The sequence below is a fragment of the Aegilops tauschii genome, chromosome 5, assembly GCF_002575655.3.
Source record: "Aegilops tauschii subsp. strangulata cultivar AL8/78 chromosome 5, Aet v6.0, whole genome shotgun sequence".
Classification (NCBI taxonomy): Eukaryota; Viridiplantae; Streptophyta; class Magnoliopsida; order Poales; family Poaceae; genus Aegilops; species Aegilops tauschii.
The window spans coordinates 377,097,621-377,169,458 of record NC_053039.3 but is presented as its reverse complement, the minus strand read 5'-3'; the positions used below and the strand labels follow the sequence as shown (position 1 = coordinate 377,169,458).

General features: G+C 46.8%; 3 protein-coding genes and 1 long non-coding RNA gene across 12 annotated transcripts; 3 read left to right on the top strand and 1 right to left on the bottom strand.

Moving 5' to 3' along the window:
- Window positions 1-35,481: 35,481 nt before the first annotated feature.
- On the bottom strand, window positions 35,482-36,973 carry LOC109762316 (protein WHAT'S THIS FACTOR 1, chloroplastic). The gene has a single exon (XM_020321155.3). It carries the CDS (start codon window positions 36,855-36,857, stop codon window positions 35,652-35,654), a length of 1,206 nt encoding a protein of 401 aa, XP_020176744.1. The 5' UTR covers window positions 36,858-36,973; the 3' UTR covers window positions 35,482-35,651.
- A 42-nt stretch (window positions 36,974-37,015) lies between these two features.
- On the top strand, window positions 37,016-43,068 carry LOC109762306 (uncharacterized). Its single transcript, XM_020321145.4, has 4 exons — window positions 37,016-37,854; window positions 39,796-39,928; window positions 40,012-42,063; window positions 42,462-43,068. Exons 1-4 carry the CDS (start codon window positions 37,019-37,021, stop codon window positions 42,867-42,869), a joined length of 3,429 nt encoding a protein of 1,142 aa, XP_020176734.3. The 5' UTR covers window positions 37,016-37,018; the 3' UTR covers window positions 42,870-43,068.
- A 2,255-nt stretch (window positions 43,069-45,323) lies between these two features.
- Window positions 45,324-47,353, top strand: LOC141022397 (uncharacterized). Its single transcript, XR_012183690.1, has 2 exons — window positions 45,324-45,728; window positions 45,809-47,353. It is a non-coding gene; the product is annotated as an uncharacterized lncRNA (long non-coding RNA).
- A 12,018-nt stretch (window positions 47,354-59,371) lies between these two features.
- On the top strand, window positions 59,372-62,701 carry LOC109762326 (uncharacterized). 9 transcript variants are annotated; one of them, XM_020321165.4, is made up of 5 exons: window positions 59,372-59,922; window positions 60,391-60,507; window positions 60,896-60,988; window positions 61,908-62,009; window positions 62,187-62,677. In XM_020321165.4, the coding sequence occupies exons 1-5, from the start codon at window positions 59,712-59,714 to the stop codon at window positions 62,261-62,263; spliced, it is 600 nt and encodes a 199-aa protein (XP_020176754.1). In that variant the 5' UTR covers window positions 59,372-59,711; the 3' UTR covers window positions 62,264-62,677. The 9 variants fall into 9 exon arrangements, 6 of the variants coding, with proteins under 6 accessions (XP_020176754.1, XP_020176769.1, XP_020176776.1 ...); XM_020321180.4 differs by having other exon boundaries at window positions 59,376-59,922; window positions 62,182-62,677; XR_002232713.4 differs by having other exon boundaries at window positions 59,399-59,922; window positions 60,868-60,988; window positions 62,182-62,677.
- The last annotated feature ends 9,137 nt before the right edge of the window (window positions 62,702-71,838 follow it).

The following is a 71,838-nucleotide window of genomic DNA, read 5'->3' as shown; positions in this document are numbered from 1 at the left end:
CTCGTTTTCCATACCTTCAGCAGCGGCTCCGGTGCCTTTTTGATCTTTCCCGACGTGGGGCATTGTTCCCAGTTTCTCAACAGCTCGTCGATTTCGGCGCCGCTCCTCTTACGTGGAGGTCCTCGAAGCTTAGCCAACACATTGAATAGATCTCCATGCTTTCTCCACAGGTCATCCTTCTCGAGCCATCTACGATGCCCCATGTACACGATTCTCCCAGACCCACCAACTTTCGTTGACGTAAGCTGCTGAGACATTGTATCATCCATGCACCTCGTGCATCCGTAGTATCCGTGGCACACCTGGCCTGAGGTGTACCCATAACCGAGATAGTCATGCACCCTCGTCATCAGCGCGGCTCTCATATGGAAATATTCTCCTTTGCTGGCGTCCCATGTCAATGCGGGTGTTTTCCATAACGTGTCTAGCTCCTCTTGTAGAAGCCCCATATACAGGTTAATACTATTTCTCGGTTGTTTCGGCCCTTGAATCAGCATGCTCATGTGTATGTACTTTGTCTTCATGCACTTCCATGGGGGGAGGTTGTACATCCATACAAACATGGGCCATGTGTTGTGGTTGGTGTTCTGGTTTCCAAACGGATTCATGCCATTGGTACTCGCACCAAGCACAATGTTCCTTGGATCTTCTGCAGCAAATCCATATACGGCGTTGAATGCTCTCAACTGGCTACCATCTACGAGGTGTCTCAGCCTCGGATCATCTCCATCGTCAGGCTTCTTCCTCTCTGTGTGCTAGCGCATGAGCTTTGCTTCCTTAGGATCTACGAAGTACCGCTGCGGACGGGGAGTGATCAGAAAGTACCATACAACTTTCTGAGGAGCTTTCTTTCCTGCCTTCTTGTATCGAGAAGCATTGCACACTGGACAACTGGGTTTTCCCGCGTGCTCCCCCCCCCCCCCCGATAAATGATGCAATCGTTGATGCATGCGTGGTACCTAATGTGCGGCAAATCAAAAGGGCAAACGATTTTCTTGGCCTCCTCGACACTAGTAGGACACAGGTTCCCCGCAGGAAGAACTTTATTATGTAGAAACTTCAAATGCTCATCGAGGCTTCTGTCTATCCATTTGTTTTTTGCCTTCGTCTTTAGAAGTTCGAGCGTGAAACTCAAGTGGGTCACCTCGGGATCGCAACCGTCATACAATGGAGTCCTCGAGTCTACTTCAAGTTGCGCCAGCTTGGCCTCCTCTCTAGAAGCAGCTCTCTCGCTAGTCGTACTCTTGCGAAGGAGGTCTCGAACATGAGGGTCATGCACGACTGCACTTAGTAGCGTCGAAGACTGCGGCGTGACCGGCGCCTCTTCTCCGCCATGTCCGGACTCTTCTTCGCCGTGTCCGGAATCTTCTCCGCCGTCGTCGTCATTTCCGGACTCGTCCCTGCCGACATGTTCGGCGCCATCGTCTTCTTGTCGATCGGTCATCTCTTCGTCTAGCCCCATGTCGTTATTCCCTGCCATGTGGACGTCCTCCTCATCATCATCTTCTTCACTTATCCACTGAGTATAGCCATCCATGAAACCATTCATCAGCAGGTGCGCCTTCAAAGTGCCACGATCAAAAGGGTCCAAAAGGACTCCTTCCTTGCATCTTGCACACAGACATCTAATCCTAGTCTGATTATTTGCATACATATCCATCACCGCGGATTGCATGTACCGCTCCACCTTCCATCCACTCACCTTCATGACCGACTGCGCGGTATAACAAAAAAGGGTTATGAAATAAATAATGCATGCTTCAGAGTCGTATATATAAAATCTTGGCATGACCTTGCCTAAAAATAGGACATATGAGTTTGCTCGAAATTCACCGAAACGGAAATAAATGGACATTTCGGCAAAACATAAGCAACTCGAGGGCATGTCACTAGCACAAATCTCTCCATATATATATATATATATATATATATAGAGAGAGAGAGAGAGAGAGAGAAAAAAAATCCATCCTACCACCCGGTGGTAGTTACCCTACATATCTCATATACTACCATGTGGTACTAAATATATACTATTTTATTATTTTAATTATGTTCATATAATATATCTAAGATATTTCAAAGCAAATTACATGAAAAAATTGCATATGAGTCCATAGTTTTTGTTATATTTGTGAAATACGTACATATTTGTACGTAAAAAAGAATGTACTCAAAATATGATACATACTACCTAAAAATTAGTATATATACTACCTAATTATTGATATATACTACATACTACACGTACATACTCTCGGTTTCGACAGATACTACATACAACATACAAACGCAAGTGGTGGTAACTACCACTGCTTGTAGGAAACATTTGTCATATATATATATATATATATATATATATATATATATATAGAGAGAGAGAGAGAGAGAGAGAGAGAGATTGACTATTCGTCACCCTGGGTGAGGAATAGTTATTCTTCACCCCCCTCTATTTTATCATCAATGCACTGTAATTTTACGTTCCGTAAGTTTTGCCTTATTTCTGACGTAAAAATAGACCGTAAGAAAATATATAATCGCCGTAAAAAATATTTTATGTTATGGAAAATTACAAACCTAAAAACATAGTGTAAAATATACATAAACTCCAAATTTTCTTGTCTTATAACCTATATTTTTATTTTCTTATACCAAATTTTACGTAGTGAATCAATAGGAATGTAACTATTTGAATTCCAAATGTAATTTAATTATGAAGTGATCGTAAGATTACCTCGGGTGAATAATAACTTATTCTGCACCCTGGGTGATGAATAGCATCACTATATATATATATATATATATATATATATATATATATATATATATCCCAAATACACATATTCTCATTCACACACATATTCTTCTTGAAATGAACAACTTTTTACTCACCTATATATATATCTCCCGAGAGAGACCGAGAGCACGCGGTTAATTAGATGATGTGGAGGAGGGTGGTTGGCTAAATAGCTAGCTAGATCTAGTTGTTGGGGAGGAGAGGTGAATCTAGCTAGCTAACTAATGGAGAGGGGTTATGGTGGATGGGGCATTAATGGGGGAGAGAAGAGAGGTGTAGGAGAAAGAGAGAGGCCATTTATGGAGGAGGGTGCAATTAATGAGGAGAGAAGAGAGGTAGGAGAAAGAGAGAAGAAGAGAAACAATGGTGGAGCTAGAGTGGAGAGGGGAGAGGGGGAAGGAGGGGGAGAGAGGGCAAAGTGGGGGAGAGGGAGGGGAAGGGGTGGAAAAGGTGGCACCAGCCGCAAATAGCAGTAGCGCTTCTTTGCAAAAAGCGCTGCTGCTATTGGACTTAGTAGTAGCGCTTTCCACGAAAAGCGCTACTACTAAGTGGGGCCCATTAGTAGTAGCGGCGCGGTAAAAGCAAGCGCTGCTACTAAACTGTTAGTGGTAGCGCTTGATTTTGTACACCGCTACAACTACGAAAACAGTCGGTGGCCTCGTCTGGTCCCATATAGTAGTAGCGCTTTTCTGCTTCACAGCGCTACTACTATGGAGCTACTAGTAGCGCTTTCCTGGAAAAGCGCTACTGCTAAATAGCAGCAGCATTTACTTCTTTCCAGCGCTACCACTAAGCTCCTGTGTATAAGCGTTTTCCTAGTAGTGCAAAGTTTACAAAGTTTGACTTTGAGCAAAGCTAAAATGCGGAGTAAATAAAAACAGAGGGAGTACGCAGGGACTAGTATAGTTACTACTGCCGGAACATGGTAAGTTGGACCCCTAAATGCAGGCACGGACCGGGCACACCTCAATTATTCTTTCAAACAGTCGGACACCTACATTTAGCACACCATCCGGCTACTTAATCAAGTGTTACGCTTCACTACTTGAAAAGGAAAAGGGCGGTACCATACCCAAAACCACCACACTTGGGGCTAGGGTAACAACTTGGTACTGTACCACATTTGAACCAGGGCACAAAAACCACCTGTTCTGCGCCTAATGCGCAACGCGGAGCACTGACGCTCGAATATGGCCGGGAAAATAGGGAAACCGATATGTGGGGCACACCTGTCGGGACGACGTGGCGCAGACTAGTCCAATGGAGGAGCTGGCCCACGACCTCCTCGCCACCGGCTACTGTTCATGTGGATCGTGGGGGCCAACAATGTGGCGCAGCTCCAGCACCGCCTGTGGACACGGCGACCGCAGTGAGTGACACGCTCATCGTCGCTGGACACGGAAGGTTTCAGTGTGTCGAGGGTGGCATTAGCGCTGTGGCACGGCCAGCAGATCAACACCCGGCTCGTCGAGGATGCACGGGGCGCCAAAGTGCGTGTGCGCTGCGATGCATCGGCGGAGTGGTGTAGCGCGGCCAACTGCATCCCCAGGACCTGAGACCATGCCGGGTCGTATTGCTTTTTCAATGACATGTGGGGTCGCATGTGAGCAAAGGGCATCTCCAACGTTGCCACGACCACAGCCGGTGCCATCGCGCGGTGCGTTCCCAGCCGGTGCCAGCTGCCCGCATTCATGCCATCCGTCCGTATGCCGTCGTTAAGAGGCTCGGTGCCCGAGGAACTAACTCCGGTGACTTAATGATGCACCCGGACGCTTGGCCTCACCGGAATGCGCTACTTAAAGTGGCAACGCCCAGCTAACCTCCACACCATAGCGCAACGTCCTGCTACCTGGCACCACATCTGCCATGACCGCGAGCGCGAACGCTCTGCGGGAGAGCTTGTCTTCTGGGATGAAGCTCGAGGTCGCCGGCCTCGCTCAAGTCGCCGCTCGCGACGCAATAGCGGCGTAGCCGGATGCGGACACGACCGCACAAGCGGTGTCCACGCTGGCGGCCAACGACGGGAGCACCATCAGCCACGCGTCCTACTTGTCGTTGTCCAATGTCCGGCACCACCGAGGTCGGGGACTCCTCCAAGGATGAGTAGAGCATGGGAGGTGGCAGGGCATCGTGTGCCAACTGGCTGGTCCATCTCCCGTGTTCTACTCATCCTCGCCGAAGACCGCACCTTCACTTCACGGGTCTTGAACCCCGCCCCCGTACATGGAGATCGCAGATGGAGGACGTCGGTCGCCGCCGTAAAATAGGTTTAGGGCCGGGTTTCTTTTATTTCTCTGTCCTATAAAAGTTCGAAATGTAATGAAAATCTGTCGTGTTTGCATTATTCGGCCGGTGTATATGAACTTTCACAATAATATAGTATATTGTAGGAGTACTAGCAAGATGCCCATGCGTTGCACGGAACATCAAGATCTTGTGGGAGAAAAGGATGAACGAGGGAAAGCCTTATGTGCAAATGTGGAGAGGAGTGCGGGTAAATTGTCATAGTTTCCTTCCTATCTGTTAGATATAGATCGGACGGCCTATATTGCAGGATGGCAGGCACACCATCATCACCAACTCTGCTTTTTATTGAACCGAGACAAAGCTAACATGCGAAGTAAATAAACACATAGGGTCTACATACACAATTTATCTTAGGCACTCCAATAGTATGTCCACTACACATTCACGCATTTCACATCTTTCTACATCAACGGGAACCTATGAAAGGGTTAACGTAAATTGCCTCTCTCTCTCCTCCCTGATTTTCATGGTGGTGGGCCCCTCCCTCCCCCCAATCTACAATCAACAGCTCACACGTTTCACATTACGTTAATTACGTAACTGGGATTACGTAGGTGTAGCATTACTCGTCCTAAAAAATCCAACTAAGCCAACCTCACAGCATATCGCGCGGGAAAAGACCCGACCGCGCTGTTTTAGTCGGGATTACTAGATTACTAGTAGTAGTATCGATGGATCGCGCGAAGCAACAAGTTTTTTTTGAGGGGGCAAAGCACCTAGTTTAAAAGGAAAAAAGGTGGTACACTCATGATGTCGCTTGAAGCTACGTCGGTATTTCCCCAAAGAGGAAGGGATGATGCAACACAGCGGCGGTAGGTGTTTCCCTCAGATATGAAACCAAGGTTATCGAACCAGTAGGAGAACCAAGCAACACAATGTAAACAACCCCTGCACACAAATAACAACACCTCGCAACCCGACGTGTTAAAGGGGTTGTCAGTCCCTTTCGGGGTACGGCACCTCAAGATAGGCAAAGGACGTGAGGTAAATTTGTAGTAGATCGATAGATCGAACGCCAAATAAAATAAATAAGAATAAATTTCAACAAGGTATTTTTGTATTTTTTGTTTAATAGATCTGAAAATAAACGCAAGGAAAAAGTAGATCGCAAGGGAAATATATGAGAAAGAAGACCCGGAGGCCGTAGGTTTCACCAGTGGCTTCTCTTGAGAAAGATAGCAAACGGTGGGTAAACAAATTACTGTTGGGCAATTGATAGAACTTCAAATAATTATGACAATATCCAGGCAATTATCATTACAATCACGTCCAATATTAGTAGACCGACTCTTGCCTGCATCTACTACTATTACTCCACACATCGACCGCTATCCAGCATGCATCTACTGTATTAAGTTCATGGAAAAATAGAGTAATGCAATAAGAGCAATGACATGATGTAGACAAGATATGTTTATCTATTGTGTAGATATTGATCCCATCTTTTTATCCTTAGTAGCAACGATACATACGTGTCGGTTCCCTTTCTGTCACTGGGATCAAGCACCGTAAGATCGAACCCACTACCGGGCACCTCTTCCCATTGCAAGATAAATAGATCAAGTTGGCCAAACAAAACCCAAATATCGGAGAAGAAATACGAGGCTATAAGAGATCATGCATATAAGAGATCAAAGAAACTCAAATAACTTTCATGGATATAAAAAGATATAACTGATCATAAACTCGAAGTCCATCGGATCCCAACAAACACACCGCAAAAAGAGTTACATCATATGGATCTCCAAGAGACCATTGTATTGAGAATTCAGCGAGAGAGAGAAAGCCATCTAGCTACTAACTACGGACCCGAAGGTCTACAAAGAACTACTCACGCATCATCGGAGAGGCACCAATGGAAGTGGTGAACCCCTCCGTGATGGTGTCTAGATTGGATCTGGTGGTTCTGGACTCTGCGGCGGCTGAATGAATATTTCATTGACTCCCCTAGGGTTTCTGGAATATTGGGGTATTTATAGAGCAAAGAGGTGGTCCGGGGGGCACCCGAGGTGGGCACAACCCACCAGGGCGCGCCTGGGCCTCCTGGCGCGCCCTAGTGGGTTGTCCCCTCCTCGGGACTCCCCCCAGGTGCAACCAGGGCCCAACTTCTTCCTTTTGGTCCATAAAAAGTCATCGTAAAGTTTCGTGGCATTTGGACTCCGTCTGATATTGATTTCCTGCGATGTAAAAAACATGTAGAAAACAGCAACTGACACTTGGCACTATGTCAATAGGTTAGTACCAAAAAATGATATAAAATGATTATAAAACACCCAAGATTGATAATAAAACATCATGGAACAATCAAAAATTACAGATACTTTGGAGACGTATCAGCATCCCCAAGCTTAACTCCTGGTCGTCCTCGAGTAGGTAAGTGATAAAAACAGATTTTTTTTTGATGTGGAGTGATGTTTATCGTGTCATATCATATTCTTTTCTTTATAGCATGGACATTTGTACTTTTATGTGATTCAAAGCAATAGTCTAGTTTTGACCTAATAATTAGATACTCAAGCATATCAACAAGCAACCATGTCTTTCAAAATATCAATGCTAAAACAAGTTATCCCTAGCCCATCATGCTCAAACATTGATCCATTCATGAAACACACTCTGTCGGATCTCGGGTTCCGGCAAAACCCTCAAGGTTCGAACATTGGGGTGCGTGCGAAGATCTCCTCCTACCTAATCATGCCCTCAGCCTCGCCACGATCTCAAAGGCAAGCTCGACGAACTTGCAACACAAGAGACACAAGATTTATACTGGTTCGGGCCACCGTTGTGGTGTAATACCCTACTCCAGTGTGGTGTGGTGGATTGCCTTTCGGGCTGAGGATGAACAGTACAAGGGGAAGAACGGCCTCCTGAGGTGAGGTGTTCTTGTGCTTGGTGGGTGTGGGGATGGGTTGGATCTAGTCCAAGGTGAGATGATCCCTGTCCTACTGTGGTGGCTAGCCCTATTTATAGAGGCCCTGGTCCTCTCCCCAAATATTGAGCGGGAAGGGAGCCAACAACGGCCAATTTGAAAGGGGACAGCTAGTACAAGCTATCCTGACTAAAGGTGGTCTTCGCCTGCCAAAGGCTCTAGTGGTGACGCCGTCTTGGGCTCCACGATGACCTCCGTCTTGCCGTCCTGCTGGTCTTGGTCTCGTTGCACCGATATGGAAACCTTTGCCTGAGGCCTCGGTACTCCTCGCATGCGCTTGCCTCCTTAGCACCAAAGAGGAAGCAAGGACACTGCGTGCGCTGGCGCCCGCCTGGTCTCGATCGTCATGGCTCACGTCATGAGAACCTCACGAGGTTTGCCTTGCCTTGATCTCTCCGCCCCTCGCGAGCCAGCCTGGTGAGGCCGCTCCCGAGGAGGTCTTGTGTCGTCCGCCTCGCGAGGCTTGGCCCCTCGCGAGGGTCTCAAATGCCTGTTGGTGAAGATGGGCCGTACGGGCCCGCTCACAGAGCCATGCCGTGGGCCGCAGGCAGGCAAGTCTGGGGACCCCCGTTCCCAGAATGCAGACACACTCGAATATTAGCTACACCCAATACTTAAGTATGATCATATTGCCTCCTAGTTGGTGCTTTTATAAGAGAGGATGGAGACTCAAATTCAAAAAAAATTGCATAAAGTAAAAGAAAGGCTCTTCGCAGAGGGAAGTAGGGATTTGTAGAGGTGCCAGAGCTCAAAGCGAAAAATTAGAGATAAAAAAATTTTGGGAGGTGTATCCATCCCACCAACGAAAACGACTTAGAGTTCCCAACACTTTCCATGCTAGATATGACATAGGCGGTTCCCAAACAAAAAATAAAGTTATTCCTTTTTCCACCATACTTTCACTTTCCATGGCTAGCCGTATCCACGGTTGCCCTCCATACCAACACTTTCCAAGGAATTTATTATTTGACAACATAAAGTAAATTCATTTTTGCATTTCGGGACTGGGCATCCCTAAAACCTTTGCCTTACTCTCGTGCAATGACAAGTGAATAAACACTCATCGTGAGAATAACACATCCGGCATGGAAAATATTAGCCACCCGTTACCGTTCCGCGAGCGAAACAAACACACACAAGAGAAGTTTATTTTGAAAATTAGAGATGGCGCGTGCAAATTTGCTTAGAATGGCAAAAGAATACCGCATATAGGTAGATATAGTGGACTCATGTGGCAAAACTGGTTTAAAGGATTTTGGATGCACAAGTAGAGATCATACTTGGTGCAAAATGCAGGCTAGCAAAAAGATTGAGAAGCGACCAACCAAGAAATGAATAATCTCATAAGCAAGAATTAAGCATAATTAACACCGAATAATGCACCACAAGTAGGATATAATTTTCATTGCATGATTATTGACTTTCATGCATGCCTAGGGAATCACAAACCTTAACACCAATATTCTTACTGGAGCACAATTACTCATCAACATAACTCACATATCACATCATCATATCTCAAAACTATTACTAAGAATCAAGTTTATTTTGTCCAATGATCTTCATGACATATTTTTTCTTTACTTTATCCTTCTTGGATATCTATCACTTTGGGACTGATTTTCATGTGTTGCTTTTCATGAGCTCAAACAAATATAAGTGAAGATCATGAGCATAACAAATTTTCTTTCTCTCAAAATAATTTAAGTGAAGCAAGAGAGAATTTCTTCAAAATTTTACTAACTCTCAAATAAATCCAAGTGAATCAAGGGAGCATTTCTTAAAAAATACTAAGCACACCGTGCTCAAAAAGATATAAGTGAAGCACTAGAGCAAGTCCATTGCTCATAAAAATTTAAGTGAAGCATAGAGAGCAATTCTAACAAGTCATGACATAATTTTGGCTCTCTCAAATAAGTGTGTCCAGCAAGGATTGATGACTTAAAACACAAAATAAAACAAGCAAAGACACATATCATACAAGATGCTCCAAGCAAAACACATATCATGTGACGAATAAAAATATAGCCTCGAGTAAAATACCGATGGTCGTTAGAAGAAAGAGGGGATGCCACTCGGGGGCATTCCCAAGCTTAGTTGGTTGCTCATTCTTGGATAATATCTTGGGATGCCGGGGCATCCCTAAGCTTAGGCTCTTCTATCCTTCTTTCATCCATCGTAAGATAACCCAAAACTTGAAAACTCCAATCACACAAAACTCAACAAAACCTTTGTGAGATCCGTTAGTAAAAGAAAGCAAACCACTACTATAAGTGTTGTGTCAAACCAATTCTTATTTTATTTTTGTATTATATCTACTGTATTCCAACTTTTATATGGCAAAAACTCATCAAAGAAAACCATAGAGCCATCAAAATAAGCACACAACACAAAGAAAACAGAATCTGTCAAAACAGAACAGTCTGTAGTAATCTGGAACTTTCGAATACTTCTGGAACTCCAAAAATTCTACCAAATTAGGACGAACAGCATAATTTGTATATTAAACTTCTGCAAAACGAATCTGAGCAAAATCTATTTTCTATGATTTATGAAAATTATTTTCGTGAGCGCAAAGTTTGTGTCTTTTTCAGCAAGATCAAACAACTATCACCCCAGAAGATCCTAAAGGCTTTACTTGGCACAAACACTAATTAAAACATAAAAAACACAATCATAACAGTAGCATAATTGTGCAAACACACAAGAACAGAAAGCAAAAAGCAAAAATAAATTCTATTCATTGGGTTGCCTCCCAACAAGCGTTATAGTTTTACGCCCTTAGCTAGGCATAAAGCAAGGATCTAAGTTTTGTCTTCCGAAGTTTTGGCAACTTTGGTAAGGGTTTTCTCAAACCCGGGAGGCTCTTTACGCTTCCCTAAATTCCCCAGAAAAGAAACTATCTTAAGATCCAAAATATCCAATTGCTTGTTGCAAAGAGTAATCAAGGTATTCATGCGATTGATACTACCATTGAGGTGCTTGAGGGGTTCATTATATTTCTGTATTTCGACCATATGTTTATTTAAATCACCAAGTTTCTCCAATATTTGAACTCCCTCAGGGGTAAAGGAAAACCCCTTCTTTTGAGGAGGAATTCCCAAAATTCCTTCCAAGATTTCATAGGCAGCGTTTGCATCAAGCTCAATAAAATTCCCTTTAGCGGCAAAATCAAGAAGTTGTCTATGATGCAAAGCTAATCCTATGTAAAAATTACGAAGCAAAACCTTAGCATCCCCCTTTAGGTTGGAAACACGATACAATTCCATAAGCCTATACCAGGCATCTTTCAAATTTTCTCCTTGTGTTTGCTTGAAGTAAAGAACTTCAAAATCTGGTGACAAAGGAGGAGGAGGGATGCTAGCCATCGGGACTAGAGACAAGAGATCGGTGAAAACGAGAGGCGAATAAAACAGCAAATTTTTGTAAAGTGGGGGAGACGAAAACGAGAGCCAAATGGCGAATAATGTAAATTGCAAGGAGATGAGATTTGTGATTAGGAACTTGGTTATGTTGAAGATCCTCCCCGGCAACGACGCTAGAAATTCCTTTTGATGTCGCTTGAAGCTACGTCGGTATTTCCCCAAAGAGGAAGGGATGATGCAGCACAATGGCGGTAGGTATTTCCCTCAGATATGAAACCAAGGTTATCGAACCAGTAGGAGAACCAAACAACACAACGTAAACAGCCCCTGCACACAAATAACAACACCTCGCAACTCGACGTGTTAAAGGGGTTGTCAATCCCTTTCGGGGTACGACGCCTCAAGATAGGCAAAGGACGTGAGGTACATTTGTAGTAGATTGATAGATCGAATGCCAAATAAAATAAATAAGAATAAATTGCAGCAAGGTATTTTTGTATTTTTTGGTTTAATAGATCTGAAAATAAACGCAAGGAAAAAGTAGATCGCAAGGCAAACATATGAGAAAGAAGACCCGGGGGCCGTAGGTTTCACTAGTGGCTTCTCTCGAGAAAGATAACAAACGGTGGGTAAACAAATTACTGTTGGGCAATTGATAGAACTTCAAATAATTATGACAATATCCAGGCAATGATCATTACATAGGCATCACGTCCAATATTAGTAGAGCGACTCCTGCCTGCATCTACTACTATTACTCCACACATCGACCGCTATCCAGCATGCATCTAGTGTATTAAGTTCATGGAAAAACGGAGTAATACAATAACAACAATGACATGACGTAGACAAGATCCGTTTATCTATTGCGTAGATATAGATCCCATCTTTTTATCCTTAGTAGCAATGATACATACGTGTCGGTTCCCTTTCTGTCACTGGGATCAAGCACCGTAAGATCGAACCCACTATCGGCCACCTCTTCCCATTGCAAGATAAATAGATCAAGTTGGACAAACAAAACCCAAATATCAGAGAAGAAATACGAGGCTATACGAGATCATGCATATAAGAGATCAAAGAAACTCAAATAACTTTCATGGATATAAAAAGATATGACTGATCATAAACTCAAAGTTCATCAGATCCCAACAAACACACCGCAAAAGAGTTACATCATATGGATCTCCAAAAGACCTTTGTATTGAGAATTCAGCGAGAGAGAGAGAGAGAGAGAGAGAGAGAGAGAGAGAAAGCCATCTAGCTACTAACTACGGACCCGAAGGTCTACAAAGAACTACTCACGCATCATCGAAGAGGCACCAATGGAAGTGGTGAACCCCTCCGTGATGGTGTCTAGATTGGATATGGTGGTTCTGGACTCTGCGGCGGCTGGATGAATATTTCGTCGACTCTCCTAGGGTTTCTGGAATATTGGGGTATTTATAGAGCAAAGAGGCGGTCCGGGGGGCACCCGAGGTGGGCACAACCCGCCAGGGCGCGCCTGGGCCTCTTGGCGCGCCCTGGTGGGTTGTCCCGTCCTCGGAACTCCCCCCAGGTGCAACCAGGGCCCAACTTCTTCCTTTTGGTCCATAAAAAATCATCGTAAAGTTTCGTGGCATTTGGACTCCGTCTGATATTGATTTCCTGCGATGTAAAAAACATGCAGAAAACAGCAAATGGCACTTGGCACTATGTCAATAGGTTAGTACCAAAAATGATATAAAATGACTATAAAATGATTATAAAACATCCAAGATTAATAATAACACAGCATGGAACAATCAAAACTTATAGATACGTTGGAGACGTATCAACTCACAGCACCCCTGTCGCGGTCGCATTGCACCCCACACACGTTCGGTCCTGCACACGGCTCACGCAAACGGAACGTGCTTCGGCTTGCCTCTTCACTGACACGTGGGACTGCACTTGGAGAAACCGACCATGCGCCAAACTCCCCCCGCCCACCGCGCGAACCCCCCCCCCCCCCAAATTCCCCCCAAATCCCAAATTCAACCGCCCTTCGGCCAACTAGCCAATAATATTCCCCAAACCCCCCCTCCCCCACGTCCCCCTCCACTCCATTCGCTCTGCCAAAGCCGCCCTCCCTGCCGCCTCGATACGTCGGCGCCGCGGTTCATCGAGGGGACGCACGGCAATCCTCTCGCTCCCACATTACGCTCTCGTAGACTGTCGTCCTCTAGCCGCGCCGCCACCACTAGCGACGTGCTTGTGGAGGCGCACAGCGGTCAGCGCCGCCACCGCCGGCGACGTTCGTGTGGAGACGCACGGCGGTCAACTTCTCCCATGGTACTCGCATTCTAGACTAAGGCCCCGTGCATGTCGGTGTAGCGCTGAATGTTAGGTGATAGACGCTGTTAATCTCACTGTTTGCCGAAGTAGTTTACAGTCAATATGCTCTACTTAAGAAGCTTCCTTGCCCTGTTCTGCACTCAATCTGCTTAGCAGAGATGGCATGCCAAGCCCGATTAGTTGCTAAAATATCCTGCCATATATTTATTGTGACGTAGATTGCCATGGTCTAGTAGCCAATCTGTTAGGTGAAATAGCTGTACATCGTTTTATACTCGATCTTTGTTGCTGCGATGGCCTTCGATAGTTCGATGGCTGTGTGCTCGGCCTCATTGACTGCTGAAATAGCCTGCCATAATTTAGCACTCAAATCTGTTTGCTGAATTAGCTTTACATATATTTCGTTACTTAGATCTGCTCGTCCAAATATCTTGCCATAGCTTTAGACATCGACCTAGGTATTTTTTCTGGACTTCATAAAAAATCATATATGTTTTTCCTGTAATATCTAGTAGAAGAATTAATTTGTATGTCTAACAGATGGACAGGACTTGGATAACTTCTGCTCGAAGATTCTCCGCTGCATATGTCGAGGTGGTTGAAAACTTCATGAACTTTATCAGAGCTAAGTACGGTGGTCCGAAATCAGATGTGCTCTGCCCGTGTAGCAGTTGTATGAATTCAGTTACAAGACCCCGGTCAACTGTGCAAAATCATCTACACTTGTATGGGATGCCAGTCACATATACTAGGTGGGTTCATCATGGTGAAGCTGTGAATGTCAATGTTACTGACTACGTGGAAGCACCAGATCACCATCTTGATCTGCCTGATGCTCAGGTGGAAGAGGAGGAGGTGGTGGTGGTGGCGGAGCCAGTGAGTTTGACCAACATTGAAACAATGCTACGAAATGCTCGTGCATTTCGTGAACTTTCACCTGCAGAAGAAAATAGTGGGCCCGCATGTTGGAACAATGCAACGTGGCTCTCACCCCAGGAAATAAGATGTAAGTATTCTCAGTTATGGTCACCTTTCTTCAGGTGAAGACATCTGAGCGGATGACCAACAAATCATTCGATGCGATGTTGGCTGCTTTCCGCAAATCTTTCCCAGATGCGTATGAGCTGCCACACACCTACAGTAAAATGAAGAATTTCCTTCATGCAGTTGGAATTGGATATGATATGCTCCATGTCTGTAAGAATAATTGTGTTTTGTTCCGGAAGGATTAAGCCAACTTAAGTGAATGCCCAAAATGCAAATCATCAAGATGGAAAGATGGCGATGATGTGCAGAGGATTCCTCATAATGTTCTGAGACATTTTCCAATTATACCAAGATTGCAGAGGTTGTTTCATGATGCTGAAACAAGAGAGGATGTACTGTGGCATTCTAGGAACCAGGAGTACGGAGATCAGAATGTAATGAGCCATCCATCTCATGGTAGTGAGTGGCAAAGCTTCAATCAGAAACACAAAAAGTTTGCTGCTGACCCGAGAAACATTAGACTTGGCTTAGCTTTGGACGGATTTAACCCATTTGGCCATCAGAGCAGGGCCGGCCCTGGGGTATGGCCGGAGGGGCGACGGCCTAGGGCCCATGCCGGAGGGGGGCCCAAGATTTTGTATGTATGTGTAGTATAACCCAGCGAAAAAATTAGGAGGAGTTAAAAATAAAGGAAACCTACACGGGGGCCTGGAGATGGGCTAGGCCCAATTGAAGTTAGCGACAGGTGAAGCGTCCCACGCACGGCGGCACGCAGGCAATAATCAAAGACTCAAAAAAAACGCAGGCGATAATCAATCTGATCGTTCATGTCTCGGAAAACAATCAATCTGATCGTTCTGTCGTTCACTTCGTTAGTTCGTCTTCCAGTCTTCCTCAACCGTCGCTTGTCGCCTCCACCTCGGCCCCTCAGGAATAACCGGACTCTTGTTCGTTCTCGCCACTGTGGCGCTGTGCGCAGCAGACCGGCAGCTTGGTTTTGCGTCGTGCACCCCATGTCGGTGACCCGGCGTCCCGCCCATCTGGCATCCGCGAGGCCGCGACCATCAATCCATCAGCCATCCACTGCAGGTCATTGGCAAATTATCACAAGATCCCGACCATGAGTTTGTGCGGTCTTTCACAAGTATGCGTTAATCCATCCCCAATTTCACTGTACTATCTACATGAAACATAATTAGGGTTTTGATTTATAAATTTGTAGTAACTGTCTGTATTCTCTTTTCTTCATAATTTCAGGATAATAGTCTGCTTTTACAACGTTTCCTAAGAAGCATTGTTGAAAAAATGACGTTTATGTGTCGTACGACTTAGGGGCCCATGTCGCCGAGGTCGCCTAGGGCCTTCTAAAACATAGGGCCGGCCCTACACCAGAGCGCCACATATAGCATGTGGCCAGTGCTTGTTATCCCTTACAACATGCCTCCAAATGTCTGCACCAAAGAATCAAACTACATGATGGCCTTGCTCATCCCAGGTCCAAAAAGTCCTGGAAAGGATTTTGATTTATTCATGGAGCCTCTTGTGGAGGAACTTCAACAGCTATGGAGGGGTGTTCTCACTCGAGACCTATATAGTAGCCCACCAGCTAATTTCTTTCTGCATGCTGTTATAATTTGGTGCATCCATGATTATCCGGCTTTGGGCACTATGTCAGGGCGAACGACACATGGTTACAATGCATGTGTTCGCTGTGACAGGAATCCGCTGTCATACGCAATACTTAGCAATATCTGTTACATTGGACACCGTCGTTTCCTTGCCAAGGACAAGCCGCGTCCTACAAAATACCGAAGACATGTGTTCAATGCAAAGCATGAAAACCGTGATGCGCCAAAGAGGCTCACCGCCGATGAGTTGCAAGTGGAATTAGAGAAGGTCAGGCATATTACACCAGGAAACCATCCTGGTAATGGTAGCGGGAAAAGGAAGCGTGGCAGGGCAGAAGAGAGATTATTATTTACCCGCAGGCCCACTTTGTGGGACTTGGAGTAATGTAAAGATTTGGATCTGCGGCATAATCTTGATGTGATGCACATCGAGAAAAATATATGACAGCATTATCGACACACTTCTTAATATTGAAGGCAAGACGAAAGATACCTTAAAATCTAGTATTGATTTGACACACCTGTGTATCAGAAAGGATTTGCAGGTGGAAGATGAAGGTAAACCACGGGATATGGCACCAGCTGTGTACATCTTGGACAAGGTAAAAAGAAAAGAATTATGTGAGGTCCTGTCACGTGTGAGATTCCCACATGGATTTGCTTCCAACCCTGAAAGGAGAGTCAGTGCAGATGGAAACAAGGTACAAGGGTTGAAAACTCATGATTTCCACGTCCTACTTCAAAGGGTTTTACCTATTATCCTTAGAGGATTGGGCCGCCCTGACTTATATAGAGCAGTTGCAGAGTTGGGACAATTCTTCAGGGAACTCTGCAGTACAAATATCATGATAGATGCTTTGGAGCGTCTTAGAGACAAGATACCAACTATCCTATGCGACCTTGAGAAGATATATCCTCCAGCCTTCTTTGATGTGATGGTGCATTTGGCTGTTCATCTACCTGATGAGGCACTACTTAGAGGTCCAGTACAGTATAGCTGGATGTACCCTATTGAAAGGCGGCTAGGCACTTTCAAGGGCTATGTTAGGAACTGAGCTAGACCCAAGGATTCCATTGCAGAGGCCTACATTGCTACAGAAGCGTTGACATTCTGCTCAAAATACATTGAAACAGCTGATCAGCTTAGCAAAGAGGTGGGTGAAGACAATCCCGGGCTCAATGTTTTCGATTATTCTGTTCGACTTACAGAGAAGAGTCGACAAGAGGACAAACCTAAAGATTTGGACAAAATGGTTTGGTATGTGTTGAATAACTATCCTGAGATACTACCTTATATCAAGTAAGTGCTAAGTACTGCAGCTTATACATCATAATCTACTAAACTTGCAGCACATTCTTATATATTTAGATGTTTGACGCGATCACTATGTTGTGCAGCATCTACAAAAAGGAGTTACTGCCGCAAAATCCAAGAAACATTGACAAACTGGTTATGGCAGGATTTGTGAAATGGTTCAAGAGCCATGTAAGCTTTTGAATTGCACTATCAATTTTTTTAATATATTGAGTACATAAGATGACCAGCTTGTCTATTTTCTAACCATAGGTTAATAAGATGCGGGAGGATGGGCAGGCAGTTGATGATGCCCTTTACGCACTAGCAATGGGTCCTGATACTCGGGTAAGACATTATGAATCTTGCATTGTTGGAGATGTGCGCTACAACACCCTTGCACGCGACGAAGGCAGGAAGACACAAAACAGTGCCATCATGAGCACGGATACGTACAGCAAAGAGATAACTGAAATGTATGCTAACATAACAAACATTGTTCAGTTGCAGTATATCTCCAGTTTCGAGGATCATCGGTGTGTGGTTCTGTTGTGCTGTCGTTGGTATAACCTGTTTTCCAGGATCGCAAAACCCAGAGCTGATGATTATTTCAAATCCATCAATGTCAAGGCGGCGTACCAGACCAACAAGCCTTTTATTTTAGCAAATCAAGCAACACAAATATTTTTCTTGGAAGACACATTTGCACGTAGCGATGACTGGAGAGTATTGCAAAGGTTTGAGCAGAGGAATTCGTTTAATGAAGTTGCACAACAAGATGATGCTTACACTGCTCCTGATGTACAAGATTCCACAGATGTTCCTAATATCTTTGAGAACCATCACGTGAATGATGCTGGCGAAAAGATTGCCTGTCGTGTTGTGGACATACAAGATTTGATCAAGAAGAAGCCAACGTTCGAGGGCATTGACGATGAAGAAGAAGATGACACTGTGGGGAATTACGATTCAGACGGATACACATGGCGAAGATGTTGACGCTGCCGCGGCGGATGATGATTAGATTGCTTTTGTCGTATTTGCCTGTCAGAAGACGTTTTTTTATCTACTATGTGAAATTGTGTTTGCTATGACAACTGAAACCTGATAAACGCGTTGTTTAGTATTTTGCTATGAGAACATCACTCGTTATGTATGTTGATTTGTGTTTGGTGATTGTATGACGACTAAAACATGATGACATTGTTGTTTAGTTGTACTCATATTTGGCTGTGAAACTTGAATTTGATGACATAGTTTGCTGTTAGACTGCAATTTGCTCGACGTCTTCAAATGGGAACAAAGCTAACCCGATAGGGCCTCTGCTAATTTATTTATTTATTACCAAAAGGGCCTCTGCTATTTATTTATTTATTTATGAGCAAAAGGGGATACCCCCCCCCAATTTCCATTAATAGAAATCATTAGATGTTCACAACACTACGCCCAGCCTGCTACACAGGTTTCATTCATTACTAGTTTCAGCAAAGTGCTCATGTCATAGCCACTGAATACATCACGAGTGTTACATACACTGCAAATAAAGAGACAATCATCCTATAGAGCACATCGATTTTGCCCATTATCTTCACAAGCTCTTTCATCTCCTCATTGTTGTCAAGGCCATTCAGCAGCTGTTGCTTGGCCATGATCAGAGGAACTGCATCTTCAACCTTCTGCTCTGCATCTTCCTCTTCTGTCGTTCCTTCAGTTACTTGTCCAACATCCCAACCTGCTGGTATTGGGATTCCTCGGCTAACCAAATAATCAGCGTAGTTGCATTCCCCCACATCAGCAACTTCCCAGAAATACAAATCACACGAATCTTCCCTTTTCTGCACGAATCAAATTGGAAGATCATCAACCAAACTATTAAAAAAATCAGCAACTGAAAGCAGCAAAACAACACTTAAACATATTATTACCCCATGATTCGGGCATTTGTAGAAGACTCGGCCAGGGTTGAGGATTGTGGTTGGGACACGACGGATGACTCTGCGTGATTTGCAGCAGTGGCACCACACCAATGGCAGCGGGTTGCGATGAGCAACCGGCTGCGGTGCGTGTGCTGGCGGGGGTGTGATGAGACCCATAGGCGATGGTACGGGTGGCGACTTGGGGCATATCTGGTTGTTGCCTGCTGAAAAGCAGGTGGACGAGCAGCCAGCGGACATGGTTGCTGCGGCCAGAGCTTCTGATGCTAGGCAGAGTAAGTAGAGAAGAGGAGAAGCGAATGTTGGATATGTCAGTTTCATTACTTGCAAAGTAGCATAGCACCATATATAGTCATAGTCTAGGTTAGGATTCGAACCAGCTACAGGAGCACGTCTCTCTTTTTTCTAAAACTCGGCAACGTCTCTTTACTGGTACACTAGCTTGTTTTGTACGCCTTCTCAAGTCTTTGATTTTCTTTTTTTTTGTGAGGAAGAAAGGAGGACAAAATTGAGAGTTCCTGGGACTCGAACCCAAGACCTCTCGGTTGAAAACCAAGGGTGCTAGTCACTTATGTGGCGAACGTTCCCCGGGAGGAGGATGGCAGACGAACACATTTTCCTCGCAGTTTTAGTTGCGACGTAAGATCGAACGGTCGTAGTTTCGGGAATGTTATCAGGCGAACGAGCCCAGTTTTTCTTTTCTTCCTATATATAAAAAAGTATGCTACTTGGTGTCGGCTTAGTCCACAAACGATTGTGCCAACCTTGACCGTTGGATTAACATTCAACGTCTGTCGTGTTTCTTCAGTCTCTTCTTCCTCCAGCCGCCAAAGCCAAACCAGCGCCAGCGGGACTGCCTCCTCCCGCCTCCCACGGCTGGCTGTGCTGCCGCGCACGCATCGTGGCCACATCGCACCCTAAAACTCTGCGCATCTTCCCTGGCTCCTGTTCGTTCCCGTCCGAGGCCTCACCATCCTACTCCGCCTTGGTTCGCTCGCCACGGCGCCGCCCTTCGGTGTTGTCAACATGGTCAACAACCGAGAGGAATAAGGAGATGACTGTACATGTTGAGGATGACATTAGGGACCTAGCAGCGCGTGCAGTAATTTTGTTTTTTTGGGACGGAGAAGGGTATCAACTGGGTTGTGCGGGAGCCGTGGCCCGTCTAGCCCAGGCTTTTATTTCATATGTTTAGCACATGACCAGCCCTGTTTGTTTTTTTCCTTTCTGAAAATGGCTAGCCCAGCTATTTTGTTTTTTGCACAATAACCAACGTAGGCCTACTTGCTTTTCTACGCCCTGCTGGGCCGGAAATCTTTCAAGACGAGGAGGGATGCATTTTGCCTAGAAAATGGGCTATAAGTAATAAGAAATGGGCTATAAGTAATAATAAATGGGTTGTAAAATGAAAAAATACAGCAAACAGGCAATTTGTTCCAAAATACTTTTTTCTTTCAAATTTTGATATTTTAAATTTCATTGTTTTTGTGCGGGTAAAATTTCATTGGATTTAAATTAAGGTATGTTTAGTTTTTAAATTAATTTGAATCCGGCTAGAAATTTCGGGCTATATGCTGTTTGGGACAGATTTGGAGGCTGACTTGTGGGTCTACTAGGTTGACGTGTACGAAAGGCTTTGTCAACTTAGTCCACAAACGATTCTAGCAGCAGTAACCGTTGGATGTTAATCCAACGGCCGTGCTGCTTCTTCAATATCTGATCTTCTTGCTCCAGCCGCTCAAACCAGCGCCGGTGGGACTGCCTGCTCCCGCCTCCCGTGGCCGGCTATGCTGCCGCACAGGCCGCGCCGCCCCACCCTACTCCATTGCTGGCCAGGCCATTCCTCTACTCACCCACACCTCTTGTTATTTTCCGGCACCGACAGCCGGACCAGTAAACCCTCGTACTCCCCACCGCGTGGGCAACCACTGCCGAGTCTTCCCCGGATTCGTGTCGTCCACCGCCCTGGTGCTCTCGGCGCGGCGTGGTCAACGTGGTCAACGAACGACATCCATCGGACATGGACTGTACGTGGAGAGGCTGGCAGCTGGGTCCACGGCCGCACACAAGGAAATGCCTCCTTATTACGTGCAAAATAATGATTCCTCCACCTGACATCTGGGACCCACCGGAAGGGCCTCTGTATTTCGCGAAAAAAACGTTCCCCCCGCTGACAGGTCGGACACACCAGCTATATCTTCGCACGCAAGGAAGTGCCTCCTTATTATGCACAAAAAAATGAATATCCCCTGCTAGCTCGGACCCAACATAGTGGGAGGCTGACTTGTGGGCCTACTAAGTTGACGGGGATGGATGGCTTTGTCAACTTAGTCAATATGAACGATTCTAGCTCTAGTGACCATACGATGTCCATCCAACAGCCGTAGTGCTTCTTCAACCTCTGGTCTTCTTGCTCCAACCGCCCAAAGCAGCGCCGGTCGTGCCGCCTGCTCCTGCCTCCCGTGGCCGGCTGTGCTGCCGCGAAGGCCTCACTGCCCCCTACTACTCCCACCACTGACCAGGCCATCCCTCCACTCACCCACACCCCCTTTTATTCTGCGGCGACGGCAGCCTCACACCGAAGCCGAACCAGTGAACCCTCATACTCCTCTCCGCGTGGGCATCCACTGCCGCGTATTCCCCGGCTCCATGTCGTCCCCTTCCTAGGCCTCGCCGTCGTCCACCGTCTTGGTGCTCTCGGCGTGGCATGGTCAATGTGGTCAAGGAACGACTTCCATTGGAAGAGTACTGTACGTGGAGAGGCTGACAGCTGGGTCCACGGCCGCAGCAAGGAAGTGCCTCCTTATTATGCGGAAAATAATGATTCCTCCACCTGACAGCAGGGACCCACTGGACGGGCCACCGTATTTCACAAAAAAATGTCCCCCCTGACTGCTGGGACCCACCAGCTACATCTTCGCATGCAAGGAAGTGTGTCCATATTACGGGCAAAAAAATGATTCGCCCCCTGACAGTTGGGACCCACCAGCTACATCTTCGCACGCAAGGAAGTGCCTGACATCGGGACCCACCTGGTCGAAGCATACATAGCGTTGTCATTCTGGTTGCGAACGTGTATGTACATACGATCGGTCTGTCTGCAGGCTGCAGCGATGAACCGTGGCCATGTAAGGAAGCGCACGTGTCGTAGTAGAGGCGCGCACGTAGCATGTACATGTAAGTACAACGGCCAGGGTGCAAGAAAGTAAATACGGCCACGTACGTACATACGGGCGGGGTCTCGAACGCCTACTCGCGCATACGTACGGCCAGGGCTCGTGTACATGGCTGGGTCGAAACGGAGAAACTGCGTCGTCGTCGTGTTCATGGGGAGGCAACGGGATGCGTCGTGTTCATCGGGAGGCAACGGAACGCGTGCTATTCATCGGGAGCCAACCGGCTTGGACAGAACAGCCGATGGAAACGAGGCCTGGCGTACCGCAGAACGGAGGAAACGGCCTTGTGTTCGACCGGCCACGGTCGAAACGGGATCCTGTTCATCGGGAGGGGTCTGGTGTACCGCAAAACGGAGGAAACGGACTTCTCTTGGACCTCCTACGGTCGAAACGGGGTCCTGTTGATCGGGAGGGGTGTGGCGTACCGCAAAACGGAGGAAACGTACTTGTGTTGGAGCACTACGGTCGAAACGGGGGTCATGTTCATCGGGAGGGGTGTGGCATACCGCAAAACGGGACTCCATGGGATACTGCTCATCTCCATCGTCGACTGCCTCCACGGGCTACTGTTCATCCACCGTCGACCTCCTCCAGCCTCCACCTGCGACTGTTCATCCAGCCTCCACCGCTCCTCCACCAGCTACTGTTCAACCAGCCCTCTTCATGGGGTCCTGTTCAACCACTCCTCCACGGGCTACTGTTCATCCAGCCCTCCACCGGCTACTGTTCAACCAGCCCTCCACGGGGTCGTCCTGTTCATCCAGCCCTCCACGGGGTCCTGTTCATCCAGCCCTCCACGGGGTCCTGATCATCCACCCCCAACCGGCTCGATCGATCTGGGTCCTTTTCATCCAGCGGCAACATCACGGGGTCCTGTTCATCCAAGCCCCCACCGGGAACTGTTCATCCAAACCACCAACAACGCTCACTTTTCATCAAGAGGCAGCATCGATCGGCTTTAGTTAGCAGCAGTAGTGAAGGAATCACTCGGGTTCAGTTAACAGTAAGGGATCGATCGCTCGGGTTCAGTAACTTAGCTAGTGCAATCGCTCGGGTTCAGTTAGAGCCCAACGCCTCGCTCGGGTTCAGTTAGAGCGCAACGCCTCGCACACACGCGCGTACGTAACGCGCATCACTCGGCCCCCGACCACCCATCGTAACCGGGAAGTCCCTGATATTTTCCTCGCCCTCGCTTCTACCACGGGTTTTTCCGTCATGCACGGCCCAAAGAATGTCATGCAGCTGCGCTCCGGCCCGCCCAGGACGAAAAGCCCATTTTCTGTTGTGATTTTTTGTCATAGAAGTAGGAGCCCACCACATCTATGATGATACCGGGTTTTTTCACAATTATCGTCATAGAAGTGTCATAAGCATGATAGAAAAAATTCGTTCGGCCCAAAATGTCACGGATTTGTCTTTTTTTTGTAGTGAACTAGATTGATTTATCTTGCCATGGGAAGAGGTGCTTTGTGATGGGTTCAATCTCGCGGTGCTCAATCCCAATGACAGAAGGGGACATGACACGCATGTATCGTTGCTATTAAGGGTAAAAAGGTGGAGTTTATTCATGTGTTATTTTATCCTGTCTACATCATGACATCTTGCTTAAGTCGTTACTCCGTTTCTTGTGAACTTAATACACTAGATGTATGCTGGATGGTGGTCGGCGTGTGGAGTAATCGTAGTAGATGTAGAACCATTGGTCTACTTGTCTTGGACGTGATGCCTATATACATGATCATTGCCTTGGATGTCATCATAATTATTTGCTTTTCTATCAATTGCCCAACAATAATTTTTTTACCCACCGTATGCTATTTTCTTGAGAGAAGCCTCTGGTGAAAACTATGGCCCCGAGTCTATCTTTTATTATATATTAGATATAAAAATACCTTGCTGCAATTTTCTTTTATTTTTTATTTTTATTTTTGTCAGATCTATCTATCAAATAATATACCATTTAATCTTGCTCATAACTGTTGACGGATTGACAACCCCTCTACATGTTGGGTTGCAAGTATTTGTTGTTTATGTGCAGGTGTTGTTTACATAGTGTTGCTTGGTTCTCCTACTAGATTGGTAACCTTGGTTTCATAACTGAGGGAAATATTTATCTCTACTGAAAATATAACGATAAAAATAGACCTGGGCGCCATAGTTTCACTGGAGGCTTCTCTCTTGAAGAAATCATATGGTGGGTAAACAAATTACTGTTGAGCAATTGGTAGAAAAGCGCATAGTTATGACGATATCTAAGGCAATGATCATGAATATAGGCATCACGTCTGTGACAAGTCACTACTAGGAAAAGGGCTATAGATGGAATGGCCACTAATGGCACACCAGACATGTGGTGCGCCATTAGTGTGAAAGACACTAATGGCGCACCAGACAAACGGTGCGCCATTAGTAACAATTTTTTTTTATTTTTTTTTCCAAACATACTAATGACGCACCAGGGCACAGTGCGCCATTACTAGTTCTAACTAGTAATGGCGCACTAGCCACATAGTGCGCCATTACTATATTTTTTATTTTTTATTTTTTTGCAAAACTACTAATGGCACACCAGGGAACAGTGCACCATTACTAGCGATCCCCCTCCATCTCGATCGCTATCCCACCTCGCCAGATCCGGCCCCCCCGCCGCCGAGCACCCCCCGCACCCTCTACCCCGCTCCACCGGGCGCCGGCGCCGACCCCCCGCACCCTCCCCCGCTCCACCGCCGCCGACGACCCACCGCACCCTTCCCTGCTCCACCGCCGCCGACGACCCACCGCACCCTCCCCCGCTCCACCGCCGCCGACGACCCACGCACCCTAGCTCCCCTGCTCCACCGCCGCCGATGACCCACCGCACCCTCCCCGGCCCGCTCCACCGCCGCCGACGACCCCCTGCACCCTCTCCGGCCTGCTCCACCGTCACAAATGAATGCTATAGCTAATTCCTCCCTCTCCCTCGCTAGTTCCCCTTCGTCCCTCCCCTCGCGCCAGTTCCTCTCCGTCCGCTCCCAATCCGCGCCCCCGCCGCCTCCCTCTCCCCATCCTCCCCTCCGACCCCACCCCACTCTCGCCGGAGCAGCGCCGCAGGGCCGACACCAACCTCGCCCTCGCCCGCGCGCGCCGCAACCTCCGCCTCGCATTCAACGGCTACACATTCTACACCGAGGACAAGGACATGAAGAGCGATGGTTATCAGAACTCCGGGGTAACGATGGAATCCTACACTGGTAACGACAAGGACATAGCACCCCCCGCACCCCCCGACGACCCACCGCACCCTCCCCCGCTCCACCGCCGCCGAGCACCCCCCGCACCCTCTCCCCCACACCCTATTTTTATAAAAATTATTACTGTTTTTATAAAAAATATTACTGTTATGATTTAAACAAGTTTGAACATATTTAAACACAAATAAATATCAAACCGCATTTTAAATGCATAAAAACAAGAATTGGGGAGCCTGGGAATCGAACCCAGGACCTCCTAGTGTGTGTGCTACGTGCTGACCAGTCGGGCTAGGGGGCATGTTCTGATGGAGATAGGGTTAGGTGGAAATATAACCTGAGCAGTCGGGCTAGTAATTTCTAATGGCGCACCAGGGTGAGGTGCGCCATTGCTATCGTCGTACTTATGGCGCACTTGGGGGAGGTGCGCCATTAGATAGACATCCCGCACTCCACCTATTCCCTCGCACTGTGGCCTCCCTCCCTCCCTCGCCAGATCCCCCACTCGACCCCAACCGTACGCCGCCGCCCCCTTGCTCCGCCCCCTCCGTCCGCCGCGCCTGCACGCCGTCGGCGACGCCTCCGCCGCTGTGGTCTTGCGCTGCCCCGACGCCGCCGCCCCGACTCCCGCGGGACTCCACCCCCGCCGCCCCCGACGGCCGAGCGCTCCTCTCCTCTCCTCCTCCCTCCGACGAGCGAGGGCCTCCTCCGGCCCCTGCAGCAGCCGGCGAGCGAGGGCCTCCTCCTCCTCCGACGTGCCCACACCCCGCCTGCCCCTGCCGTCCTCCGCCACCCGGCGACCAGCCGCGCCCGCCCAGGTACCCCTCCTCCTTCCTCCTTCCTCCCTCTCCACCCGGCGACCAGCCGCGCCCGCCCAGGTACCCCTCCTCCTTCCTCCTTCCTCCCTCTCCACCCTTCCTCCCCATTCCCTTTCACCCATCTCAAATGAACAGATGCATGATGCTATCTTATTAGGGCAAACACAAAGGTTAAATCCTATATGCACTTTATTTCTACTTGCAGACATCAAGTTCAGTCAAATATGTCATGGTTAGCTGAATGATAAATTTTATTGATAATATCAAATCAAGAAGGTCCAGTTGAATTTGCATGATGAAACTGCAAGTTTGAATCTCTAGGTGTTAGCTGCCTCTTTAGTTTGTTATCTACAGGGAATTGAAAATGAATTCCCTTTTTTTATTTCTAGACCATAGTGGCAAATACATGCAGGTTCATGTTCATGCACACAAATCTGTATTTTTGTATCATTTAAGTTTGTTTTTTGCTTTTTCAAACTGGGCTACTTGCTGAGACAAATTTACACATGGCATATAATTATCCAATATACGTAAATGTTTACATATATATAGGTAGTCAAAGTGCTGTGTCCAAAATGAGAGCTTTCCAAGAACTAAGAGAGGGTTCTTGAATATGTTAATGTTATCCCCCCCCCTATAGGAAGTGTTTGCTTCTATTGGCGTTTCTGTTATGTTTCCTCCAGTGCACTATTTGTCTATTTAAACCCCTGCACCAAAGTATGCACCAAAGTATGGCTCCAGATCTGACTTCCGGGCCAGTGAATGTCTTAAAATAAATTGTTATAGGCCCTGTTCTATATCATCAACTCAACACTAGTGTTGCATTAAACAATTTGCATAGGCCGTATCTGCTAGAGAATAAATATGTCATGATTGGCAGAGAAGATCTGCTAGCTTTTATTGATAAAATTTTAGCCAAAATAGCTAGATGGAGAGGCAGACTTCTTTCTTATTTGGAAAAAATTACCCCAATTAGGTCCTGCCTAGCTAGCATGAATCTAAAGGGACCTGCTCTTATAAATCTCTATATGTTCTAGTGAATTTTAGGGGGGTGCAACCTTTGTATCTTCCTGTAGTATGGAGTATTAAATTGCCCCCTAGGGTATAAGGTTTCATTTGGATGTTCTCCTAGAACAAAATCATGACTTGTGACAATCTAAGGAAAAGGGGGATGGCAAAACCCCTAGAGTGTGTTCATTGCAAAGAGATACAAACTGTATATCATTTATTTTTTGAATGTAGCTAGTAAAATCTGTGAAGATGTTGAAATGCTTTTCTAGGTGCCAATCGTTAACTTTGAATCTATTGCTAAGTTGTGGCTTTGCAATAAAAGATACATTCACTTGAATGCAGTGTGCTTTTTTCTTTTCCAAAGGAAAAGAAAATGTGGTGTATAACAAATGTATTATTTGGTGGAAATTGAGATGTCATATTAATCATTGACAAATTGGCTTTGAACAAATAATCTTAAATCCATGCATACCTACACAATTCATCTATTTGCAATGTGATGTTGTAAGGGTACTAATTGGTCTCTTCTGCTGCTTATCAGAGATGGGGGGAAGCAGCCACCGCCGCTCTGCCTCACCGGAGTACGAGTTGGATGCTTTCGAGTTCTTCAGTGTCATACTTGGGACTTCAGTATCAGCCATGAGGCAGGTATATAAAACGAGAGATCTCCCCTTCACCCATCTCATTATGATAACTCTGTTGTTTGCTACATCACTCCTTGTCCCAAATTGCAGAGGCTGCCTGACACTTTTATGAACATGCTGGGTGAAGATCCGCCACATAATGTGAAGCTCCGACAGGCCGGCAGCGGGGTTCGCAGGCTGTGGGACGTGGAGTTGGTGATCGAGGAGGGCCACATGTACCTGTGCCGTGGCTGGGAGAAGTTCTACAGTGCCTACGACCTGCGGACCGGGTACTTTCTTCTCTTCAGGTACGACGATGACGCCACAATGCTCATCATGAAGGTTTTCAACACGACTATGTGTCGCATGTGCTACGCTGACGACGAAGATGCCAGTGCGTTCTGCCTCTTCTTATTCCTCTACATTTGGCTTTGTCTCACATCGATTGTTAACGGCCATTGTTGCATTTGGACAGGCAATGGGAGCAGCAGCAGCGACACTGGCTACAGCCAAAGCAGCAGCGATTATGGCTGTAGCAAAAGCAACAGCGATTCTGGCTTTAGCGAAAGCAGCAGCGATTCTGGCAGCAGCAAAGACAGCAAGAAGGATGATCCGGACTGGAGTGGGGGAGAAGAGGAGCAGAGTGGGGATGAGGAGCTGCAGGATGACGATGGGCATCAGGCTGAGGATGACCTAGCGCTGGTGGTGGCTGACCAAGGGCAAGAGATGGTGGTGGCTGACCATGGGCAAGAGATGGTGGTGGCTGACCATGGGCAAGAGATGGTGGTGGCTGAGGATGACCTAGCGATGGTCGTGCCCGTCCTGCCTGAAGGTGGCCTCGCGATGGTGGTGGTGCCTGACAATGACCACGCACCGGTGGTGGCGCCGGCGATCCCACAGCTGGGCGACATGACCACGCCAATTGTGGTAGAAGACTACATCCCACAGCTGCCTCCACCGCCTCGCCGCTCTTGGCGCATCAGGCTGAGGAAGGAGAAGGAGAAGAACAATGAGAACTGAACTATGTGAAACTTTTGTAATATGGTGTTGGATGGATAACGGTGTTGGATGAACAATGTGAAACTTTTGTAATATGTAACGATGGAACTATGTGTTGGCTATGTATGTATATATGGTGAAACTTGTGTGTTGGATATGATTGTTATATGGATGCTTGTTGTATATATATATGTGTTGGATATCTCATATGTGAAATAGTGACCTGAGATTAAGAAAAAACGAATTTTTTTAAAAAAAATGTTACTAATGGCGCACTTCCATCTGGTGCGCCATTAGTATACCAGTTACTAATGGCGCACCTGTGGGATACTAATGGCGCACCCGTGGTGCGCCATTAGTATACCAGATACTAATGGCGCACCTGTGGTGCGCCATTACTAAAATATTCTAGTGGCGTGGTGCTAGTGGCGCACCAGTAGTGCGCCATTAGTAGGCAAAACTGGTGCGCCACTAGTAAGCCTTTTTCTAGTAGTGAGTAGACCGACTCCTGCCTGCATCTACTACTATTACTCCACAGATCGAGCGCTATCCAGCATGCATCTAGAGTATTAAGTTCATAAAGAACGGAGTAACACCTTAAACAAGATGACATGATGTAGAGTGATAGATCCAATCAATATGCTAAACCCCCCCATCTTTTTATCCTTAATGGCAACAATACAATATGTGCCTCGCTTCCCCTTCTGTCATTGGGTGAGGACACCGCAAGATTGAACCCATCATAAAGCACCTCCCCCATTGCAAGAAAAATCAATCTAGTTGGCCACACCAAATCAATAGATCGGAGAGAAATACAAAGCTATCTTAATCATGCATAAACGAGTTCAAAAAAGACTCAACTAATATTCATAGATAATCTAATCATAAATCCACAATTCATCGGATCTCAATAAACACACCGCAAAAGAAGATTACATCGAATAGATCTCCAAGAACACCGAGGAGAACATTGTATTGAAGATCAAAGAGAGAGAAGAAGCCATCTAGCTACTAGCTATGGACCCTTAGGTCCATGGTAAACTACTCACACATCATCGGAAGGCCTGCAAAGTTGGTGTAGAGGCCCTCCGTGATCAGATCCCCATCCGGCAGAGTGCCAGAAAAGGCCTCAAGATGGGATCTCACGAGAACAGAAGCTTGCGGCGGCGGAAAAGTATTTTTGGTGTGCCCTCTGGTATACAGAGAATATTTGGGTATTTATGGAGCTGAGATTAGGGTTAGGGGGGTCCCGAGGGGCCCACAAGCCTAGGCGTGCCCCCCTGGGGCGCTCCCTCTGAGCTTGTGGCCCACTCTTGGCTCCTCTGGCCTCCTCCCGAAGCTTCGTGGTTGTCTTCTGATCCAAGAAAAATCCTCAAAAAGTTTCATTCCGTTTGGACTCTGTTTGGTATTGATTTTCTGTAGAAGACAAAAGCAAGGAAAAAACAGCAACTGACACTGGGCACTAGGTTAATAGGTTAATCCCAAAAATGATATAAAATAGCATAATAATGCATATAAAACACCAAGATGGATAATATAATAGCATGGAACAATAAAAAATTATAGATACATCGGAGACGTAACATTATATTTGGATAAAAGGTACTAGTACCATACTCAACACTGACGTGAAAGAGGAGATTATTTATAGATTTGGACAACGAATAAATTGGGTTCTCATATTATTTTTCCTGCAGTGCTTCCTTGCTCTGTCAGAACACATGTACTCAAGAAGGTCGGCCTGCCATAACTGAATACACCAGTATAATGGTCACATTGGAGACACCCATGGATATAAATTCACACTTGGGTTCATTAACCAACAAGATCGCTCCTTTTTCTATGGCCGAACTTGGATAAACTTTGTCAAGTGTTACGGACTGAAAGTTGGCACACGGAAGTTGATGGAAATAGCAGAACCTGGTCTTGTCATCCCTGTGACCATCCACCCCGACGTCGTTACATTAGTACATCCATATTAGTTTTGTATCTGGTTCTTGCATGTTTCCTCTATTACTTTGTAATCCACCTATTCTGTCTAACTAATCACAAAGTGACTTTAGAAGTAGCAACAATTTGTGATTCCCTTCTCTCACAATGATGCTACTCCTAACTAATATTTCTTATAATTGGTGACACACGCAGATTATTACGAAGTGCAGGACACTAATCGTTTGTTATTTGATAAGAACTCGACTGTTACTAATGGCACTGAAGTTGACTGGGACGACATCCACCATTTCCTACACTTTATTGATCGTCTTGAGGACCTTGTGCATCATTTCAATGGTGAAAGCCACGTGGGATATGTGTGTTACTGGTGCACACATTGAACAGGTCCAATTGTGTCCAGAAACTGATGGTATGAGATATTTTCTGTTATATATGTTGTTCATAAACTCCTGCTTATACACAATTTTACAACTGTGTTCTTCTTAAAATAGAAATTGCCTAGTTTTATTGTTCCTATACAGATGCCTAACCATGGTCGAGTCAGACTTGCATTTGGTCACAATATGATGTTTATGTTGACCCACTCCATTTCCCTTAGAGGTGAAAAGATACTTATTCATGGGTGGTCTCAAATCATGAAGGCTCGTCGATCTCGGAGAATAGGACAGAAGGTTATGTTTCATGCTTTTCCATGTCTCTGAAGTGAATATCCTGTTTATTGACCACATTGCGAGGACGAGGCCATGGTGGAATAGACAAGGTTGCTTCTTCGTGGACCCTTTGTGGGTGGAGCCCCTCTGTGGACTCGCGCAACCGTTACCTTCGTGGGTTGAAGTCTCCATCAACGTGGATGTACGATAGCACCACCTATCGGAACCACGCCAAAAATCTTTGTGTCCCCATTGCGTTTGCCTTCTCCAAACCCCTCCTTTACTTACATGTGACATGTCTTACTTTCCGCTGCTATACTCTTAGAATTGCATGTGCAGGGTGATGCTTGACTTGCTAGAAATGCCAAAATATGCCAACAACTAAAATTGGGAAAAGGTTAGGTTTTATTTGGTCAAGTAGTCTAATCACCCCCCTCTAGACATACTTTTGATCCTACACTCATCTCCTTTGAAGAAGAGGAGGATGAACTCCCCATGAACTTTCTTCCTATGCTCTTACATATAGTGCCTATATTATGATTTTTTGGGTTATGTCAAAGAAAAGTGAAATTTGAACACAAAAATCAAGGGGAATAAATATTTTGTTTTTGATATAATGACTCTGGTACAAACCAATAGTAGAACCATGAACTCCCGAAGCATTTGACGGTGCTATGTCAAACAATGTTTTCTTCAGCTCCTCAGCTTGCAATTTTTTTCAAGAAGTTCATTCATAGGTTTTGAGACCCGAGGAGTCAAAACATCTAACAATTCATGCATCTCATTAAAACCTCACGAATGATACAATGACTTCTGGAAATTGAGAATATCTTCCCTAACATCATCTGGATCAACACAGACAGAACCATCACCAACTTCTTGGGCTTGAAAATAACTAGTATTACGACTCCCTTACGCAACGATTGCACATAGGAATGTTGTTTAAGCCATGCTTCCTCTTAACTCTTAACGTAAATCTTCTTTCAATCGCGTTGTCACTACCATTTCCTCTGCCGATGGACCACGCAAACCAAGGCAGTTCTTAAGCATTCAAGCCTTTGCTGCAACCTACAAACTTTTTATCGATAAACCACCAAATTCTTTGATGCACCAAGAGCCTAAATGTTCTTGGATGGACGATAAGGCTTCAGTGACACCACTTAAACCCCTCTGATCAGCCCCCACTTGCTATAGATCCTTGACAAAAGAATCGTAGTTAGCGTGGGACTTTCACACATTCTCGTACCACAACGTATGGGGTGCCTTTGGCTAATCATTCAGTGATGCAGCTTTGAGTTCTGCTAATACAAAACAATAATATGATTCCGCTAAACTAGTGTTCTTGACACTTGTATAATAAATAAGGCCTAGAAAGGAATCATACACAAGACCTTGATCCAATATAGCCTTAACATTGGCATTGCCTTGTTGTCTATTATCCCAAGTAAAGGGAACACCTGTCCAACCCAAATCCCGGAAGGAGTTTCAGCCACCACATCGCGAAAGGCATACATCTACCACTCTGGATGGGCATTAACACTCAAGTGTTCTTTTGCATGGAGCATCTCATTAAAATTGCCAATGCAAAACCACACTATGCATAATAGCATGCAAAGTACGCAAGAATCACCAACTGTGGTACATATTCTCAGCTCTCAGTTTGCCATAAAAACCGGTGAAGCGCCACAATTGCGATTATTTTTACTTCTAACAGTAACATCAATATATGAGCCGAGCCAAAATCTGAAGTTCAACATCCACTTGATTAGACTAGAACAGACCACCACCACCACTAGGTCCATCTCTATCGGCGGCAAAACTACCAACAAAACCTAGAGCCGTCTGCAAATGTTCAACTCTTTTACCCCCAATGTTTGTTTCCATAATGAACAATAGGAGGGACCTCCTTGCTTCACAATCTCGAGAATCTCTCGAACTGTCTCGGGGTTCCCAAGCCCCTGTCAGTTCCAATTGATGCAACTCATTGGGATGGGCAAGGGCTGCCACTATAGAATTATCAGAACTAGGTGGAGTGGCATCTTTTCTCATAATCCCTCTCACCCTCTAGTTCATCGCCTTCATCACCATCCTTCTCAGTAGCCGACTCACCATTGAGCTCCATCAAATCCGTACCACTGTCTTGATGAGTCTGCTAAGTTAGAAGTGGCATCTCTACCTTGCGATAAACTTGTTTTTGTTGCAGCCCCTTTACGTTTATTTTGATACGCCGGTTTCAGAGGGGATGTAACTTCACAATTTTTGCTAGTTTGTGAGTTCGAAGAATTGGCTTCTTTCCTGCTATATTGAGAGTCATGCTGATCCTTTGAAGAGTTCTCACCAAAACCCGACTTGCACCTTTCGTCGATTGCCCTCAGGTTATGTTTAAGGGAAAAGATAATTGGGGAACGTTCTTGGGAGGCCATTTTCAGGGAACAACCCCAAAGTCGTCTGATCACGATCGAATGAGCGACAATTTTTCTGTGAAACGTAGCAACTTTCCTACTTTCTAAACACGCTACATGACAATTTTCGCCTCCGAACATGACAATTCTTACAAAATTACCAGGGCAACCTAGTTGATTTGGCATGGCAAGTTTGGCGTTCGTTGGAAAAAATGCTCCCAGAGAACGTTCCCCAGATATTGCGGTCCATGTTCAAACGACCAGTTGCCTTCCTCATCCTTCATGCCGGAGTCGATCAGAGAAGATCTGAGTGGCCTAGGCGACCAGATGAGAAGCAAAAGTGAGGTATTTGTTCATATCGGATATCCTGCCAATCACTTGTGGTTCCTTCTTGCCGAATCAATCACAAACCCACCTTCTCAAGGGTTTCTTTACGTCAGTGGTGACATGAACCCTTAGAAAACCTCCCACGGGTCAATCTGCACCAGAGTTGCATGCTTGTCGATCTACACCAAGCCCATGTATCATTCCTCAAATTATATGGAAGATTAACAACTTTGCTCCATACCCGCAGCCTATCAAAAGCGAGTCCCGATGGCCGCGTACATTCCTCAACTCCTTCAAAATCACTGCATGTTTACCGACATGCCACGATGAGCCTTCCGAGACATGATCTTGATCGCGCTGAGATTCAAATTCAGCCTATAACATGTTCTCCCCAAGAGGACGAAACACCAGACCACAAGGATTTCCCCATGCTAACGAAGGGCGCTAGATATTGTCTGAATATGAAACAAATTGCGATAAAGAATCGTTCCTGTTAGTAGCCACTTCGGTTTTGAACACTCAACAGAATCATCAATCACCAGAGGAGTCGCTTCTTCCTCCGTGATATCAAGTTTTTCCATGGCCTCCCCCATCTGACGCCGAACCGAGCTGAGCGAGTGGACGCCGGCGTTCACCTTTCTGCTGCAACAAAATCTGATGCGCCCTGCTGAAGATCAACGAGCGAGCCCTAATCGCCTGAGAGGGTATTGGTTTCAGGGAAAAGTTTCTAACATGAACATATTTTGAGCAGCCCCAAACCTGCATTTTCAAGATCTAGCATATGACTCGTACAACAGACAAGGCGTCCAATTACAACCAATACAAGTATGGACTAGCTGAGCCTGAACAAAAACAACATGACAAAGGTCAAATGAAGCAATTTAGTTTCAGCATCGATCACCCATCAGCATTCATTCAGCAATGCTGCGCCTGGGATCCATCTCGGTCATGCACGCGTAGCCCTGCAGCTTCTCGTTGAAGAGCACGAGGGGGTCCTTGTCCCTGAGCACGCCGTCGTCGTCGTACGCGTCCCGGAGGAACACGGCCCAGTTCATCTCCGTGCCGGCGAGGTAGAAGGCGCGGGTCTGCTTCCGCAGCGACTGGTACATGTGCCGCGTCAGCCCCAGCTCCTCCTTGAACTCGAACACGTGGTGTATCAGCGCGCGCTTCTCCAGCGTCAGGCTCAGGAACTCGTGCACCACCCCGACGCGGTACTTCTCCGCCTCCGGCGTCCACGGCCGGAGCAGCGCGCCGTTGGTGTACGGCGAGACCAGCGGGAACGTGGTCGCCGCGTCCAGGCGCTCCGCCTCCTCCCCGTCCAGCGGCATCGACCGGCGGTGCGGGACGGAGAAGCGGAACGTGCGCCGGATGCGGCGCTCGTCCACCATGAAGTCGTGCTCCAGGGCGCTGACGGCGAGCGCGGGGTCCCAGCGCGCCAGCTCGAGGACGTGGAGCCCGTCCGGGTCCACGGCGACGCGGAAGTCGTCGGGGAAATCGCGGACGCGGTCCCGGAAGTCGTCCGGGAGGCCGAGCACCGCGCGGCAGTGGTGGAGCTTCGCGAGGGGCAGGCGGCGGTGGGCGGTGAGCATGAGGAGCTTCCGGACGGCCAGCACCCGCGCGGGGAGGAGCTCCTCGTGGACGCGGCGCTCCTCCTCGAGGAGCGAGCACATGAGCGGCGTGAACGCGAGGTGCGGGACGGAGCCCACGGTGGTGCGGGTGAAGAGCAAGGGGTTCCGGGCGGCGGCGCGCGAGACGCTGCGGCCGCGGGGGAAGCCGAGCTCGCGGTACAGCTTGCCGGCCTCGGCGAGGGGGATGCGGTGCGGGGGCGGGAGGGAGGCCATGAATGAGCGCGCGCGGGAGAGGAAGCGGAAGGCGGCGTCGCGGTCGAGGACGGCGTCGAGGGCCGGCACCCGGCGGTCGGCCTCGGGCTCGATGGGCGCGATGCGCGGGCTGTTGAGCTTCTTCAGGAGCTTCTTGCGCCGCTTGCACGGGAGCAGCGGCAGGAGCGACACCGCGGCTTCCGCGGCCGCGGAAGAAGACGCGGGCACGGGCGCCGGCGCAGGGGCTGGGACCGGCGGGACGAGAGCTCCCGCGGCGGAGAAGAGGCGGCGCGCCATCGCTAGGCTCGGGCGGCGGCGGCCTCGCGGTGGAGTTGGGGGCTCAGTGTTTCAGTTTGATCAGTGGAGCGCACGAACCTTGATGCAAGGGCAGCCGTTCGATCTGGAGCCCACCCCACCCCACCCCACCTCTCCTCTTTCTCTATCCTCCGCATAGCCCCATGCCCTTTTCCGTTTCCTCTGGAACGAAACCGAAACCCCAAATTGCCCTTCCGCAGCAACCGCAGCCGCCGCCGCCGTCCGCCATGGGCACGGAGGTGGTGCCCGTGGTGGACCTTGGCGCGCTGTCCCAGTCGGAGCTCGTGGCGCTCGCGGCCGCATCGCCCTACGCCGTCGACCCCCGCCGCGGGCGCCGCGACGCCGACCTCCTCCCGCCCCCTAAGATCGATCGCGCCGTCTTCAACGAGAGTGCCGGCTCCCGCAAGCAGACCTTCTCCCGCCGCCGCGTCGCCACCAATCTCTCCCACAATCTCACCCCTAGCACCGCTTCCTCCTCCGCCGTCGCCGTCCCCCCCGAGGAGGATTCCGAGAACCGCCTCATTGTGTTCCACCTCCAGCAGCTCTTTGCGCGCGACGACCCCTCCTATCTGCCACCACCACCGCCGATTCCACTCCAACAGCTACCCCCGATACCCATACCCGCACCCACCATACCGGTGCCCGCACCCCCCGTGGCCTCCGTGCCGATCCAGCAGCTCCCGGACCCAGACCGGGATTTGATGAACCCGAAGGGGGTGGCTGTTGATTTGGCTAGACTCGCGGAGTTAGTGGATCCGTATGGGGAGGAGATACGGAATCGGACTGCAGGACTTGCTCTGGAATCCGAGCTGCTGGGTTTCATGAATGAGTTGGAGGGCCAGTGGGGGAGTCGGAGGCGCCGGAGGAAGTTTGTGGAAGCAGCCATATTCGGTGACCACCTGCCCCGTGGGTGGAAGCTAATCCTTGGGATTAAACGGAAGGAGCGTGCTGCCTGGATCAATTGCCGCCGCTATGTTAGGTTTGTTCTGCTCGATGTGTATAGTTGTTTCTGATTCTAGTGATCGTGGATGATGGTTGACACTTGGTAGGTGTTGTAACCTTCTAGGCGCAAATGATTCAGGTTTTATGATCCAAATGTGATGCCCTGTGAATTTATGCAGTGCTTCTCACAAGGATCATGATTCCTTCTCATATTTATATTGTAGAGAAATGGGTTTTGTAGTATGAAAATAAGTCTTCTAAGAAGTCAATGATACTGATTTCAGTAACCAGATGAAGCATAACTGCATTAGAATACATATTAGAAACATAAGCATCAGGACAATGGGGTTTCTGGCTATATAAGTCCATTTTATTTTTATTCTAGTTGGAGTAGCATTTGCAAGGTGTTATTTCGAGATGTCTGGCATCTAATTTTTTATTGTCTTTTGGTAATACTTGCATACATAGTGCTCCTGCTTGTTTCCTTGTAAGCACCTCTGATTGTGTTGCATGCATACCTAGTACAAATTTGTAATCTAACCATCAGTTTGTTGGTCCTATTTGGTTTTGGTTTCATTCTTTCTGTCTCCTTTTTTGTGTATATAATGCTCAATCCAGGTATGCTTTGTCGTCTGGTAGCGAGTGTTAACTGAAAGAGTATGCCTAACCACATGTTTGGCTAGCTGCCTGATGCCTCTGCCAATTTCCATGTCTGGCATATTCATGATACTTCCAAAGTATAAATTGTCCTGATAAGGATTTTAGGATTTTCGTTTTCTAAAGTAATGGAACAATATTTTTTATATTTGTTTTAGTTCTAGGGTTCAGGCACTGCTTTTCTTTATTTGCTTGATTTTTTCATTTAATGTAAAACCAAAGACCCCTCATACCTACTTTATTTTTGTTTGACATTACTGTGTTCTGGGTATATGAACCTTGCAACCCACAAATCCTTTTCCAGTCATGCTTGCGTGCACAGGCTCAACAGCTCCTCAAATTTCTTTCTGGCAAGATTAGCCAGATCAACTGGGTTAGTAGCTGAAAATAGAACCTCGAAGAGTTAATTGTAGGGGGATATTTAGTCCTGTGTTAAGACTGCTAAAAAGACTCTAGCCAGGTTAACATAACCCTCCCTAATCCAAGAGTGTTTGGGTGTGTGTGTGGTGGTGGTGGGGGTGGGGGGAGCTCTAACCCAGTAACCCATGTCTTAACCCCAAAACCAGACTTAGCCTAAGGAAGAATTATTTGAGGTAATTAGATTCAAGCCTCTTCATGTTCGAACTAATTTGCTTCCAATCTTCGTAGTTCTTACAGTGTCTTGTACATAAGGCTTATCATTGCCGCCTTTGGAGCAAAAAGAATAAACAAATTCTCTAATCCCTCAAACCTTGACGGCAACATGGCTTGCTGATCAAGGGTGAGTGCCCATATTATGCACATACCATCTTGATACTCAGAAGTAATTTATGATTATTCCAATCATCTTAAGCGATTCCACTTTTTCTTGAATGGTGGTATGGCATATCTTTTTTTACACACCCTCTCCGTGGGTATTTTTATTAGACATGCACCAATATATGTATAATTCTTTTTTTTGTATATCACCAACTCAGTGATTTTTCTCTCTTTTCGAAGATTTATTACCACTCTCATTGTGCTTTGCATAAGTTATGGTTTTGGAGAAAAAGATCCATGCTAAATTTATACTTGTTAAATGAAGATCCTAATCAAGATGGTACCTCTTTATTAGAACAGTGTAGCACTGTAGCCTGTCTGTGCAGTGTTTATATTCTCCGTTGGGCTTGCTACGTGGTTTGTGATGTTTGTTTCATCTAATCAAGTACTCCCTCCGCCCCAAAATAAGTGTCTCAACTTCAGTACAACTTTTTGGGATGGAGGGAGTAGCAAATTGTGTTTTTCATGTTGATTTCCCATTATCACGTTTGCCTTAGCTAATTGTGCATACCATACTTTCCAGCCCCAGGGGACATCAATTTGCTACTTGCAGAGAAGTTTCTTCCTATTTCATGTCACTTCTTGGATATGTGGAGGCAAAGCCAACCACTGTTCAGAACAACGATGTGGAAGTTCGTGACTTGAGTGCTGTGAATGTGAGTTTTTTCTTAGTATGCACCTTATCTTTGCAGTCTGCACTTTAATTTCCACTGCTTAACTTCATGAAATGTTTAATTAGACTGCAGGTCTTCACCAGCAAAATGATTCAACTGGGGACATGCAAAGTGCAGTGTCAGCCACTTCTGTTACATTGCCCATTCACAATGGTGATTCTCAGGGACAGAGACAAAAACCTTATAAAGATGAAGCTCCGATAGAAGCAGTCAGGAAAGAGTGCAAAAAATGCAATTTGACTTTTGAGGACCAGAGTGCCTATGTGCAGCATCAGTTGTCCTTTCATCAAAGGAAAGCTAAAAGGCGCAAGGTTGATAAATCTGTTGGCCTGGGAGTCGGTAAAGATGGAAAGCTTGAGACTCAGGAAAGTCAGAGGACCTCTGAAGATAAACCTGGCTATTTTGGCCATGGTGTAGCTGATGTTAAAAGTCAAGGTCAGAGTCCAGCAGAACTGTTTGGCGGAGCTTCTTCAGGAGATGTAGGTGCTCAACTATCCTTGGCTGCAGCACCATGTGGGTTGCAAGAGATAACTGGCTTACCTGAACAGGCAGAAGAGCCTTCTGCTGGAGAGCCTGTCTCTGGGCATCAGAAGGACCTTCCTCAGGAGACTACTGGTTTACCTCAACAGGAAAAAGCACTTTCTGCTACAGAGCCTTTCGCTGGACATCAAAAGGAACATGTTGATAATTCTGGTGACCATGAAATCCATGATGGAGCATGTCATATAGCTGAAGAGCCTCTTGCCTTTGATGTTGCAAGCAACCTTAGTACTTGCAAGTCTCCTGAACCAGAAGTTCATGAGCATGACAGCTCAAAAGATTTGGAATTTTCCATCGCAGATTGCTCAGGAAGTTTTGACAGGTCTCATGAAATCTCTAAGATACCTCAGGATGTTCCATGTACTACAGATGCTCCAGGTGAAAAAAGTTGCGCAGATGATCCAATGGACTGTGCTGATATAACACTGCCAAAACAAGTTCCTGAGCACTGTGATATGCTGGATCACAAATTTAGAGGTTTTCCTGGAGAAACTGGTTTTAACGACCAGGTGGAAAACAATCCACTGTCTGCCAACTTGGATGAGCCTGATCTTAGTTCCAACAGCATGGAGGTAGATAACAGCAAGATAGCTTGCAAGTTCGGCGATGTGCTGAATTCTACTAGCTCTGAATATGATAAACCTGTTGTGGATCAAACTGATCATGGAGTGACTGCCTTGAAAAATGATGCAATCAACATTGATGATGGGATGAACATTGATGTCAGAATAAAGGAGGTCAACCTCAATTCATGCTTAGATACAATATCTTCTCCTGTTTCTGGTGCAAACTGTGAAACGTCTAATGCCCTTCATGATGGCAATCGATCGTCCATTCTCGCCCAATGTTTTGGTGCTAGCTCTAATGATGACAATGTTTGTCAGGACGAAAGTTTTGTCAATCAGAACAATGTTTCTAAGGCTGAAATTTTCGTCAATCAGAGCAATGACATGGTGTATCAATCCAATTTGAACATGAATCCTGTCTCTCCTCCTCAAATTAGTGTGGATTATTTCACTAATTGCTCAATGAGTTCTGAAATTAAGAACAACGACAACCGACGTGATGATAATGCCAAGGAACAGTTTGTGAACTCACGGAACATGTCAAGTAATGAACCAGGTTTTGATGCTGAAGCTTACAACAATGACATCTTCACTGGTGCTATGGCAGAAACTAGCTTTGCTCAGCTGAATAATGCTATGAATATGAAGACTGATTACTCAAACTGCTACTCAATATCTGATCTAAATACGCTGACTGGTGGTACTGGAACTGATGGAATTGATTTCCACGGTATGAGGAGTTCTTTTGTAAGTGGCTCCACCAGTCGCAACGAACCAAATGAACTTGATTTTGATATCAAGGGTTCCATGCTCGAGGCTCTGGAAAGATCTGACAGCGACCTGGAAACACAGTACAATGGTGGCGATCCTGCCATTGACTCACTCCCTGCGGCAGGCACAAGTGGGACAAGTGTCGATGATTTTATGTCCATGCACACCAATTTTGGTAGCTTGACCTCTTTGGTTCGTTCCGTTGAAGGTGGTCCAATGAGCAGACTTATTCAAGATCAGGTAAATTTGACTGGGTATCTTCACATGCTGGTTTTGCTCAACAATTCTTTGGAAATTTCACCAAGTCAATTGGTATATAACGCTTATTTAAATCTTCAATGGGTATTTATTCTTTCCACACATGTCATGCAATAGACAAATGATGTTTCATTTGAACTTCAATCAGCAGTCAATAAATGTGCAACTATCGAAGGAAGAAATAAATACGGTTGTTTGACTATTAACTGAAAACATGTAAATCCGAGGTCACAGTGTCACACAATGTAGCATGTTGGGGGTAACTACTGCAATAGCTGAACATTCTCTATTAAATATAGCAGCAGTACACACCGTTATCCATTATGTGTTCTACACTTTTACCCATCTGCGTGTTGACTCTGGTAATATATTTTGTACAGTGCGATTTGCAACTTGGATTTGGTGCACAGAAGCAGCAAATATATCCTAGTTTTGAGGAGCACCTTCGGATGGCCTCAGCTGGAGCTCCGCAGTTCGGGAACATGGGCAGACACAATCCCATGCCTGTGCCTGTGCCCGTGCCCGAGCCAACACTGATGCTAGGGTATGAGCCAACGTTGATGCTGGGTTATGCACCGCAGTTCGGGAGCTGCCCTCCGGTCCAGTTAGGTTGGGACCTGTCCAAGATGGTTGGCGTGCTCCAATCCGTATGTGTGTGGTGCAACACAAGGTTCCAGCATTTTGGCACCGCCGAGCAGCAGAACGATTCTGTTGGCTTCATTTGCCCCGCGTGCAAGGACAAGACATCTGGTCATCTTGGTACACTCAACAATGGTTCATTGCTTTAGCATTCGATCTCTGCTGCTGTTTTCATCATATGTAGTCCGATCTTTTTTTTTTCTTCTCGTGGGGATCATGTAGGGTAGACTGGAATCTGAGGTAGCGAATTCTAGTGTGTGTGCGGTGGTTACGTATGTTTACATGACACTGTTTTCGGTCGTTGACTGATTTGGCTATGTAGCAAGCGAAATTTGTGACATTTTTAAATGCTGATGTTCAGATTGAGCCTGAGAGGTGCATGATTCTCTTCATTGGCCTTGGTCCTCCATTCGGCAAGCTCGGTGTATCGCTTGCTTTGCCAGGGTTGGGTCAGTTTCCCAGCTGCTCCGTGCATATGGAAATGCTGGTCACTTTTAAGTGCACGGGCTGCAGGACGAGGTTTCTCCCTGCTTTGTTTGCCATCAAGAGAAGGATTCGGTGGACCATATTCTTATTAGGCGCCTTTTCCGAGTTAAGGATCGAATGTACCATGCCGAGACGTAACTGATTCCTCTGATGAGAGGTGGCTGGTTGCCAGGAAGAACTGTCGGGGCGAGGATGGCAAAGGATTTGACTCATTTGTCATTCTTACTAGGTGGCAGCTTTGGAAACAAGGGAATGCGAAAGCATTTGCCATTATTAGACTGCAGTGCACGATCGATAGAATGCTGGAATTGATATTTGCAGAATGGCAGGAATGAAACTTGCTGGAGCTGGCGTTTTAGATAGTTTCGTGAGAAGTTAGACTAGAGTGGTGGGAGATGGGTGGGTGGGTGTCTAACCTTGCCTGATATCGTATGAGCAGTTCTTTTGTAAGTGGCTCCACCAATTGCAATGAACCAAATGAACTTGATTTGGATACCAAGGTTTCCATGCTTGAGGCTCTGGAAAGATATGATAGCGACCCAGAAACTCAGTACAATGGTGGCGATCCTGATTGTGACTCACTCCCTGTGGCTGGCACAAGTGGGAGTGTCGATGATTTTATGTCCATGCAACCAATTTTGGTAGCCTGGCCTCTTTGGTTTGTTCCATTGAAGGTGGCTAATGAGCAGACTTAGTCAAGATCAGGTAAATATGATATCCTCAAATGATATTTCTTCTTAACAATTATTTGAAAATTTCACTAAGTCAATTGGTATATAATATACTTAAATATTCAATGGATATATATAGGACCGCTCGGCTGGTCTCCCCGTGCACTGCATCGACTACTGCGTCACGCCCATACTTCGGCCGCCGCCGTATCTCGTCGTCGACGTCGTTCCCGGCCACCCCAGCACCTCCCACCGCCACCACTCGACGTGCCATAGTGCGCTGTTTCGGCAGAGCCGCTCCGCCGCTCAAATGGTTGTCGGAGGAGCGCTTCCGATGCCCTCTGCCGTCCCTGGTTGCCACCGGCGACTAAACACCGGTTAACCCGGGTCTAGTTAGTGCCTAACCACCCCTCCGTGTCAATGACAGGTGGGCCCCTCTGTTGGTTAGTTGGCTAAAATAATAGTTAGTTTAGAATAACTAACCCTGGTTAGCCACTATGTCAATGACAGATGGGTCTCACACGTCAGGTTTGACTATGGTTGACTGCTGACTTCAGTGTTGACTGTGCCGAGTCAAAACTTCTAAAAATCATGGAAATTCAATTGTAACTCCGAATGAAATAAATTATATATGAAAAGTGATCGGAAAAATATGAAGAATCTATTTATGCTATGATCATGCATGTTTGAACAAGTTAACCTCACTGAATAGGACAAAGGATGATTAGGGCAATTTATGAAATAACATCTGGAGTTGGAATTTGATCTTGTTTGAATTCCACTTCAATTAACTTGGCTAAATATTGCATTAGGTGAATTCAGTACCTTAACATGACATGCCATTCATATGAATGTGCATTGCATTGATTGTGTTCCTTCTTTGCTAGTTGGTGTTGTTCCTTCTCGGTAGCCGACGTTTCCAACGTTGTGATCGTTGACACCGATGAAGAGCTATACTATCTTCTGAAGTGCCAGGCAAGCAAACCCCCTTGATCACTCTGATACAATCCTACTCTCTTGCTCCTGCTCTCTTTTATTGCATTAGGACAACAACGATTCAACTGTTACTTGTTGCAGTAGTTGAACCCATTCCTTTGCATGACCTGTCATTGTCACCGAATAGCTAAACCATCCTACACTACTGGAATCAGGATCTTTGCCGTCAACCAGTTCTTTGCCATCTGCTAACTGATGGCAAAGAAGGTCTTTGCCATCAGCTTACAGAAAACTGACGGCAAAGAAAAAACGGACGACAAAGAGGGTGTTTGCCATCAGCCTGCTCTTTGCCGTCAGCTAGCTGACGGCATAGAACATTTGCCGTCTGCTAGCAGACGGCAAAGAAGGTGGGTGGCCGACTAACGAGAACGACCTAACGGCCACTTTCTTTGCCGTCTACTAGCAGACGGCACGGATCGATGACTTGGCACGCACCCACCCACGACCCACACAGCCCCACACCCAACCCACGCACACACACACCCACGTTGGATCCCATCTATCTCGTCTTCCTCGATCCCCTTTCTCCACCCCACGCCGCCGCCAGATTCCGGCGATCCCCGCCGTACCCACCGCCCAGCTTTCCTCCCCGAGGTCACCTCTCCCCGCTCACCATCTCCACCGACCGGTTTCTCTCCTCGCCCAGGAGAGCGACGCCCAGGCACTGGTGGTGGTGCACCACGAGGAGGCCCCAGCGGCGTCGAGCTGTTGTTGCTGCGGGCACAGTGACGTGCTAGGGAGGAGCTACGTCGGGATGCTGCTCGGATGGGACACGGGAGGCGGATGGAGACCGAGGCGGTTGGAGCGGAGTCGTCGGCGGCCGCGGGTGGCGTCGGCGATTTCCCACTGGATCCGGTCTGCAGGTCCTCCCCTCCCCCGCCCCTGCCCTTTCCCCCTCGATTCCCCTCCGGCAGTAATCTCAAATCTTCGCCCAGCTTGCCGATATTCCGGTCGTCGCGCGCCACCGTCGACGATAGGATCGAGGTGGCGTGAAGGATGGGTGGTAGTGCGAGAGATTCATAGGTGGCTGCACATGACAACTGCGATGGCCACGGGGGCGAGGAAGCAGAGACAGCGGCCCCGCAGAGGCCGGCGAGTCGGCGGTCATGCCCGATCCAAAGACTCCATGCTGGATAAGGATGTATGGTCCCGGCAATTCCCCAGCGGAGGATATATATTGTTTTTTGATTTGTGTGTGGGAGCAAAATTTGTGCGTTAGTGGCCCTGTGTATATTGCATGAATGCCGACAAACCTCATATTCCATCACGTTCTTGTTAATTTTCTGGCAATCCCAAGAGATGGAAATACAAAACTCCTCAATATACTCATGAGAAACACAATCGATTTGACCTGAGGTAAGAATGTAAGATACAGGCTTTGGATTCTCGGTAAGAAATTTTGTAAGGCAACTCCAGGACCAACAGAGCTAATGGTATATATAGTGAAATACATCTACTAATCAAAACTACCTATCACATGTCTCGATTCATGCATGCTACCACCAGCACGCTGGAAGATCACCTGTTTCCTAATTTCCTGATCACTAGCTCAGCCTTGGTCGCTGTTGGCAATTGGTTATCTTGTCAGTACTTCACAATTAGGATTATGCATTCTCATACTTCTCTTAGCTTGATGCCCATTCCCTGTTTTAGCTAGAGATATTAGAAAATGGTTATCGGGATGTTTGGTTTAGGTTTCCCTGTTTTCCAGAACCGGAGAGTAGTTCCTGATTTTGGTGTTGATAAATCAACTTCAGACATTGTGGCTTTTGCTGGCGCATATAGACCGACGATCGGGTGTTACCCCACATAGCATACAGAGAAATAATTGATTCATCACAAGTACATGCAGTCTTTCTTTGGTCATACATGCAGTTTAATTTTTGTTGGCAGACCACTTTACTCAATTTAATTATCTTATTTTCATTTGAGAACATCTTAATGTTCTCGCTTTGTACTGGTAAAGGAATGCAAGTGTTGGAATTCTGGTTATATTGATGTTTTTGCTGTCAGTACAACATTGCCATGTACTGATATATATATATATGGGATAATAAGCTTCAGTGTATGAAGCTGTTGTTAACTTCTGCTCCCATCATGCACGGTGTTATCCCTTGATGTATGTATGCTGTAGGTATACTGAACCAATAATTTCACCTTAGTATTATGGACTAGATGAATGGCTCCTACAGCATTGCATTTCACCAAGTGAAATGCTACATTTCTACTCCTAACCCATTCTCTCTTTCTTAGTGTTTTTGTTATGCAGGTTGGAAGAAAAGAAGAAGATCCAGAGAAGATCTTAGTAATAAGATAGTTTTTAGGAAAATAGATATTTAGTTTTAGGTCATTTCTTGTAATTTCAGATATGGAGTGCTTGTCTTTAGTTTTTGTTTTGACTTTGTGAAACTTGCTACCTATGGATGAAACTGTGTAATATTGATGAAGCTATGTATATGTATGGATGAAACTTGCTACTATTGGTAACATGTGTTGGATATCCTATATTGGTCATATATATATGTGTGTGTGTGTGTTTGATTTTCTGTGAAAATGAATGGATATAAGAAGAAACAGAATTAATGCCTGTTTGGTCTCTTTGCCATCAGTGGCAGACGGCAAAGACTTGCCGTCAGCGGCGGACGGCAAAGGCCTGCCGTTAGCCACTTAACGGACTGACAGCGCAATTATTGCCGTCTGCTCTCTTTGTCGTCCGCTGCAGACGGCAAAGGCCCTTTGCCGTCAGCCGCCCGGAAGCAGACGGCAAAGTAGCTCTTTGCCGGACCTTACTTTGCCGGAGCCTTTTGCCGTCCGCGGCTGACGGCAAAGGCCTTTGCCGTCCGCCGTTCATGCCTTTGCCGTCCGCCGTGGCAGACGGCAAAATAGCTGATTCCTGTAATGCTAGCATGCTTAGGAGTTGCTTGAGCTTTGTTATGACTACTCATCCATGCTTGCTTGCTATGCTTAGAGTTGAGTTGGTCTAATCCATCTAGGTGATGAATTGGAATGATCATGTCCTAACTACAAAGGCATTGAAAAATCTTCTGTATATTTCAGGCTAATGTTGTCTTCGGCTTCAAGTTGGTATCCTTATTCCATACAAGAGCAGAGCGGCTCCGTAGCAGATAAGTTTCATATGCATACGTTTGTCAAATTGTACATATATGTGCATACTGAAGCTTTGAGTGTGGATGTGTTATGGACATGTATGCAGTGTTCTATAAGATATATAAAGTGAAACTACAGTTATAAAATTATACTACATAGAATTGCTAACACTTTCTAATTCAAAATTCTATTTCTAACTTGTTTTGTTACTCAACATGAACAAGGGTTGATATTTTTTTTCGAAAAGGGGGATTTCCCCGGCCTCTGCATCAGAGCGATGCATACAGCCATCTTATTAATGAAATAAAAGGTTCCAACAAGATTCCAAAGTCTTCGACTGAAAAGAAAAGAAATAAAAAGACAGCTCACACAGAGCTACAGAAGCTGGACACACAGACTAGCCAAGGTAAGACGCCACAACCGGCTGGCTAAAAATAGATAGGTAAACTAATTGCCTATCCTATTACATGACCGCCATCCAAACCGGTTGAAGATATCCCGAGCTACCATCTCCCAGCGGATAGATCCAGTAACCAAATGCTCCCTGGCCTCCATCGGAGTGAGTAGCGACCATGAACGGATCACAGCCGTGGCTCGGAAAATAACCTGCAAAAAGTGAATACGTGATGTTCTGTTAAAAACCAAATCATTTCTGCAAGTCCAGATAGTCCACAACAAAGCGCAAACTCCAACACGAATATGTCTCGCTAATTCAGGCTCAATCCCAGTGAGCCATGTCCCAAATAACGTAGTGACAGAATTCGGTGGAGTAATATTAAAAGCAATGTGAACCGTCCGCCAAAGTACTCGGGCAAACGGGCAATCAAAAAAGAGATGCCTGATCGTCTCGTCCCGATCACAGAAGCTACACCTCGTAGGTCCTGTCCAATTACGCTTAATCAAGTTGTCCTTGGTTAAAATAACATGTTTATGGACAAACCACATAAACACTTTTATCTTCAAGGGAACTTTGACAGCCCAAACATGTTTGGAGGTAGGAATGGAGCTCGAATTAATTACATCAATATACATTGATTTAACCGTGAATACTCCAGACCTAGTCAATTTCCAGCATAGTTCATCGGGTTGTTGAGAAAGATGGACATCCATTAGTCTCCGAACTAGACGGAGCCAATCTTCCCAACGATTGCCCACTAACGACCGTCTGAACTGAATATTAAGGGGGATGGATTGAAACACCGTAGCAACGAAAACCTCACGTCGTTGAACAATGCGATATAAAGACGGATATTGAATGGCCAAGGGTGTCTCGCCGAGCCAAGTATCCTCCCAGAAGCGTGTACTAGCGCCGTTGCCAATGACAACCTTTGTCCTATTAAACAAAGATTGTTTGACTTTCATCAGGCCTTTCCAGAACGGCGAGTCAATTGGCCTGACTGTAACCTGGGACAAGGACTTTGTCTGTAGGTACTTGCTGCGTAAGATTTGTGCCCACATGGCATCAGTCTCAAAAGAAAGCTTCCACAGCCACTTGCTGAGAAGACATCTGTTCTTAACTTCAAGATTCTCAATACCAAGACCCCCTTGGTCTTTCGGTCTACAGATGATATCCCATTTTGCAAGTCTGTATTTTCTTTTTAGATCATCACCCTGCCAGAAGAAACACGATCGATAAAAGTCCAGTCTTTTCCTAACACCTACTGGGACTTGAAAGAACGATAAGAGAAACATAGGCATACTCGTGAGCACCGAATTAATCAGAATTAATCGGCCTCCATATGACATGAGCTTGCCCTTCCAGCAACTCAGTTTCTTTTCAAACCGGTCTTCGATGCACTTCCATTCTCTATTGGTCAGCTTTCTATGGTGAATTAGAATACCTAGGTAAGAGAAAGGTAATTCCCCCAAGTCGCACCCAAACAATTGCCTATAAGCCTCCTGTTCGTCTTTGGCTCTACCAAAGCAGAACAACTCGCTCTTATGAAAGTTAATTTTTAACCCGGTCAATTGTTCGAAGAGGCATAACACCAGCTTCATATTTCTCACCTTGGCCAGGTCATGCTCCATAAAGATGATTGTATCATCAGCGTACTGAAGGATGGAGACACCTCCATCAACCAGATGAGGTACTAAGCCGCCCACTTGACCATTCTCCTTAGCCCTTCCTATCAAGATAGCTAACATATCAACCACAATGTTAAACAAGATAGGGGACATCGGATCTCCTTGTCTAAGGCCTTTATGTGTCTGGAAGTAATGACCAATATCGTCATTCACTTTAATTCCCACACTCCCTTTTTGCGTAAATGATTCAACCTGGCGTCACCAGGCTTCATCAAAACCTTTCATACGCAATGCCTGCTGGAGAAATGGCCATTTAACCTTATCATACGCTTTCTCGAAATCCACCTTAAAAATGACACCATCTAACTTCTTGGAGTGGATTTCATGGAGCGTTTCATGAAGGACAACCACCCCTTCAAGGATGTTCCTGTCCGGCATGAAGGCAGTTTGGGAGTGCTGCACCACAGAATGCGCAATCTGTGTGAGCCTATTAGTCCCGACCTTGGTAAATATTTTAAAACTAACATTGAGTAGGCAGATCGGCCTGAACTGCTCAATTCTCACAGCATCCGTCTTCTTAGGAAGCAGTGTGATAGTTCCAAAATTCAAGTGAAATAATTGAAGCTGTCCCGAGAACAGATCCTGAAACATAGGTAGCAAATCCCCCTTAATAATATGCCAGCACTTCTTGTAGAACTCCACCGGAAATCCATCCGGTCCGGGAGCCTTATTATTTTTCAACTGTGCTATAGCATCAAACACCTCCTTCTCCGAAAACGGGGCAACCAGAATATCATTTTCAGCAGCCGAAAGTTGAGGCACATCCTCAGTTCTGGACTCATCGAGAGATACACAACTATCCTCCGGAGGTCCAAATAACTGCCTATAATATTCGGTTATATATGTTTTTAGGTTATCCTGTCCTAAAATAGTGCCCTCATCTTGTTCAAGCTGAAATATTCTCTTCTTTCTGTGCTTACCATTAGCAATCAGATGAAAGAATTGAGTATTTGCGTCCCCTTGGACCACTTTGCGAACCTTAGCCCGCAAAGCCCACTTCAATTCTTCTTCACGGAGAAGTTCTTTCAACCTCTTCTCTGCTTCAGTTTTAACCTGGAGCTCAGCAGGCATCAAAATCGTGGATTCGGCCTTGACGTCCAGATTCTGTATAAGAGAGAGAAGCCTGTCCTTCTCAATCTTATATACCCCACTAAGGTGCTTAGCCCAACCCCGTAAGAAGCTTCTCAAACTCCTAATCTTATTTTGCCAACGCTCGACCGCGGTCCTACCGCCTACACCCTTCGCCCATTCCCGAGCGATCAGGTCTATGAACCCTTCGCGTTCGAACCAGGCCATCTCAAAAAAGAAGGTGTTTTTATTTCCCACGTTGTTCGGCTCCCCTGAGTCAACGAACAGGGGTGTGTGATCGGAAAAACCCCGGGAAAGAGCTTGAACCGTCACAAGCGGGAACTTCTGTTCCCACTCCACACTCGCAAGAACATGATCAAGCTTTTCGTACGTCGGGTTGGGCAAAGAGTTAGCCCAGGTGAACTTTCTACCAGAAAGCTGTATCTCCCTCAGATCCAGGCTTTCAATAATAGTATTGAACATAAACGACCATCTGCCGTCAAAGTTATCATTATTCTTCTCCTCTCTCCTCCTAATGATGTTGAAATCTCCCCCAACTAAGATAGGAAGCTGCTCGGACCCACAAATCCGAACAAGATCCGCTAAAAACTCCGGTTTAAGCTCGGGCTGTGCGGCCCCATAAACCGCCACCAACGCCCAGTTGAAACCATCAACCTTAGACCTGACTCGAAACTTAACCGCGAAGTCACCCATGACTACGCTCCGGACTTCAAGCGAAGCGCATCTCACACCCAGCAAGATTCCACCCGATCTTCCTCGCGGAGGGAGGCAATGCCAATCAAAATCAACACCACCCGCAAGAGAGGAAAGGAACTGGGGCGCAAAGTTATCTCTACCAGTCTCCGATAGAGCAATAAAATCTAAACGATGCTCCAGAGATGCCTCAGCAAGAAACCTTCTTTTAGCCAAGTCTTTCAGACCTCTGCTATTCCAAAAGATTCCTTTCATTACTCATCATGAAATTTTTTAGTAATCCGAGTCCTAGCACTCCTACGAACTGCAGAATCGGGGTAAATTTTCCGTTTCCACTTACGCTTGGGTTTGCTAGGTCCTGACTCCCGATCCTCATAACCGGGCTCAGCGGAACAAACAACTGCATTCTCAATGGGCATATCATCGTCCTCTGACTCATGATTGGATGGTGCTAAATCCACACACATATTGTTGAGCACACTAACCCCTAATGCATCAATTTCATTGTCATTCATGGGTTTAACCGCTGCAAGATTACGAATAGTTTCTAAGGCACGCTCCGCCTCCAAATCTAACAAATCATTCATCGAACTGGAAATCTCACTATTTGTAGCCCCGAGAGAAACTCCCAATTGGTTTGCATTATTTATAATCTCCTCATTAGAAAAATGCAATAAAGAGTTAGATATGTTGACAGACATACCAGTAGAGATTGCAGCATCCTGAAGCTTAGCCACCCTCATGGCACATCGCTGCTGAATGTCGTCCACTGCCGGCTGTGTCTGGAGACGGGCACTCACCCGTCGTCCCTCAGACATCGGATCCGGTATCCCACCGAACGCAATCACCTCCTCCCGAGAGATCATGGTCGGAGTAAGGCCTCCTGCCCCACCCCAACCGCCAGGCCGGTCCGTCTGGACAGATTGGCTCTCCCCATGGGACTGCACCGGTGACGAACAGGGGGACGGGAGTGCCAGGGCCGCCTGCCCTAACCCCCCCCCTCAGGACCGCAGAAGCCACCAGCATGGGCGCCTTAGGAGAAGGAGGCCCCGAGGCCACCTGCCCCGAGCCCCCCCCCCAAAGGCACCGACGCCACCAGCATAGAGGAGCAGGCGACGGGAGAGGAGGCATCCGTGGCCACCTGCCTCAGATCCCCTCCCAACGCAGAGAGGGACACGGGAGCCACCTGCCCCGAGTCCCCTACCTCAGCCAGAGAAGAGCCACCGGAGGCCGCCTGCCCCGGGGTCCCTCCCGACAGCCCATCGACGACCACTGGCGTCACGTCCTGAGAATGGACACCATGCTGAGCAGGAGAGAGAGTGGCCACCTGCCGACTCACCTCTACCCCTCCGCTGCCCGAGATCGACGACACCTCAGTAACCACAGGCATAGAACAGACAGTATCCTCAAACCCCAAAGCAGGCAACGCAAGCTCAAAAGCCTCGTCGGACTCGACCCGATCACTCCAGAGCCTCGGGGGTGCAGAAGCGGGCTCAAAAGACCCAAATCTCAGTGATGTCACAGGCAGCGAGGAAGGTGGCTCCGCTCCCTTCTCGGTCATCGCAATGTCGGGCCCCGGTCCCTTGGACATCTGTCGTCCAGAATCCTCGACCGGCGGCTCCCTCGCTCCTGCGCTGCCGTCACCCTCGTGCATATCCACATCGGACCCGTGAGGCACCGCAACCAAAAGGCTCTCATCCTCAAACTCAATAACCAAATCATAGATCCTGCCTTGGTAAGCCCACTTAACCACTTCCGGCACATACTCAACGTTCAGAATACTGACCAAAACCCGAGCAATCCCATGAGCTCTGGTGAACGCCATATCCACACGCTCAGGCTTCCCAATCAAAATACCCAAGCTGGCCACAACGCGAGCATCCTGCAAAGGCTTGGATGGGGCCCCGGAAAAACGCAACCACGCCTGAGTAAGCGGCGCACCCTGAGGCTCCACCAGCTTCCATTCGTGGAACTCAAGGATACCATCAGTTCCCGGTACATTACACATCCCAAAACTCAGCAACCTCTGCAGGTCCTCAACCGAAGGAAACTCAACTCTGAACATCTTATCATCGAGACTGACAAGGTCCCACTGGAAGTCCCGAGGAACAAGGGTTGATATGCTTGCTAGTGAATGAATGTATACGGATTACCCCCTGGGAGACATGCACACGACACATCCACCTTCGCAGAGGAGGGAACAATTATGCAGAACATTGATTACTTATAAGCCAGACCACAGCATCGAGTATGCTGCCCCTCCTTCTCTATAGTGAGCTATTCTGTATGAAACAGGTGTTATTATCTTACATAAACTTGCACATGTCTATCCCCTAAAACAACTTGCATTTGTCTATCTTTTAATCTTATAAAAACTGAATGTTTCTATATTTTGTAATCCTATGTTGATGAAGGTGATATTACGATTTCTGTAATGTTAGTTGCAAGTCAATATCGGATGATCCCATTGTTTTACAGAACATTCCTCAAATAGAAGTCAACACACCTTTCCTCAGTCAATTATGAGTCGACATGCTTGTGCTAGGCTGTAGTATGGAGTAATACTCTTTTAGTGCTTTACTACACATTGAGTGAGTGTGGCTTCAGATTTAATATGATGACACCCTTTGGTCTGTATTGTCATTTGAATTAAGTACAGGTTCGTAATTTACCATAATGGTTAAGCCTTATCCTATCTTTTTAGATGTCTACTGTTTGCCACTACCCTTTTAATGGGCCAGGTCATTTTCTACATAATTCCGTCATGTTCAGTCTGGAATATCATAACAGTGAATTTATTTTGAGCTGTACATAATGTTATATACATGAGAATTGCTCCTATGTAAATCATACTAGAGCAGAAAACATAGTACGGATGAACTGGTCACAAAAGTCACCAACATATCATAGCTGGGTGGCAACAAAACCATTCCTGACTCCCTCAAATACAAATCTATAATATTTTTATTTTTCTGAAAACACAGGCTCTATATTCTCACCCGAAATGCCAATCAGTGTTTCATTTATTAGCCCAACCAAGATTTGGGTAGCTAAAATGGGTAACTACGCATGAGAAGAACATATTATAGTCATTTTATTTTGAAATTTACATGGTCAGGACTTAAAGTATAAGCCATTTCTATCACAAAGCCTATATGAAGAACGAAACTTTGGACTTGACTTAGCAGTGCAGTTTGAAAGCGGATTTTGTTTCTCCGGGCATGGTTACTCCCTACCGATTTAAACTCTGCAGGTTACGTGGGCGCATATGCATCTCAGTTGGGCAACTTGGTTGGGCTACCGCAAATGTCCATGTAACACTTGCAGTATAGTCGGGTAGAAGCTGTAAACTTATTAGTTGTACCTGTGTCCAAACTTGGCTCCGTCACATGCGTATTGGGTAGTGTATTGACATAATTGAAGTGGTCCTTTACGTGTGGCAAGTACAATATTAATTGCACTGGCTTCATTGACTCTAGCTATCGTACTGTTAAAACCCAATGCAGTTAATTACTATTTGCCCCTTTTCAATCTTTTTATTGCATTGTATCGTAGCACTTGCTTGAGAAGGATAACTTTGCCCACTGCTACCGATTACCATAACAATGATCTAGCAGCGCAGCAAAGCGCGTGATAGTCTGTTTCATGCTTACCAAAAAAAAGGAAAGGTGCTCGGTAGACGCGTCCTAGTTTCTTGCTGCGTGTCTCCACACTGTCTCCTCCCTTCTTTCCTAGACTAGAGTATACTGTATTTAGCAGCGAGTAGCTGGTACGTAGCAACAATCAACACTCTAAGTAGGAGCATATACCAACCAAAAGGACAAAAGACTCGCGGAAGCTCTAGCCTCGCTGCTTATTTAGCTCGTGAACCAAATACTTGTACATAGGTCAAACCTCGTCGGCTTGCCTCGCCTCCGAACATTGTCAATCATGACTCATGAGCTGACCGTAGCAATCTACGCACAGCAGTATGGCTGGCGGTAGCGGTACAGACCATGTTGTAAACCTGGCTACGGCTAAAAAGCCACCGTGAGCTTAATAGAGATTCTTTTCACCCTGCAAAAAAAAAAAAAAAACCCTCGGCCCTCGCGAGAGGCAAGGATTGCAGAATATTTATACAAGAAACCTCGGACCTCGCTTCGTTCGTCGGTCGCTCTCTTCCTCCTCTCCGCATTCGCGCTGGCACTGCTGCGCCCTCTCCTCGTCGGCTCGCCTCGCCTCCGCCTGCCCTACAGCACTTGAGGGTCGCCGTCTCGCCTAATCCGGCGAGGCGGAGCTCCAGCGAGACCGTGCGCCTTACCGCTCCGGCGGGGCCGAGCTCCTGTGCTCGCTCTCTTCCTCCTCTCCGCACTCGCGCTGGCACTGCTGCGCCCTCTCCTCGTCGGCTCGCCTCGCCTCCGCCTGCCCTACGGCACTTGAGGTTCGCCGTCTTGTACGTGTTATTCTCCTCCGTCTCGTTCCTGCGCAGAACTAGCTACGAACCAGCGCAGTCAACACTTTGTTTTGATTTGCAGGGCCGGACGGAGCCGCCTAATCCGGCGAGGCGGAGCTCCAGCGAGACCGTGCGCCTGACCGCTCCGGCGGGGCCGAGCTCCTGTGCTTGCTCTCTTCCTCCTCTCCGCACTCGCGCTGGCACTGCTGCGCCCTCTCCTCGTCGGCTCGCCTCGCCTCCGCCTGCCCTACGACACTTGAGGTTCGCCGTCTCGCCTAATCCGGCGAGGCGGAGCTCCAGCGAGACCGTGCGCCTGACCGCTCCGGCGGGGCCGAGCTCCTGTGCTCGCTCTCTTCCTCCTCTCCGCACTCGCGCTGGCACTGCTGCGCCCTCTCCTCGTCGGCTCGCCTCGCCTCCGCCTGCCCTACGACACTTGAGGTTCGCCGTCTCGACTAATCCGGCGAGGCGGAGCTCCAGCGAGACCGTGCGCCTGACCGCTCCGGCGGGGCCGAGCTCCTGTGCTCGCTCTCTTCCTCCTCTCCGCACTCGCGCTGGCACTGCTGCGCCCTCTCCTTGTCGGCTCGCCTCGCCTCCGCATGCCCTACGACACTTGAGGTTCGCCGTCTTGTACGTGTTATTCTCCTCCGTCTCGTTCCTGCGCAGAACTAGCTACGAACCAGCGCAGTCAACACTTTGTTTTGATTTGCAGGGCCGGACGGAGCCGCCTAATCCGGCGAGGCGGAGCTCTAGCGAGCCCGTGCGCCTGACCGCTCCGGCAGGGCCGAGCTCCTGTGCTCCGCACCCCATCCCGCTCCGGCGAAGCCGAGCTCCAGCGCCTGCTCCCCTGCCCGCTCGGCGAGGCGGAGCCCGATTTGGTCGGGCGGTCGAGCGCCAGACCTCGCCGTCTCCCCCAGCTGCTTCGCATCAACGCCCCGGTGCCGCAGGGCATCTTCACGACGAGCGCGCGCCGCAAGCTCCTACTGCCTCCCGCCATCGCCTGGTGAGCCCCGCCTTCCCCTTCTCCCACTCCGCCTTCCCCTTCTCCCGCTCGTCGCCGCCCTTGCAGTTCATGTCAATGGCCACCTCCACCTCCGGAGCAGCCTCAATTCATGTCAGCGCCCCGAAACCCCTTGCTGGCGCTCACACGCGCTTCTAATGGGCCATGGCCCATCGCTCGTTGCCGATCGCTGCTCGCTCTGCGTTGACTTTGTCGTCAGATCTGTCGCTGCTGATCGCTGCTCGCTCCACGTTGCTAGCTATGTTTTTTCTTGCGAACACTTGTGAAAAACCCTGGTATTTAAAAAAAAACTAGTTGCGGTTTTTCTATAAATTTTAAAAAGTTCATGAACTCATAAAAGTATATTAACTTTGAAAAAACGGATATGTAAATATGTGGATTCCATTAGAAAAAAATGAATTTGATATAATTTTACGAATTTGCAAAACTGTAGTCCGTTTTTTCACAAAAATTTCATCGATTTTGACTAAAATTCATCAATTTTGAAAAAAGTTTAAAAAGTTCACTGAATTTGAAAAATTTTCATCACTTTGGAAAAAAGTTCAACGATTTTGAAAATAAGTTCATCAATTAGCAGAAATAATTGATCCAATTTGAAAGAAGGTCTTCACTTTTGAACTTTTTTCAAAATAGTTCATTGAATTTCTTTTACAATTCACAAAATCTGAAAAAGTTGATCGAATAGAAAAAAAAGTTCATCAATTTTGGAAAAAAGTTCATCGATTTTGAAAAAGTTCAGCAATTTTGGAAAAAAAATTAATCGATTTTGAAAAAAGTTCACCAATTTTGGGAAAAGTTTGCAAAATTGAAAAATGTTCATCGAATTTGAAAAAGAGTTCATACAATTTAAAGAAAATTGATTTGAAAGAAAGTTCATCAATTTTTTAAGAAAGTTCACAGATTTGAAAAATGCTGACGAATTTGAATAAAATTTCATGGATTTGAAAAAAAAAAAGTTTCATTGATTCTGAAGATAAAGTTCATGAATTTGAAAAGAATCCACGCATTTATGAGAAAAGAAAATAGGAAAAGGAAGAAAAAACGAACAAAACGTTCAGGAGAAGACCGACGAACTGAAGAAATAAATAAAATTCGAAAAACAGCAATGGTTTCACGAATTCGTTGGATAGCGTTGTGGTTTGTCGCTTGCCTAGGAACCTGGAGGTTTCATTTTCGAATCCGGTCGCTGCAACTTTTTTGAACTTTACAGAATAAAGTTAATGCTTGTAGGTTTGCGGTCGTTCCTTTTTATCCATAAAGCGGGACCAATAGCCTTTTTCGTATAAAGTTCTTTTTTTTCCTTGGTTTTGTTTTTTTATGTGTGGCTGAAATCATTTATTTGTTTGATTTTTTTTCAGGCAACATGGGGAGGGATACAGTCGCCCTCGGTCCCTCTACCTAGCCGACAGGAGGACCGTCGAAGGACGACACGGTCTGGGTAGTGGGAGGGGTCGCTTTAGCAGTCATTGGTCGCATCGTCGTTTTCTTGTACATCTGGCGGCGCGAGGCTGCAAGGGGGGCACAACAACAGCAGATCCAGCACCCACCGCCGGCACCGGCGCAGGGCGCGGATGCAGAGAGGATCACGGCGTTGCGGACCATGAACTACGCAGCGCCGAACCAGAAAGAGGGGCGGCCTGACATGAAGGAATGTGAGATTTGCCTGGACGATTTCGTCGAGGGCGAGTCACTGACTCTCCTTGACTGCGGGCACTGCTATCACCCTGGCTGCATCAAGAAGTGGCTGCGACTTAATAGCGCACGCCCAATTTGCAGAGGCGAGGTAGTGTGTATATATATAATACATGTTATTATATATTTAATATATATTATTATATATAATATATATACTATTATATATAATACTCCCTCCGTCTCATAATATAAGAGCGTTTTTTACACTACATTAGTGTAAAAAACGCTTTTATATATGGGACGGAGGGAGTATTATATAGGGCTGGACTATTTTATATAGACACAGCTACAGCTTCCCGAATCCAGCCCACCAGCTCGAACCGGCCCGATAGAAAAGGAAAAGAAAAATCCATCCCGCACAACCCACTAACCCCCCTCTCCCCAAACCACCTACTTTCCCGATCCCATCTCGCCGCCGCCCCATGCCCCGCCGCCGTGCGCCACCACCCCTCGCCCCACCGCCGCGCGCCACCACCCCTTGCGCCGCCGCCGCGCGCCACCATCCCTCGCCCCGCGGCCGCGCGCCACCACTCCTCGGCCCCCCGCCGGGAGCCACCATCCCTCGCCCCGTCGCCGCACGCCGGTAGCCCCCGCCCCATGGCGAACCGCGCCTCAACCACCGACGACCTCCGCGTGAAGATTTCCTCGGCGAGATCCGACGTATGCTTCTTCTGCGGGGTAGGAGGCGGAGGACGCAGCGGTGACTCCCACGCTAGGGATGCAGAGGACACGCACGGCGCGCGACGCAAGATGGTGGTCATGGGTGGTGATGCGCCTGTGCGCCGCCCCATCCACGGCTGACCGCCGCTCGAAGCTGCCCCTGCACGCCGCCGACTCATCCAGGCACTGCCCCCTGCTTCCTCCCATGTGGCCTTCTTCCTCTGTCCACTACTGGCTCGTCGGCAGTTCTTCTTCGCCAACACCCGAAGGTCTGTGTTTCGTCATCTCATCCCCACATCTCCCGTATAATTGATGCTCGCTTGACAGTTCATAGACAAAAAATTGAGCGGTGGTCTCTAGATATTCTCCTGATATATGTCTAAACAGGACCAAATTTTGCATGTTTTCTGCTTGTATGTATGTGGTTGAACTATTTAGCTTTTGAGCGAAGTTCAAACTTTCTATGTGTGAAGGTTCAATCAATTTCCTCTTCGTAGCTATGAGGTTGAGCCAATTTTCTCGGCTACTGAAACCGATCATTTGATAGGGAATTCAAAAGAAACAGCATATATGAGCATACGTGAAGTTTAAAAGTTCTGGTTCAGGGAAGTAGACATCCTGCAGTTTTTGGGAATTAATAGTTCACCTTTGCTAAGTGTAGCAAGTTCTCTGGTTGCAAAAATTAATTCACTTTTGCAAAAACTCTGGAGGTTAACAATTTCTTTTGTTTGTTGTAGATGGAGATGTGTGTATGTATACCTGTGTTCTGGAGATAGGAGAACTTATCTGGTGGTGTGTGCGTGCTGCTGCATCCTCTTCCGGCCGCTCTAATGCACACCCTCAGTACAACTTCTGTATGCTCTCGTGTTCACAAATCTTGTAGTACTTTTTTTTCATAAAAATCTTGTAGTACTATGTAAAGAAAGTGTGGCCAACACATAGTTTAGGTGTCGCGGTAGTACTCACTGTTGATGGTGGCCTTCTTTTGTGCCGCTACTACTTTGCCACCTAGAGTAGTACTGCTACTACTTATCATGTTGAATTGTTGATAAAACCCCGCGAACAGTACATCTATTTGATTAATGGTTCTGTAGGGAGAAAAAGTTCACCAATATACAATCTCTAAGCTCAATATACCAAACTTTTTGTTTAGTAGTTGGCACTGCTCAAGTTTATTTCTTGATGTACACATGATGTCCAAATTCTTCTTTCAGTTCGGTTCAATTTATAAATTTCATTCAGTTCGGCGAGGTGGAGATTGGGGCGCGGTGGGGTGTGGCCTTGCGTGTGGAGACGGCCCGCCGCAACGTCACCGGCCGGATCCCGCTCTTCAGTGTATGTTTTGTATGCTTTTCAGTTCACCTACTTAACAACTGCAAGTCCAATTTCCTCCTTGTTTCCATGTTCTTCCTGTAGCACAACAGGTGTTATGACTTATGCCTATATGGATCAAAAGAAGCACATGTTCTTTTCTATTCTTGCAAATGAACCTCCACTTCTGTTCTGTTTGAACTTACTTGGCATAAAAATTAGTATTTGTTCTACTGTAAAAAAACATAAAAGGAAATGTCTTGGTGCCTGATCGAAGGTGCATCTGGAAGCATCCCCATGTCAATTGCAAAGGTTTCCAGGATGCGACATCCATACTTTTGGTTATGAACTAATGATGTATTAGTGCATAAACTGATGCAGCACATATGTTGTTTCTTTCCAGGCTACTCTAGATTAGGACAAGTCAAAAGTACTTAGTTTCTCAATAGTCTGATCCTCACCAGATGTTATGTACTCCCTCCGTCCGAAAAAGCTTGTCCCAAGCTTGTTCATCCAATGAATGTATCTAGCACTAACTTGGTGCTAAATACATCCATTTGAGGGACAAGCTTTTTCGGACGAAGGGAGTAGTACACATCTTTTTAATACAACCGTTTTAAAAGTTTCTTTTTGAACTTCTCCCAATTAATATACATGAACTTGATTATCTTTCTAACATGTACTTATTCCAGCTTCATTAGATTTTGTGTTAGTGCTTGTAACACAATCGGTTCAGATCTCGATAGACCACAAGTTCAAGTTCACTAGTATTTGTAAATGCTGGTAGCAGTACTAGTATTTACAAATTTGTAACCTAAGAACTAGGCTTGCATCTTGTTACTTCTATGGAAGCACTGACCTCGTAATTTTATTGGACCAACCACTAACATAAGAATTAGACATGGTGCTCAGTGTATTCTCTCAATCTTGGTTGTTCTTGCAGTGCTTATAAGCTTGACATCTTTGATGAATCCAGCCCGAACTGAAGCATGTCGGCAAGCCGGGCGCTGGGCCAACCACTGTTGTCTGTCTACCTCCTTCCCCGGTGAGCCCATGCTCTTCTGCTCTTGACGCTTGAGCCGCCTGCAATTATTTTCTCTGTTCGAAAATTCCCAAAGCATCAGTACTTTGTATCAGGATACACCATGTTATTTCTGCAAATTTCCATTATGCTTGTATGTCCAAAATGTGTACTTACTGCTTTTGATTTGTTGTAGTGCAGAGAAGTTACCCTGTTGCGGGCTGACCTGGAGGCTCCTTCTCCACGTCGACACAATTGCAGGACCAACGTGCTACTGACCACGCAAGCTTTCTCAAGGAGTTCGTGTCCAACGATACTGAAAGGAAAAATGGAGTGAAAGTGCTACTCCTCCAGTTTTGAACTTCTTATTCAGTCATGCTATTACTGAGTGAAAAATGGAGTCAAAGTGTATTGCAATTGATCTCTCTTAGACCCTGGCAATCCTCTATTTATCCTTTGTTTGCTTGTCTTTTGGTCTGTAATTCAAGAACTTTGACCTTCGTAATTCGGTTTTTGGTTAATTTATTATGCCCGGTACAAACCTTTAAATCTGAAGAGGCTTCTAATAGCAAGGAAATGTGCAGCCGGTGTGGTGTATATGTCATTCATGTATGAAAATGTGCAGCCGGTGTGGTGTATATGTTATTCATGTACATGTATTATATGTGTGAAAAAATTTCTGTATATGATGAGATGATTGCTACTTCTTTAAATAAGGTATACATGACAGCTTGATGTGCATGCAAGAATAGAAAAATGGTTTGAATCAAAAATAATGATCAGTACGAATTAATAACAAATGATCAGTTTGAAAAATAAAAGATGGTTAGCTTTTGGTATTCTGTGACGTTGACGTCCAAGAAAACGTCTGGGAGAAGGAGATCAGTCCAAACAACTCAAAAAAGAGAAGATCAGTCCAACAGACGCATCACAAGAGAGGCTTTGTTGGACACCGAGTACTTGGCTGGAGTGGCAGAGAACCAACCAAGGAAAGAAAGGAAATTTGAAGTGAGGTGGTTAGCAGAGGAAACAGTGAATGAGATTGTCACCATGGCTTGGCAGAAAGCACTACACCGCGGTCTCTGTCCTATCGCCATGGACAAGATTAATGCCATTCACAAAGATCTCCACGCTTGGGACCGTAATGTGCTGAAGCAGCCGCATGCCAGGATGAAGAAGGCGAGACGGGAACTCGAGCGCTTGATGAGAGAACCGTACTCAGCTGAGATAAAGATGAAACAGAAGGAACTTTCAGTCCTAGTTGAAAACTTATTAGAACAAGATGAAATATATTGGGCCCAGAGAGGCCGGGTGAATTGGCTAAAGAAGGGAGATCGCAACTCTTCCTACTTTCAGCATTGTGCGTCAGCGAGAAGGAGGAGGAATCTTATAAAAAAACTGAAGAATGATAGTCACAATTGGGTGGAAGGTAATGACAATTTGAAGCCACTAGTACGTAACTACTTTGCCAGTCTTTTCACTTCTGGTGCAGGAGATATAGCTAATGGTTTATTATCTTCTGTAAAACCCATCGTAACAAATGACATGAATGAATTTTTGGTTGCTCCTTATACTTGGGAGGATGTGCGCAAGGCTCTTTTTCAGATTGGGGACAATTTTTTTTTGAATTGGGCTATCCCCCTTTCCATTACTGAGAACGGAAATACATCAGTCTTACAAGACGAGATCAGGAAGCAGGGAGAGATAGGGGGGGGGGGGGGAGCGAGTCCAACGCACTGCTAGGAAACCCACCGCACTCGCCTGCCATCGAAACGAGTGCTATGGGGCGAAAACCTACGCAGCACCAACATAAAACTAGTCCTATTACAGAACAACATATCGCACCAAGTTTCAGGTGGTAATCCCAGGAGGGAACAAACAACTAGAGCTTGACATAAGACCAAAAGTCTAACAACATGAGGAAGTCAACTGCATCGCTGGAGGTGGGGGAGGCAGCAGGACAACGTCATCACTTTCCGATCTTGGCCGACGCGTCGCAGACCCTCATCAGCATCATGGTTCCGTTGCGTATCATCTCTGCTCCAGCACGTAGTTTCTTCATGTCATCCCCTGCCTGCAGGCCTGCCCAATATAAAAGAAAAGAAACAGCCGTAAACACAATCTCAAAGGGAGTTTTGATCATCTTCTTTTCGAAAGTGGCCTTGTTCCGGGCCAGCCAGATAGACCAAGTGACAGCGCCTAAAGCTACTGTGTAGAAAGATTCATGTCCAGGCAGAAAAGCATGACACCAAGTAAAAAATTGCCAATAGTTGCGAGGACAAAGGTCAGTGCCCAAAGTGACCCCAATAGCACGCCACACGACCCTAGCGATAGAGCACTCGAAGAATAGGTGCTGAGACGACTCCACTTGTCGACAGAAAGAGCAAACATGATTCCCAGGCCATCGACGTTGTTTCATCACCTGTCTGGTGAGAACTGCATCATGCGAGAGTTGCCATAAGAAGATTTGAATCTTCAAAGAGATTTTGGCTTTCCAAATCCACTTGAAGTCACAACCACTGAGTGGTCTCTCAAGCCACTTATACATGAATTTGGTGGTATAACGACCAGATTTATTGAGACCCCAATAAACGGAGTCCGCATTGTCAGGAAGCTGTAACCCATGGACATGGCCACACAGCTTCGCCCACTGTTCTGCAAGATCGGGGCCCAGCCTTCTACGGAAAAAGGATGAGCAATTAGCATCTTTCAAAGTACTCACAGTGCAATCCTGATCGGTGCAAATGTCATATAAATGTGGGAATTGTTCCATAAATGGGGTCAGCCCATTAATGGAATCCTTCCACAGTCTAGTCAGGTTCCCAGCCCCCGTATGGATCTTTCTGCCTGCCATGTACAACTCTTTAATTTTCAAGAGGCTCTTCCAGCAAGGCGAATCAGAAAACCGGGGGCCTACTGTCGCAACAGATTGGTTACGCAAGTACCTTGCCTTGACAATATCTTGCCACACCCCATTTTGGGTATCTAACTTCCACCACCACTTCAACATGAGACTGATGTTTTGTTTGCGAAGATCTTTGATGCCAAGCCCCCCTTTATCTTTGGATCGACAAATTCTATTCCATTTTACCAGGTGATAGCGACGTTTTTTATTACACCCTTGCCAAAAGAACTTTCTCCTGTGTTTATCTAACCTCTCCACAAATGTCTTGTTCATTAGCCACATAGACATATGATAAAGGGAGATTTGAGTGACAACTGAGTCCAGAAGTGTATGCCTACCCCCCATGGAAGCAGCGTTGCCAACCCAGGCATCAAACTCTTGAGATACTTGTCCTCAATGAACATCCAGTCTGAATTTTTAAAGAAGTAAAACTCACTGGCATGCCCAGATACTTAAGAGGGAAGTGACCTATGTTATAGTTAAACAGGTCGGCATAGGTTCTGTTAATATGATCGGCCCCACCAACAGTTATGATCTCGCTCTTCTAAAAGTTAACTCTAAGGCCAGACATCCTTTCAAAGATATATAGGAGAAGTTTAAGATTCATAGCTTTGTCCACCTCATGTTCCAAGCAAATGATCGTATCGTCTGCATATTGCAGAACAGCAACCCCGTTAGGTTCTGGCATATATTGGGAGAGGAGCTTACAAAGGATGTTCTGGACGCAATAAATAATAAGAAGATACCGACTGGATGGAATTCCAGTAATATTGTTTTGATACCCAAGGTTGAGTGTCCATAGGTAATATCTCAGTACAGGCCTATCAGCCTTTGTAATGTAGTTTATAAGATTATTGCGAAGATGATTGCTAATAGGCTAAAGAGGATCCTACCAGAGATTATTTCTCCTACACAGAGTGCATTTGTTCCAGGTAGGTCGATCACCGACAACGTACTGGTGGCCTATGAGTGTTTCCACACACTGAAGAAGAAGACACATGGGAACTCTGGGTTTTGTGCAGTAAAGCTTGATATGAATAAAGCTTATGATAGAGGTGGAATGGGGTTTCTTGGAGAGGATGATGGGGAGAATGAGCTTCAATGAGCAATGGATTCGATTGATAATGGAATGTGTTTCTTCTGTCAGTTACAGTGTCCGTTTTAATGACACACAGACAGAAGAATTTAGTCCCACCAGGGGACTCAGGCAGGGGGCCCCCTCTCCCCTTTTTTGTTATGCTCAGAAGGGCTCTCTAGTATGCTAGCTCATGAGGAGGAGGTGGGACACCTGGAGGGAATTAAAGTTTGTAGAAGTGCCCCCACTATCTCACACCTTCCTTTTGCAGATGACTCTTGAAAGGATCGATATAGTTGACTAGAGGGGGGGGGGGATGAATAGGCAACTAACAATTTTTAGGTTTTCTTTACCAAATTAAACTTTGCATCAAAATAGGTTGTCTAGATATGCAACTAAGTGAGCAACCTATATGATGCAATGACAACAAGCACGCAAGCAAATAAGAGATATAACACGAGTAAGCTTGCGAAAGTAAAGGGACGAGATAATCAAGAGTGGAGCCGGTGAAGACGAGGATCTGTTATCGAAGTTCCTTACTTTTGAGGGGAAGTACGTCTCCGTTGGAGCGGTGTGGAGGCACAATGCTCCCCAAGAAGCCACTAGGGCCACCGTATTCTCCTCACACCCTCACACAATGCGAGATGCCGTGATTCCACTATTGGTGCCCTTGAAGGCGGCGACCGGACCTTTACAAACAAGGTTGGGGCAATCTCCACAACTTAATTGGAGGCTCCCAACGACACCACAAAGCTTCACCACAATGGACTATGGCTCCGCGGTGACCTCAACCGTTTAGGGTGCTCAAACACCCAAGAGTAACAAGATCCGCTAGGGATAAGTGGGGGGAATCAAATTTCTCTTGGTGGAAGTGTAGATCGGGGCCTTCTCAACCAATCCCGAGCAAATCAACAAGTTTGATTGGCTAGGGAGAGAGATCGGGCGAAAATAGAGCTTGGAGCAACAATGAAGCTTTTGGGGGAAGAGGTAAGTCAACTTTGGGGAAGAAGACCCCCTTTTATAGTGGGGGAAGCAATCCAACCGTTACCCCCCACTTCAGCCCCGCAGAGAGCGGTACTACCGCTTGGCCAGTGGTACTACCGCTTAGCCAGCGGTACTACCATTCCCTCTCACGGTACTGCCGCTGGGCCCAGAGCGGTACTACCGCGGTGGTCAGGGCGGTACTACCGCACTCGAGCGGTACTACCCTCCCACTGCCGCGGCAAGTACCGTAAAACCCGACACGGAAAAAGACCCCTCGAATCGAGGCGGTACTAGCATGAAGCCGCAGCGGTACTACGGCTGGGGGCTACAGCGGTACTACCGCTGTGGAGCGGTACTGCCGCTTGTAGCACCCAAGCGGTACTACCTCTCCGGCCCGCGGTACTACCGCTGGGACCAGAGAGGGCACATTGAGAGAGGGGAACGAGCTCATCAACGAAGCGGAAAGGCTCGGAGGGTGTGCAAAGGAAGTGTACGTGATGATTCCACCCTAGCCTTTCCAAAGCGGACCTCCTCTTGATAGTACGGTGATCGCTACGAAACTAGTCCACCAAACTAATTCGAAAGTACTACACCGTCTTCGCTTCAAACTCCGAGGGGAGGGAATCGTCTCGTGCCAAAGGATGAATCTCTAAAAAACTCAATGCACACGATTAGTCCGCAAAAGCATTGTCATCAATCACCAAAATATCTTAGGGATAAATATGCCCTTACAATCTCCCCCTTTTTGGTGGTTGATGACAATACGGGATTTGCACAAACGGGAAAAGGCAAAGGACATAAGCAAACCCCCAAGTCTCTAAAATATAGACGGGCTCCCCCTAGATGTGTGCCATCAAGATAAGTGCTTTGGACTGCACGACACACATACTAGGATCAACACTCCCCCTGTATTTTAGAGACCAACAACCTAAGCGTGATTCAAGAGAGCAGGATATATAACATAATAAGCATGCAACTCATGAGATACCAAAAGACTAGAGACATAGATAAAGATATGATAAGGATAAGGTAGCATATGTCTCACACCATATGACTGGAACTTAGGTCTCACGGAACACAAAACCAAACAAAGCACAAGGTAGCAAACACAACGAAAGCACAAAGACAAAGACACACTCGCAACACAACGACGCAAATCCCTAAACTCTCCCCCCCTTTGGCATCGAGACACCAAAAGGGGCAAAGAGCTAACCTACGGCTCCAGGTGAGAGCATGCTGAGGATCTCGAACATCAGGACTCTGCGTGATCATCTGCACCACCATCCTCGGCCGGAAACTGCTCGGCATCTGAATCGGTCCACAGACAGTGCTGCTGGATCCACTCCTCCTCCTCAGTGATCTGACCCTCAGAGCCGCTGGTGACTGTCGCACCCAACTGACGCAGAAGCTCCTTGTGACGTCCCCTTGCCTTCTTCTCAGCCACATGAGTCATGTACTGACCGTGAGACTTCATGCAGAACAACTTCTTCATCTTGTGTTTGAGCTTCTTTGCCCAAGAGGGCTCTGCCGCAGAAGGCTCTGTCCCAGAAGGCACATAATCCTCATCGTCATCATCGGCCTCATCCTCGCCCTCGGTCTCCATGGCAGCAGCAGAAGACGGAACCCCAGATGTAGGAACAGAGGTGCCCCAATTATCCTTCTTTCTCAGACGCTTGATCTCATGAGAAACCAACTCTCCAGTTTCCAGCTGCTCCGCGGGAAAGGAACGTCTCCAGGCCTTCTCAATGAGCAACATGATGAATGGACCATAGATCGGGCACTTGCGCTCAGAAATGGCAGTGAGAAGTTCAGACCACATAACATGAGAGATGTCTAGGGACTCGCCAGTGTTTGCTTCCTTCTCACGCTGGCAGAAGAGAAGCATATCCACGAGATAGGAGTGAACCATATCCAGATTCCCGATGCGAGGAAAGAGGGTCTCTCGAAAGACACGATGAAGGATGTCCAGGTAGGCGGACAACTCATAGGTCTCCTTCTTAGTCACAGGGTGAACCTTCACAGTGCAGTAGGGCCAGAGGGCTTGCTTGTGAGTGGAGTTGACGCTGTGGTGAGGGCGAAAGCCAACAGGAGTCTCAAGCCCGCGATCTTCCACATGAAGTAACTCCATGAAGGCCTTCCACTTGACAGACAGTAACTTGCCATTTGTCATCCAGGTCAGAGTCCTTTCTTCATCAGTTCCAAGATGGACAGTAGCAAAGAACTGAGCCACCAAATCTGCATCAAAGTCCTTGTTGAACTGCATGATTCTGAGAATGTTGAGCTGAGTACACATCTGAAGAGCTTCACCAAAGTATACGGGATCCTTCTCCATGGCATCCGTGTCGATGGAGCGACCATTAACAAAGAGATTCTTCTTGGCCTTGATCACATCAAAGTAGATGGCAAACTGAAAGCGGTTCCAGAACGGGCGGTTGACCAAACTGGGTTCTTGGTCTTCCGCATAGGGGTTGCGGCGACGCTTTGCCCAGAACTCCTTTGCAGACATCTCAGTCACAGTCTTGGCCCTTGGCTTCGGCCTGTTGGCAAGTTTCTTCTGACGTTGAGGATTAGCACTTGAGGAAGCACCCACTGGCGGCGGTGGAGCATTGGAGGAACCACCAACAGACTCAGATGTGCGGTACCGCTTTGACGTTGAACGCCCGGGGTTGACACGGCGGACTTGCTGCTCAGGATGTTCATCACCTGGAACCAAACACACGAACAGAAAACCAACATGAAAGAAAAAAGCGTAAGCCTCCAAACAAAACAACATGGATCAAACAAAGGTAGGGAATGATGGAATCTGGCAGACAGCGGTAGCACCGCTGGCCATAGGCGGCAGTACCGCCCCAGCGGGAGCGGTAGTACCGCGCAAGACGGGGAACCGGCGGTTCCTACTGCCGTGGTCAGATCCGGCACTACCGGACTGCCAAATTCAAAAATAATCCTACCAAAACTTAATCCACATAGTCTAGACGCCTTCTCCAAACTACTCAAGCCGAGATTTAGCCAAAAATCTAGAGATGCAACCACTATTGCCCCAAAAACACTAGATCTGAGAACTAGACAAAAAGAGAGAAAGAACGAGGGCAATACCGGCATCCATGGCAAGAGGACGAGGTGGGGATCGACTCCACCGAAGGGAATGGAGAGGGATGGCCCGGAGACAGCGGCCCACCGGAGCCCTCCCGCGGCGAGGAGTCGCTGGAGAGAGGGAGAGGGACGAAGGGGTGGTGCGAATGGGTATGGGGGAGGAGAAACCTCCCCCTGCCCTGACATAACCCCCTGATCCCGCCCCCCAGCGGTAGTACCGCTCGGGTGGGCGGTAGTATCGCTTGTCCATATAAGCGGTAGTACCGCGCACCACCAGCGGTAGTACCGCCCAGCCAATACTCCAAAGACTAGACACAGAGGCTTAGCTCAAAAGAAGAGAGAAACAAACGGCAAGAAAAGAGAGCAAAACACACAGCAACAAAAGCATCAGCACGAGGACAAGAACCACACACCTCTACAAGAGAGGGCGGTGGCCGAGGCCACCTATGTTTGAGTCAATTGGTATGGCACCGCAAAGAATTATCCTTGGGCCCATGACCAAAACTCGTCTTTGAAGCACAAGTACCATAAAAAATGGCTAATGTGAAAGAGTTGATCAATTTATGCATAATAAGGGGAGGGAGAGTTCATTAAGAGAACAACACTCCCCCTATGTCTATGCCTACACCTAAACAAGATAACAAGTCGAGTATGGTGGGGAGTGCAAGTGCTCAAGCAACATTGCTCGAATCAATGATATTTAGCTCATGCCTTAACTCGTGAAATCTTGCTTCATCCAATGGCTTCGTGAAAATATCTGCAAGGTTATCATGAGTGTTTACATAGTTGAGCTCGATCTCCCCTCGCCTAATATGATCCCGGATGAAGTGATACCGAATCTCAATATGCTTCGTCTTGAAGTGTTGCACCGGGTTGAGAGAAATCTTGATGGCACTTTCATTGTCACACCAAAGAGGCACTTTGTCACAAATGACACCGTAATCCTTTAAAGTTTGCCTCATCCATAAGAGTTGTGCACAACAACTCCCGGCCGCCACATACTCCGCTTCGGTGGACGAGAGAGACACACAACTTTGCTTTTTAGAAGACCAACTTACCAACGAGCAACCAAGAAATTGACACCCTCCGGAAGTGGACTTCCTATCCACTTTGTCTCCCGCCCAATCGGAGTCCGAATAACCTACAAGCTTGAAGTTTGCTCCTCTTGGGTACCATAAGCCAAAGTTTGGGGTATGAGCCAAATATCGAAAGATTCGCTTGACCGCCACAAAGTGGCTTTCCTTAGGTGCGGCTTGAAAACGTGCACAAATTCCCACACTCAACATGATATCTGGTCTAGATGCACAAAGGTAAAGTAATGAACCAATCATGGAGCGATATACCTTTTGATCCACTGCTTTACCATTGGGATCGATGTCAAGTTGGCACTTGGTGGGCATTGGAGTGGACGCCGGCTTGACATCACTTAGCTTGAATCTCTTGAGCATGTCTTGAGTGTATTTGGCTTGGTTGATGAAGGTTCCTTCTCTTCTTTGCTTTACTTCGAAACCGAGAAAGAACTTCAACTCTCCCATGGAAGACATCTTGAACTTTGAGGTCATGAGTGCGGCAAATTCCTCATTGAAAGCTTTGTTAGGGGAACCAAAGATAATGTCATCAACATATAGTTGGCACACAAACAACTCCCCTTTGACCTTATTAGTAAAAAGAGTGGGGTCGATTAGCCCAACTTCAAACCCACGATCTTGTAAAAACTCGGTAAGGTGGTCATACCACGCACGTGGGGCTTGTTTAAGGCCATAGAGTGCCTTATCGAGTTGATACACATGATCGGG

Excerpts from the sequence above, each read along its gene's own strand:
- LOC109762306 (XM_020321145.4), top strand. The coding sequence starts at position 37,019 with ATGCCCTTTTCCGTTTCCTCTGGAACGAAACCGAAACCCCAAATTGCC. Across the intron at positions 39,929-40,011 it reads GTGACTTGAGTGCTGTGAAT|ACTGCAGGTCTTCACCAGCA; the intron begins GTGAGTTTTTTC and ends ATGTTTAATTAG. Across the intron at positions 42,064-42,461 it reads GCAGACTTATTCAAGATCAG|TGCGATTTGCAACTTGGATT; the intron begins GTAAATTTGACT and ends TATTTTGTACAG.
- LOC109762326 (XM_020321165.4), top strand. The coding sequence starts at position 59,712 with ATGCAGAGGACACGCACGGCGCGCGACGCAAGATGGTGGTCATGGGTG. Across the intron at positions 59,923-60,390 it reads TTCTTCGCCAACACCCGAAG|ATGGAGATGTGTGTATGTAT; the intron begins GTCTGTGTTTCG and ends TGTTTGTTGTAG. Across the intron at positions 62,010-62,186 it reads TCTGTCTACCTCCTTCCCCG|AGAAGTTACCCTGTTGCGGG; the intron begins GTGAGCCCATGC and ends GTTGTAGTGCAG.
- LOC109762316 (XM_020321155.3), bottom strand. The coding sequence starts at position 36,857 with ATGGCGCGCCGCCTCTTCTCCGCCGCGGGAGCTCTCGTCCCGCCGGTC.